Below are 60,948 nucleotides of genomic sequence, written 5' to 3' on the forward strand. Positions count from 1 at the left end.
TGTAGAGGTCATAACCCTTATCCAGCAGTGGGTGCAGCAATTCCCACACAATTTTCCCACTCACCCCCAGGATGGGGGGCATTCAGGAGGGGTTAATTTGGGTGTCCTTCCCCTCGTAGACCCTAAATCTGTGGGTGTACCCTGAGGTACTCGCACAGTTTGTACAGCTTTATTCCGTACCTGGACCTCTTACTGGGCAGGTATTGTCAGCATTTTAGCCTCCTTTTGAAATGAACAAGAGATTCATCAATGGCGATGTCCCTCTGGGGTATGTACGCTTAAGCAAATTTTCTGCTGAAGTGTTCAACCACTGGTCGAATTTTATATAGACGATCAAAGTTAGGATCGTCTCGGGGAGGACACTGCACATTATCACTATAATGCAAAAATCTTTGGATCCCTTCAAATCGTGTCCTTTTCATGGCCATGCGGAATAATACTCCAGTACTGACGAATCTCTAGTTTTTTTATTATGCCCATATGCAGCACAATTCCCCAAAATGTCATCATCTCTGCTGCATTTAAGGGGGTCCATCTGGCGTATGATGACGTGGGATTTTGGGTGAAAAATTGCTGGGCATACAGGTTCGTCTGGGCCACCATAAGATTTTTTATTTCCTCACTGAAAAAGAATTTGAAGAAGTCAATTTCAGTGAGGCCAGTGGTGTCAAACTGGATTACTGAGCTGCTGCTGAAATCCGGAATGACGGGCTGAAAATTTTCAGGAGGAGGAGGAATAGAGGAATGTGGGATCTTCCTCACTGGCTGTATCTGTATCAAACGCAAGGATGGCGTAACCCTCCTCTGGTGAATAGTGCCTTGTTGACGAATGGGCCATTTTAATTTTTTTCCCAAACCCCGGGAATGTGTATGTAAGTGGTGCTTTTACACGTGTAATGTGTGGGGCTTGTGTATAGGGTAATCTTTATTATAACAAAACAGAGAAAAAAGAAGTAGAGAGGTAAAATGTAGAATAAAAAATGTGAAGAAAAATCAGATTATAAAAAAAGTTTGGATTAAAAAAAGCAGACGTTCACTACACTACACTGTGTTCCAAATTATTATGTAAATTGGATTTAAGTGTACAAAAAGATTTAATTGTTTTGTTTTTCAAATAAACTCCTGGATGGTATTGTGTCTCAGGGCTCAATGGATCACTGAAATCAATCTTAAACACATGTGATAATTAGTTTTCCAAGTGATTCTAATTAAAGGAAAACTACTTTGAAAATGATTTTCCACATTCCACAGCAGGCCACAGGTTTCAAGCAATATGGGAAATAAAAAGGATCGCTCTGCTGTTGAAAAGCGTTAAATAGTGCAATGCCTTGGACAAGGGATGAAAACATTAGATATTTCAGAAATCTTAAAAGTGATCATCATACTGTGCAGAGATTTGTGACTGAAACAGAGCACAGACAGAGTTCATGCAGATAAAGGCATAATGAGGAAGGTTTCTGCCAGACAAATTCACTGGATTAAGAGAGCGGCTGCCAAAATACCATTACAAAGCAGCAGTTATTTGAAGCTGCTGGTGCCTCTGGAGTCCCTCGAACCTAAAGGTGTAGGATTCTTCAAAGGCTTGCTGTGGTGCATAAACCTACTATTCGGCCACCCCTAAACAGTGTTCATAAGCAGAAACGGTTGCAGTGGGCCCAGACATACATGAGGACTAATTTTCAAACAGTCTTGTTTGCTGATGAGTGTTGAGCAACCCTAGATGGTCCAGATGGATGGAGTAGTGGATGGTTGGTGGATGGCCACCATGTCCCAATAAGGCTGCGACGTCAGCAAGGTGGTGGAGGAGTCATGTTTTGGGCCGGAATAATGGGGAAACAGCTGGTAGGGCCCTTTAAAGTTCCTGAAGGTGTGAAAATGACCTCTACAAAGTATATAGAGTTTCTGACTGATAACTTTCTTCCATGGTATAAAAAGCAGAAACGTGCCTTCAGGAGCAAAATCAACTTCATGCATGACAATGCACCATCTCATGCTGCAAAGAATACCTCTGAGTCATTGGCTGCTATGGGCATAAAACGAGACAAACTCATGGTGTGGCCACCATCTTCCCCTGAGCTCAACCCTATAGAGAACCTTTGGAGTATCATTAAGCAAAAGATCTATGAGGGTGGGAGGCAGTTCACATCAAAACAGCAGCTCTAGGAGGCTATTCTGACTTCATGCAAAGAAATACAAGCAGAAACTCTCCAAAAACTCACAAGTTTAATGGATGCAAGAATTGTGAAGGTGATATCAAAGAAGGGTCCTATGTTACATGTAACTTGGCCTGTTAGGATGTTTTGGAGTTAAATAGCTTTTTTGTTCAGTGAATGTGACCCCCTAATGCTGCAAATTCCACAAATGAGCACTTTCAGTTCTTTAAAACATCACATTTTTTGAAATTCTACTGTGCCTAATAATTTGGAACAGTGCATTTTGAGTTTTTATTCATTTTGGAGATTATACTGTTATCATTGGGAGGTTTCTTCAATAAAATTCGATGTATACTCTAACGGATGATGACTTTTATTAGACTAACTGTCATTTACACTGACCATTTAGGAAAATCCGAGAAAAATGTCATTTGCATAATAATTTGGAACATGGTGTAATGCCCTCCCTATAAATTTATCTAACGAAAATTCTTTTTTACAAAAGAAAAACGGACGTCACCAACAATGCGATGTACGCTCTCCTAATGCACTTTTTATGCAAGAAAAAAAAAAGCTACCTCCCTACCTATGAAACTACTCTGTACTTTTATTTCTAAAACAAGATCGGTCATCACTAACGCTGTGACACCGGCTACGCTACCTTGCTATATCTAAAACTACACTATACTAACTACCGTATTTTTCTGACCATAAGACACACTTTTTTTCCTCCAAATTTGGAAGGAAAGTGTGGGTGCGTATTATGGTATGGATGTAGCATATGGGGAGGGGGGCAGCAGCGAGTGGGATCGCACTGTTATCCCACTTCAGGAGGCGGAAAAATGTCCCCACTGTCGGGAATCAGCGCTGGGGAAACCATGTGGTCCCGATGATTAAGTGCAGTGAATATTCATTAGCTACTCCCTGCCCACCTATCAAATGAGCGGTGAGCCGGGAGCAGCAAATGAATACTGCACTTAAGCAGAGACACACATGGTTTCCTCAGCGCTGATTCCTGCAGCAGCTGGGGAGATCCGTTTGTCAAGGAGACTAGGAGGCAGCAGCAGGGTCCGGGGGAGAGGAGATCGCTGCATACCTGCCTGGGCTGGAGCTGAGTGCTGTGCAGTGTGCACAAGGAGGACCTGTGATGATGTCAGAAGTGGGCGGGCTGGAGCATCACATGGCAGCACAGAGCCCTCCCTCTTCTTGACATCATCACAGGTCCTTCAGACTCCAACACTAGAATCTGCAGCTTCCTCATAACCTGTGCTGTGGAGAGGCAACAAGAGGGAGGGCTCTGTGTGTGCAGTCATGGGATGCTTTTACCTCACCACAGGCTGGCTGCCACAATTAAGAGGTTAGTCTTCACAAAACACAATAAAGCACTCTGCCACTGCTTTAGTGAACTGTAACTCCCAGCATGTCACAGGATCTGCAGGACATGCTGGGAGTTATAGTTCTCCCATGGGATTATAAAGCAGCACTCCAGTGTTATTTTGCAGTGCTGGAGTGGTGCTTTCAATATAAGCCCCGTGCCCCCATTCTTATACTCACCCTCCAGCATCTTCATATAGTACTTCACAGACTCCACACTGGTCCCGCAGCTTCCAACATAATAACATACTATTATATATAATAACACCACATATAATAGTATGTTATTAAATATTTTACCACATTTTTTTGCTTCAAATATTTTTTTCCCTATTTTCCACCTCTAAAACCTGGGTGCGCCTTATAGTCCGGTGCGTCTTATAGTCCGAAAAATACGGTAATATTTTTTTCTAAAAAAAACTTGGACATCGCTTAGACTGCGAAGTCCGCTATACTAACTAGCTAAAAAAGAAAAATTTCCATGGCGCAGTCTCTGATCAGCAGCGATACTGATCAAAGCGCTGCGGACACAGATACCTCTGATGTGTGTACTTGCAAAGCAAATGGAGCCGAAGGATCTACTGTGGACAAAGCAGGTGCGCTTTATAAGTTCATTTTCAATTGTTCAAATGAAGTTTGTTGTTCATCACCCCTAGAACCAAAGTAATCACTATTTTCATCTTTTAAAAGATCATACAAAGGCCTGGCCTTGTCTGCAAAATTTTCAATGAAGTCCCTTCAAAAGTTTGTAAGACCCAAGAAATGTCGCAATGCCTTCTGTGATGTTGGAATTGGTAGAGAAGCAATCGCCTCTAGTCTTTCCTGCACTTAGTAACCCGATATTTACCCTGGTTACCATTGCAAAAGTAGAATAAAAAAAAAAAAACTGTACATACTCACCTTCTGATGTCGGTGACGTCACCGCTGTGATCTGCTTTACTGTCGGCACTGACACATTCAGTGCAGGAAGCTCTGAGCAGCAGTGCGTAACCCTGTGGACGCCGGGGGACGTGACAGACATCAGAAGGTGAGTATGTACTGTTTTTTTTTTTTTTTACTTTTACAATGGTAACCAGGGTAAATATCGGGTTACTAAGCGCAGCCCTGCACTTAGTAACCCGATGTTTACCCTGGTTACCCGGGTGCTGCAGGGGGACTTCGGCATCGTTGAAGACAGTTTCAACGATGCCGAAGTCGTTCCCCTGATCGTTGGTCGCTGGAGAGAGCTGTCTGTGTGACAGCTCCCCAGCGACCTAAACAGCGACGCTGCAGTGATCAGCTCGTTGTCTATATCGCTGCAGCGTCGCTGAGTGTGACGGTTCCTTAACACTTAATTGAACTCCTGAATCAATAACAATTACCTTCATATAGAAGTCTCCTCAGCTCAGGATGTCTTCTGGCTTTGAAGTAGTTTCTCTGCAGCACGGTGAAGCTGTTTGCGCAATCACATTATAAAAGGTTTTTTTTTTCTTAATTATTTCTCTCGTCCGTTTAATTCAGGATCCTATAAACTCTTTTTTAATTGTTTTTTATTTTCTGGAGCAGATCCTCATTTGGTGTATGCTCCAGCGTTTTAACTTCCCATTTCTTAATTATTAGGTTGTTTCAATTATATTCTTTCCCCTTTTCATTTAAGAAAATTTCTTTTTGTGGTATAACATACTCCCAAATAATTTGACAAACACATTTCCACTTTTAACTTTTAACAGTTGTGTCCATAAGTATTGGAAAGTTCCTAGATATGGAGTGAATGTTTTGTTGTCCTCTGATTGGACCCCAATCAGAGGACAACATCGGACATCTGTTATGATGACCCCACATGGACACAACTGTTTATCACTTATCACTCTCCCATAACGACAGTTCTGTGCTGTGTTGTGTATAAATATGTGATTCTTCAGAATTTGCTTTAGTCTGTGCCTGATGAAGAGACCTGAGTAGTCTCGAAAGCTTGCAATTTGTTACCATCTTTTCAGTTAGCCATTAAAAGGTATCAACCACTGAGGACTGTCAACTTTAAATATTTTTCTATCTACTGGCTAACACGGTACCAAGATATATATCTTTCCCACATTATAAAAGGCATCCATCTTGTCATTGAAGTTTGGAAGGTCTTCTACAATTTTCAATAAATGATCGTGTATTTTTAATTCGTGCTGCTTTGTCAAGTAATGTTTTTCCGTTGTAGTTCATTTGCCTATAAATCTTCTACTGAAACATCTGGATCTTGTGTGTCTGGTACAAATGATGTGGCGGCATTGTCTTCATGTTTGTTTGATCTTGTAAGAACAGAAACCTTTTTTATATCTTGGTGCAATTTAGATAATAACTCTGTTCGAGTATCAATTTGATCTTAAAATTGTTTAATATGTTCTGACAATATCAAACAATTTGGACAATCCAAGTAATCCCCGTCAGACTCTTGTGTGTCACCTTGTGTGTCAGTATGATCAATGTCTTGTGTGATGGTACATGCTTTATGTGTTTGTGTTTCAGTTTTCTCAAAGACTAAATTATTGTACTCTCGGACCATGTGCGTGACATTTTGAAGCTTTCTCTGTAATTTTTTTACTGACAAAAACCTCTTATCAATTTTAAGATTCTCTGCTTCACATTGGCTATATAAACTAGACCATAATTGTGAATCTGTATGGCTATGAACAAACTTAAACTCTATATTACTTTTCTTAGAATAATCATGAATAAAATCCATTTTCTCACCTGTAGAATATCTTTTCCTCTCCTGATTGATCCAACCATCAATGGATGGTCCTCTGTGTCTTTTTACTGATTCCTCAGATCTCCGTCATGGGACACATGCAGCTCTTTATGGTTGGAGACACGAATCCTCACTGTCTGTAGGCTCTGTCTGATCCTTGTGACATGAAATAGTGAAATTCCTGCGCCTTGAACAACAGGTGTTTAGCAGAGCTCTCCTCCTCCGTGTGCAAGGAAAAGGAATCCACACAAAATAGCACAAAAATCAGATTTGGCTGTACTCGCCATAATGCTAGAAAAAAATAACACTTTCTTACTTTTTTTAAGTAAGAGCACGGTGAAGATAGAAAGGAAAGCAATATTGAAATGTGTGGATAAAACAAATCTTGTTTAATGTTTATTCAAAAAGTGATTACAAAAACGAAGAAAAGTAAGTTTATAGCACTCAAAAATAAGTATTAGATTACAAAAGAGAAAACAAGTATTCAGTGGTTCTTACATATGGTCTTGACGTTGATGTGGTCCGGGTTGGAGATTCTCAAAGTATGAGAGATCTCCGGAACAAGAGTTAGGTCGGCTTATATACTATTTTGACCCATAAACTTACGTTGGTTTCTATTTTTCCTGTTTCATAACCACATATCGTGATCTGCCGCTATGTTCATACCATCTACCATATTAGAAGAACACTAGTAACTTGCGAAATATGCATGTTAGTTATTTGTACATTACCTCATTTTGAAATGCTTAAGCATATAGCCTGTGACCTTTAAGAATCATTTACTATCTCCAAATAGCCACATATTGACAATTCTGGCAAAGGCCCTATAGTTCTGACAAACAGAGACCAGATGTATAGACCAAAATCCTCAGAATAACTCAGTCCCTCACTATCCAGAGTATCTATTTGCTAGTTAGAACCTGCATATGTTAATCAATCTATATTTTTTCATTATTGAAATAATAATATTTTACAGTGGCTTACCCTCCTTCTGGAGTGTGTCAATGACTGCCTTCTAGACATCTGTCCAGTCAGCAGTCTTCCTCATGATTGTGGAGCCTACTGAAACAGACTAAGGGACCATTTTTAAACATTTAGGAAGCCATTGCAGGTGTTTTTATTCTAATTTACTGACATAATGACTTTTGGGTTTTCATTGGCTGTAGGATATACAGTACAGACCAAAAGTTTGGACGCACCTTCTCATTTAAATTTTTTCTGTATTTTCATGACTATGAAAATCGTACATTCACACTGAAGGCATCAAAACTATGAATTAACACATGTGGAATTATATACTTAACAAAAAAGTGTGAAACAACAATATTGTAGGTTCTTCAAAGTAGCCACCTTTTGCTTTGATGACTGCTTTACACAATCTTGGCATTCTCTTGATGAGCTTCAAGAGGTAGTCACCGGGAATGGTCTTCCAACAATCTTGAAGGAGTTCCCAGAGATGCTTAGCACTTGTTGGCCCTTTTGCCTTCACTCTGCGGTCCAGCTCACCCCAAACCATCTCGATTGGGTTCAGGTCTGGTGACTGGAGGCCAGGTCATCTGGCAGAGCACACCATCACAATCCTTGGTCAAATAGCCCTTATACAGCCTGGAGGTGTGTTTGGGGTCATTGTCCTGTTGAAAAATAAATGATTGTCCAACTAAATGCAAACCGAATGGAATAGCATGCCGCTGCAAGATGCTGTGGTAGCCATGCTGGTTCAGTGTGCCTTCAATTTTGAATAAATCCCCAACAGTGTCACCAGCAAAGCACCCCCACACCATCACACCTCCTCCTCCATGCTTCACGGTGGGAACCAGGCATGTAGAGTCCATCCGTTCATCTTTTCTGCATCGCACAAAGACACGGTGGTTGGAACCATAGATCTCAAATTTGGACTCATCCGACCAAGGCACAGATTTCCAGTGATCTAATGTCCATTCTTTGTGTTCTTTAGCCCAAACAAGTTTCTTCTGCTTGTTGCCTGTCCTTAGCAGTGGTTTCCTAGCAGCTATTTTACCATGAAGGCCCGCTGCACAAAGTCTCCTCTTAACAGTTGCTAGAACTCTGTGTGGCATTGACCTGGTCTCTAATCTGAGCTGCTGTCAACCTGCGGTTTCTGAGGCTGGTGACTCGGATAAACTTATCCTCAGAAGCAGAGGTGACTCTTGGTCTTCCTTTCCTGGGGCAGTCCTCATGTGAGCCAGTTTCTTTGTAGTGCTTGATGGTTTTTGCCACTGCACTTGGGGACACTTTGAAAGTTTTCCCAATTTTTCAGACTGACAGACCTTCATTTCTTAAAGTAATGATGGCCACTCGTTTTTCTTTACTTAGCTGCTTTTTTCTTGCCATAATACAAATTCTAACAGTCTATTCAGTAGGACTATCAGCTGTGTATCCACCAGACTTCTGCACAACACAACTGATGGTCCCAATCCCATTTATAAGGCAAGAAATCCCACCTATTATACCTGACAGGGCACACCTGTGAAGTGAAAACCATTCCCGGAGACTACCTCTTGAAGCTCATCAAGAGAATGCCAAGAGTGTGCAAAGCAGTCATCAAAGCAAAAGGTGGCTACTTTGAAGAACCTAGAATATAAGACAATTTCAGGTGTTTCACACTTTTTTTGTTAAATATACAATTCCACATGTGTTAATTCATAGTTTTGATACCTTCAGTGTGAATGTACAACTTTCATAGTCATGAAAATACAGAAAAATCTTTAAATGAGGTGTGTCCAAACTTTTGGTCTGTACTGTAGTCATCAACAGAAAGAAACACTTGAGATATATCACTCTGTAATGACTCTATATAAAAGAGTTTCAAATTTGCATTGAAAAACTGAAATAAATTAACTTTTGATAATATTCTAATTTAGTGAGAAGCACTTGTATGTGAGTATGTAAAAACAATTAAGAACATAAAAAAGCTTCTCCCCGTGTGAATTCTTTGGTGGCTAAAAAGAGATGGTTTCTTCACAAAACATTTTCCACATTATGAACATGAAAATGGCTTCTCCCCGTGTGTGTTCTTAGATGGGTAACAAGATGCACTTTCTGGTTAAAACATTTCCCACATTCTGAGCATGAAAAAGGCTTTTCCCCTGTGTGGGTTTTCTGGTGGCTAGCAAGATACGCTGTGTTGTTAAAACATTTCCCACATTCTGAACATGAAAAAGGCTTCTCCCCTGTGTGGGTTTTCTGGTGGCTAACAAGATTCGATTTCTGGTTAAAACATTTCCCACATTCTGAACATGAAAAAAGCTTCTCCCCTGTGTGGGTTTTCTGGTGGCTAACAAGATTTGCTTTGCGGTTGAAACATTTCCCACATTCTGAACAGGAAAAAGGCTTCTCCCCTGTGTGATATCTATGATGTCTGACAAGATTTGATTTATCTGGAAAACATTTCCCACATTCTAAACAGAAAAAAGGCTTCTCCCCTGTGTGATATCTATGATGTCTGACAAGATTTGATTTATCTGGAAAACATTTCCCACATTCTAAACAGGAAAAAGGCTTCTCCCCTGTGTGACATCTATGATGTCTGACAAGATTTGATTTATCTGTAAAACATTTCCCACATTCTGAACATGAAAAAGGCTTCTCCCCTGTGTGGTTTTTCTGGTGGCTAACAAGAGTCGATTTCTGGTTAAAACATTTCCCACATTCTGAACATGAAAAAGGCTTCTCCCTTGTGTGGGTTTTCTGGTGGCTAACAAGAGTCGATTTCCGGTTAAAACATTTCCCACATTCTGAACATGAAAAAGGCTTCTCCCCTGTGTGAGATCTATGATGTCTGATAACATTTTTATCTGTAAAACATTTCCCACATTCTGAACATGAAAAAGGCTTCTCCCCTGTGTGGGTTTTCTGGTGGCTAACAAGATTCGATTTCTGGTTAAAACATTTCCCACATTCTGAACATGAAAAAGGCTTCTCCCCTGTGTGGGTTTTCTGGTGGCTAACAAGATGCGCTTTCTGGTTAAAACATTTCCCACATTCTGAACAGGAAAAAGGCTTCTCCCCTGTGTGAGATCTATGATGTCTGACAAGATTTGATTTATCTAGATAACATTTCCCACATTCTGAACATGAAAAAGGCTTCTCCCCTGTGTGGGTTTTGTGGTGGCTAACAAGATTTGATTTCCGCTTAAAACATTTCCCACATTCTGAACAGGAAAAAGGCTTCTCTCCAGTGTGAGTTCTTTGGTGGGTAACAAGATGCGCTTTCCGAATAAAACATTTTCCACATTCTGAACATGAAAATGGCTTCTCCTCTGTGTGAATTCTCTGGTGACTGACAAAATCTGATTTCTGGTTAAAACATCTCCCACACTCGGAACAAGAAATTCTATTGTCTGCTTTGTGAAGGTTTTGTTGTTTGAGAAAGGACTTTTCTAGGGGAAAACTATTTCCATATTCTGAAAATGAATATGTCTTCATTGCTTTAGGAGCAGTTCGTTTTTTAAGGCTTATTTTGTGACTTTGATTTTCCTTAGTAGTCCGTAATGAATCAGAAGATAGGACCTGTTCCACAGGATCAGATGACAGATCTTTGCTGTGAAGGGGTGATGGTATATTTGGAGTAATGGCATTCCCTTCAATTGTATCCTGTGGAATCTCATAATCATCTGATTTAAACATTGAAGATGTCAGCTGTCCTGCTGATCTCCTGGTACAGTTATCTGCCAATAATAAAACCAAGTATTATTTTAGAATAAAATATCCTTCAGTTCTAGATTTTTGACCATTTCTACTTAAACGGTCTGTAAAAATGGCAAGTTATGCAAAGTTATTGAATTATTCACCAAGACAATGACAGTTTACAGTTTACTAGACTATGCTCAAACCACATTAAGCATCCATGCTTTTGGCATTACTATAGTGAGAGGAAACCACTTATTTTACTGCACGTGTACACAATCTAGGCACTATGTGTTGGGTCATAACTTGGGATATTTGCAGTTTTCACTTTGCAATATCCACTGATCGTGCTAATATCTGAAAATTGCCAGTGGAGTCAAAATAGTCACTATTCCAATAGATTAATTTATTGAGCATTATAATTGTACAAAATGGAGTCACTTTAACCCCTTTATGACTCTAGCTTATTTGGTTTTGCGTTTTCATTTTTAGCTCTCCTTCCCAGAGCCATACCTTTTTTAATTTTCATTCAATATGGCCATGTGGTGCTTATTTTTTGCACTACAAGTTGTACTGTTGAACGACATCATTGGTTTTAGCATGACGTGCACTAGATAACAGGAAAAAAATTACAAGTGCGGTGAAATTGCAAATAAGTGCAATCCCACACTGTTTTTTGTTTGGCTTTTTTTGCTAGGCTCACTAAATGCTAAAACTGACCTGCTATTATGATTTTGCAGGTCATTACGAGTTCATAGACACCAAACATGTCTAGGTTATTTATCTAAGTGGTAAAACAAATTTCCAAACTTTGCAAAAAAAAAAAAAAAAGTACAATTTTTCGTTCGCTGTAGCATCTCCATTTTTCGTGATCTGGGGTTGGGTTGGTTTATTTTTTGTGTGCTAACATTTTTAATGATACCATTTTTGTGCAGATACATTCTTTTGATCGCCCGTTATTGCATTTTAATGCAATGTCTCGGTGACCAAAAAAAACTCATTCTGGCGTTTCAATTTTTTTTTCTCGCTACGCCTTTTAGTGATCAGGTTAATCGTTATTTTTATTGATAGATCGGGCGATTCTGAATGCGGCGATACCAAATATGTGTATTTTTTTTTTTTATTATTGTTTTATTTTGAATGGGGCAAAAGGGGGGTGATTTAAACTTTTATATTTTTTTTCATATATTTAAAACATTTTTTTTTTAACTTTTGCCATGCTTCAATAGCCTCCATGGGAGGCTAGAAGCTGGCAAAACCTGATCGGCTCTGCTACATAGGAGCTATGCTCAGTTTGCTCCTATGTAGTAGATTTACTGCATTGCTATGAGCGCCGACCACAGGGTGGCGCTCACAGCAATCAAGCATCAACAACCATAGAGGTCTTCAATAGACCTCTGGCTGTCATGCCGACACATTGCTGACCACCGATCACATAACACGGGTCAGCGATGCACGCATTTCCGGCCCTATGGCCGGAAGCAATAGTTAAATACCGCTGTCAGCGTTTGACAGTGGCATTTAACTAGTTAATAGTGGAGGGTGGATTGCGATTGCTATTGCGAGCACATGTCAGCTGTTCAAAACAGCTGACATGTCGTGGCTTTAATGTGGGCTCACCGCCGGAGGCCACATCAAAGCGGAGGTTCTGACCTCGGACGTACTATCCCGTCCGAGGTCAGAAAGGGGTTAAAGGGATTTAATCTGATCTGGTTTTCTGCAATTTTGTCATATTAGGGATTCTGCAAATGGTGTGTCCCATCTCCTCTGGTATCTGCTCCTGCAATGTCTACTTCAGACACGAGACACGGCCTTACTCATTCTGCAGGCGATGCTGGTAACAGAGGTGGGGTTGGAACCAGAAGCTCTTGGCGGTGCAGGCTCTGCCCAGCCACTAAGATTAGGGTGCCTGGCATCTGTAGTACCATCCAGTCTGGCAGCATGGGTGTGCGGGCTGTCAGCTGCAGTAATCTGCTCCCTGTTTTAGCCAATTGGAAAGCACCACATCTTTTTTAATCAGATAAATTTGTATTAACCATAACAAGATTTACAACAGATCACATGTTCATACGTATTTTATGTTTTACAGTAAATTAACCCCCGATGGAGACCATATCAGGAGCAAACAATAATTCGTCCATGGTTGACAATATCAAAGAGAGTTCCAGTTTACCATAAGTTGTACTCTATAATACTATATTCTGGTATAACATTAATCCTATCCAACCACAGCTGCCATAGTTTATGGAAGAAATCCAGCTCGTCTCTCCTGGTGTAAATACTTTTCTCAAGCTCAATTATGTGGTTCGTTTCAGCAATGAATTCGCGTCTGGACGGAGGCTCCTCTCTAACCCAATATTTTGCAGCTTCCTTGCAGCAAACAATAATCTTGCAATTACAATTTTAGTCGTATTGTCAGTTAATATTTCCTCCACATACCCTAATATACATATCAATGGATCCCTAGGGATAACGTACCCATACACCACTCCAATGCGGCTCAATACTACAATCCAATAGGATGACAATCTGGGACAATGCCAAAGCTCATGCAATATGTCCGCCTGAGATTGAGAACACCTTGGGCAATCAGAGTTGGACTTCGAAAGCACCACACCTTACTACAGCTTGAAGCATATTGCCAGAAGCTGCCAGATACAGCCTTGATCTCCTGTTGTTCAGTCCTCTGTGCTCAGTTCCCGACTTCTGTATTTGTTTCCTGTTGTGACCCCAGCCTGTTTACTGACTACTCTTATGTCTCCCGAGTAAGTATTTTCTCTGGCCTCTTGGTTCTGACATGGTTATCTGTCTATTCTTCTTCCCATCTTACTCCACAGAACAATAGGTAACACTGTGCTCCAAGGCTAGGGGTCTCTGTGCAAGTTCAAATCCATGAAGAGGGGTTAAAGAAGTTGAAGGGTAATGGGCAAAACTGTGACTATAGACAATAACACATCCTCAGGAAAAAAAACAACTGAGTAGTGGTGAATCTTCTCTGGAGTAATTGGAGTATGGGACTCGATGGCCCTAAGCAATATAAACTATCGGTATGGGACTCTGTGGCTCTAAGGCTAGTTTCACATTTGCGGTAGAATCCACAGCGTTTAATCCGCAACCTGAAACGCACGATAAACCGCATGCAAACGCGTTTTTCTAGACGCATAAGGTAACGCATGCAGTAAAAAAACCGCAAAGTTTACACGCTTTTTCATGCGTTTGCATTTTCTGTGCGCATGGTGAAAAATTTAACAGGAGAAAAATCTAGATAACCAGACACCGCCAATGGGACTACAGTGGGCGTGTATTATGGGTTATCTATATATAGACCTTTGGACAGCTGAAATCTTCAGATTTTTCTACTGTATCCTGTGTCATGATGGATCTTCACATAGAGAGCTTTTATTTCAACCTGGATTTAAGTATCAAGCTGTTTCTTTCCTATGCATTTGCTTGGGAGCAACAAAGAAATCGAGAAAGGCAGAGAAGGACACTGCGTCGGCGTTTTTGGAGACACCACATTATTGAACTCCGGGAGAGCCATGGAGCCTACCACACGCTATATGGCGAGCTTAATGCCAACCCGGACAAATTCCCAGAATATACCAGGATGTCTCCAGAGACATTTCAGTATTTCCTTGGTCGTGTCCAAGGAGATATCCAGAGACAGGACACCCAGCTCCATAGAGCGATTCCTGCAGAGGAACGTCTCCTGGTCACAATAAGGTCTGTAATAATTCTAAACATATGCCTGTCATAATTATTATTGTTCTACCATGTATTATTTGATTTTTCCTTTATGTGTTTAGCAAACCCCCATCATAAATGTAATTGTTTGTAATTTATTTCTTTTTTTTGGCAGATTCCTGGCTACAGAGAGAGCTTATCATCGCTCCACTTTCAGTACCGGCTTGGAATTTCCACCTTGTCTGGAATAGCTGTGGACACCTGCCGGGCTTTGTGGCACAGTCTCCGGGATGAAATTATCCCCCTACCCACCACGGACATGTGGATAGAAATTGCCGACAAATTCTGGAGAATGTGTAATTTCCATAACTGTTTGGGAGCAGTGGATGGAAAGCACATATGCATTATCAAACCTGCCAGATCTGGATTCAAGTACTTTAACTACAAGAAATAATTTTCTGTAGTGCTCGTGGCAATAGCAGATGCGGACTGTCACTTTATCTCCATGGATATTGGAGCTTTTGGCCGTGGCAATGATTCACAGACTTTCAAGAACTCGGATATGGGCCAACATTTGTATGGCAAAACTTTTAATTTTCCCCTGCCACGACCTCTCCCCAACACTCAAGGCCCACCAATGCCATTTGTTATGGTTGGGGGATGAGGCCTTTCAGATGTGTGAAAACCTACTGAAGCCATATTCCAGTCGGGACTTGAGCCACACTAAAAGGATTTATAACTACAGACTGACCAGGGCCCGAAGAACAGTTGAGTGTACCTTTGGGATTCTTGTCTCAAAATGGCGCATTCTTGGGACAGCCATTAATCTAAAAATGGAGACAGTCGATGAGGTTGTCAAAGCCTGTGTGGTTCTCCACAATTACATAATGGCTAAGGAGCGACCCAACATTGAACTGGATGAACCAGTTGCAAACCCATTGCCAGATTACCAGCATCAAGTGTTGAAGTTGCCCACATGTGGGACCAATTTGCTGCCTATTTTGTTTCTGACATCGGACGTGTGGCATGGCAAGATAATATTGTGTAAAATGTGCTGTTGGGTTTGAGTCTGTACCAGTTATGTTTTAAATGTTACTAATATTTTTTGTTAATAAACAACGTGTTTTGATACCTGTACCGAATCTCCTATGTCTATCCTCTAAAAACCACTTATGTTGTTAGTGGTAAGGTAGTTTACTTCATTTACATCCTGAATCTGTTCTGCGGTATCTATTGGACGCAGACTGAAGAGACAATGGAGGTATAATACAAAGCAGATCTATACTCACCAGTTCATGTGTGAGAAATAATGACTTCATGATGCACAAAACCCAGCCTCATGAATTCACTATTTCTGACACCTGTCCAGGTGAGTATAGATATGCCTTGTATGACCTCCATTATCTCTTCAGTTTGTGTAAAATAGATTATGTAGACTGAAGAGAAAAGGGAGGTTATACAAGGCAGTTCTCTACTCACCAAGTCAGGTGTCATAAATAATTAGTTCAAGATGCAGAGTTTTGTGCATCATGAACTCGCTATTTATGACACATGACCTGTTGAGTATAGATCTGCTTTGTATTACCGCCATTGTCTCTTCAGTCTGCGTCACATAGATTAAGCAGAGTGAAGAGATTATGGAGAAAATACAAGTAATATTATTTTTTGACAACTCATAGCTCCATACCAAACACACAAAGCTGCAGTGTTCTACTTAATAACTCCTGGAGCTATGAGGTGGCCAAAAGACAAAGTATTCAGCGCATGGTGTGTGTTGCCGGCGGTGAAAAACACAAATAACCAAACAGTATTGGGGCAAAAAACATTAACATTTATTTAAAAAATAAATAAAATTAACTGCGCCGCCTTGGGGTAGAGTGACGGAACTGGGGTGTGTGTAGCTGTCAGGCCTGGCTGACTAAAGACGATGCAGGGGTTGCAGGAGAAGGGGCAATTAAACTAGTGGCGTCAGGGAGTTCAGGGATGGTACTGGAGGCATGGGAAGGCAGAGACACTAGAAGGGCGAGACAAACCTGACATCACAGACACATTGGGAGGTGAGGGGGGAGGGACCTCAATAGTCCGCTTTTTCTATTTCTCTTTCCATTTTTGGGATCGGCGATGCAGTCTGGGGAGCCTCGGTGGACTCATTTCTTGCGGCCTGGTCATGGTAGCCGACCTGTGATGGTCCGTGTGCTGCTGCTGCATGGTGGTGGTGCTGAAAAGCATGCCAGGGTCCAGCTGCTGCATGGTGGTGGTGGGGAAGGCCATGCCAGGGTCCGGGTGCTGCTGCTGCATCCTGGTGGTGGTGAAAGCCATTCTAGGGTCCGGGTGCTGCTGCTGCTGCATGCTGGTGATGGTGAAAAGCATGCCAGGGTCCGGGTGCTGCTGCTGCAGCTGGGACCTGGTGATGGTGGCCAACCTGTCCTGATCCGGATGCTGTTGCTGCTGCATGGTGGTGGCAGGGGAGGATGTCCAAGCAGGAGCAGCAGTTGGCATGGTGGTGGCGGTGGGATGTCCAACAGCACTCAGCATGATGGTGGCGCTGTAGTGGTGTCCGGCAGTGCTTGGAATGGTTGTGGCCATGCAGTGGTATGCAGCAGAGCTCGGCATTGAGGTCAAGCGTGACAGTGTTGGCATAGGTGGAAATGCCACCACTGGCTGCTGAAAATATCGAGTCTGCTGCATAGCCTGCACGTAAGCAGCATTGGACTCATGCATGACACTAAGAAGGAGATCAGGAGTAAGGTTTTCCGACATGCCCTTTTCTATTTGATAAAAAAAAATGATGTGCTGGACTCTGGAGGTCGGCTTTCACTTGGTGAAGGTCTCTGGTGACATCCTGAATAAGTGTATTCATATGGTTTAAGCCACGATCCAGTCTATCACCCATCACCTTGGAGTCCATCGTGAAAGATCGAGCTCAGGTGCAAAAACTGTCCGAGGCCCTCTGCCGCTGCTGGAAAGAGCCCCCAAAAAAGAGGCAGAGGACTGGGAAACACCTGATGGACCAGCTTCCTGGTCTCCAGTCTGTGTTTCATGCCCACTTGCTGCTGCGCTGCTGGATGGCTGTGACGGGTCCGTGGCTGTTTGATGAAGGACTGCTCTAGAACTAGGGTCAAGAGTGCTGTTCCAGGTGCTGTGAACAAAAAAACCCCAAAAAACATTAGTACAAAACATTTATAATAGTAAAAGCGCCAACTCCTGTGGAATTGAAAAATACAGATTAGGCAATACAACACAATCCAATGCAACTCAAAAATACTTACGTTCTCTGGGCAAGGACTGGTCTCAAAAATGCCAGCAGATGCTTATCTTTTCTGATCCTTGCACCCGGCTCTCTTGACGAAGGTCCTTGTTGAAACGATCCTTCATCGAACGCCATTGTGTTCTGACAGTGAGCACTGTTGAAAAAATAATAATGGTTAGACAATGCACTTTTGGCCGGGAACACACAACTGTGTGTGATGAGAGAAACTCTCAGGAGTTCCTCTCATCACACACAGTTGTGTGATCCCAGCCAAGGTCACTGCTGCATCACACCGCATTGCAATACTTACGAAATGCCTTGTGGACCCAAGCCGGGGCGTTGTCCCAGCCATGCCACATCGCTTGGGCCACCTCATTCCATAGCCGCTGGATCGTCATGTTGTCCGAGTGCTGCGGAACCCGGGTGTCCCACAACGGGACTCGCTCATGGACCAGTGAGATGAGGATATCGTTATCAATGAGGTCCTCATCCCGTTCTGGAACCTAGAAAATAAATAAATACATTAATGTTGGAGACATTAACATAAGCAAAAGATAGAAAACAACAGATACAGAAAACAGGCAAGTATATTCAAAGTAAAGAAAAAAAAAGGAGTTAAGAAGAAAAAGGTAAAGAAAGAGCAAAGTAAATAAGTGAACAGTCAAGAATAGTAAAGTCAGGATACCGTAAACAGGGTACAATCAGTCAGGTATACTTACACGCCTCCTTGCCACACGCTGCTCCTGCTCGGCCTCTGCCGCAGTTGAAGAACTTCGAAAAAAGAAAAAAAAAAAATTGTCACATGTGTAGATGTGACAGAAAACTTACCAATCTGAGGAGGTGAGTAGTCACTTCACTGTCATTTCCACCTTGTTCAGGCCCAAGACGTTGCTCCTCAGAAGAAGAAGATGACATTCTGATGCATGCAGCAAGAAAAAAAGAGACAGAAATTATTAGGACATATAGAGAGAGAAAAAAGAAAATACAGACATTGGCTTTGACACTCACATTGTCCAAAGTGGTGATTCCTCCCAGGTTCTTTCCAGCGTCTGATCTTCTTCCCAGTCTGCATAGTTGTGACCTGTAAATGCCCACTCCCTCTTTTTATCACCTTGTATGTGGGGGAGGCTAATCAGTGTCTAGACAGGTTTTCCTGTGGTAAAACGCATGCGTTCACAAACGCAAACAAATACATGTGCTTGCGAAGGCATGCGTTCACATAGACTGAAATGTGTTTTTCGTCACATTACTTCCGCTAACAACCGCATACGTTTCGAGGCGGCAAATTCACACCTCTGAAATTACAACATGTAGTGTTAACCGCGCCAAGTCGCAGACAATGAAACAACGCATGTGTCGTCAAACGTGGCAAAACGCAACCGATCGCAGACACTTGCATCCCTAATGTTAAAGATAGGACTACACCACGCATGCAGAAAATTGCGGCACAAATGCTGCGGACACAACCGCAAATGTGAAACCAGCCTTAGCAATGTAAACTATCGTAAGGACCAGTATTTTCTGTCAGATGAATGTCAAGAAGAAATATTAGACATTTAAATAGAACTTTTTATAACAGTGCAGAGCTGAGGGATCTTCAATTTAGATCTCAGGCATTTGGTAATTGAAACCTTTTTTAAACACTCCCAGGGAGTTACAGCCTCAGATAAGTGAGACAGGCCGATCCCACCACAATCAAACTATCATACAGAATGAACAGGTAAAAAAACGTTACATCCTCAACAACAACATATGTATGAGGGGAGAACTCCAACACTAAACCAGAGCTGCACTCATTTATGGTGGACCATTGGAGATACTGAATCCTGACCAGAAGAGTAGAGAAACTAATAGTGCCCCCATTTCAGGAGAGATTGTGCAGTAATCTGAATTCCTTAGGATCGAAAACATAATGGAATTTATGACGTGGAGTGAATCCATGAAACCAGGGCACGAGCCATGAGACAACACATCTCCTGCAGGCGTGAATAAATGTACAGAGGGTACAGAAAGTATTCAGACCCCTTTACATTTTTCACTTTTTTGTTTCATTGCAGCCATTTGGTAAATTCAAAAAAGTTATTTTTTTCTCATTAATGTACACTCTGCACCCCATCTTGACTGAAAAAAAAATCAGAAATGTAGAAATTTTTGCAAATTTAATAAAAAAAGAAAAACTGAAATATCACATGGTCATAAGTATGCAGACCCTTTGCTCAGACACTTAGATTTAAGTCCCATGCTGTCCATTTCCTTGTGATCCTCCTTGAGATGGTTCTACGCCTTCATTGGAGGCCAGCCAGGGGCAGACACAAGCAGCAATGGGCCCCTGTGCAGGAAATACGTCGGGGGCCCCCTCATGCATGTACACTGCGTATAAAATGCCTATAATAACATATGTGTATACACAGCAGAAAATACACACACACACACACACACACACACACTAGCCCTATATACATAGCAGCACACACACACACACACACTAGCCACATATACATAGCAGCACACACACACACACACTAGCCCTATATACATAGCAGCACACACACACACTAGCCCTATATACATAGCAGCACACACACACACACACACTAGCCCTATATACATAGCAGCACACACACACACACTAGCCCTATATATATATGTATAGAATGTAAGTCCGCAAGGACAGGGTCCTCTCCCCTCTGTACCAGTGTGTCACTGTAAACCTGTTTACTGTAAATGATATCTATAACTCTGTATGTAACCCCTTTCTCATGTACAGCACCATGGAATTAATGGTGCTATATAAATAAATAATAATAATAATAATAATAATATACATAACAGCACACACACACACACACACACTAGCCCTATATACATAGCCGCATATATACACACACACTAGCCCTATATACATAGCAGCATACACACACACACACACTAGCCCTATATACATAGCAGCACACACACACACTAGCCCTATATACAGACACCGCAGCATACACACACACTAGCCCTATATACACACCGCAGTACACACACACTAGCCCTATATACACACAGCAGTACACACACACACACAGCAGTACACACACACACTAGCCCTATATAGAAGCACAGCAGTATACACACATACAGCAATATACACACACACTAGCCCTATATACACGCACACAGCAGTATACACACCAGCCCTATATACACACACAGCAGTATACACACACACACTAGCCCGGACAGCAGCGTAATGTATGCTCTTGTATATTGTGAGCCCTCGCGGGCAGGGTCCTCTCTCCTCCTGTACCAGTTGTGACTTGTATTGTTCAAGATTATTGTACTTGTTTTTATTATGTACACCCCTCCTCACATGTAAAGCGCCATGGAAAAAATGGCGCTATAATAATAAATAATAATAACAGGTGAGGTCAGTAAGAGGTCCATTTTTGACCGTCATATCACATGTGCGCAGTAGAGCGGGCCCCCTGCTTCTCCTGTTAGCAATAATACTGCCGCCGGCTGTCATTCACCTCATTGCTTTGTATCTCCGTTGGGGCCCCCTCCCACTCTGTGCCCCAGTGCAGTTGCACCGGTTGAACCGGCGGTATGTTCGCCCCTGAGGCCAGCTGTGTTTAATTAACCCCCGGAGCCTTTTTCAGTTTTGCGTTTTCATTTTTAACTCCCCTTTTTCTCAGAGCCATAACATTTTTACTTTTCTGTCAATATGGCCATGTGAGGGCATGTTTTTTGAAAGAGAGAAAGGGAAGAACCAAAAAGGTAACGAGCCAAAGGCTAACAGGGTGGGTGCTGTGTCCCCCAAAGAGTGGCCTGTTGTGAATTTACCTTTTGGCTCCCTCTAGTGGCTACTAGTGATTTGACTCTGGGTATGTCTGTCATCCCTTGTATGCTCACCTGGGTCGTTAGGTCAGGGGTGTTGCTATATAAGCTCCCTGGACCTTCAGTTCAATGCCTGGCAACATTGTTATCAGAGCTAATCTGTAGTGCTCTTGTCTACTGATCCTGGTTCCTGCTTGATTAAGCTAAGTCTGCTTTCTTGCTTTTTGCTATTTGTTTTTTGTTTGCATTTTTGTCCAGCTTGTATATAATCTGTATCCTGACCTTGCTGGAAGCTCTAGGGTGGCTGGTGTTCTCCCATATAAGATAACTTATATGGTCAACAAAAACCCTATCAAAAATCCACGCTGGAGATTCAAGAACCCCCGAACCGTCTAACGGCCCGGGGGTTCTTGAATCTCCAGCGTGGATTTTTGATAGGGTTTTTGTTGACCATATAAGTTATCTTACTACATTCTGCTATTAGTAAGTGGGCCTCTCTTTGCTAAACCTAGTTCATCTCTGTGTTTGTCATTTCTTCTTACCTCACCGTTATTATTTGTGGGGGGCTTGTATCCTACTTTTGGGGTCTTTTCCCTGGAGGCAAGAGAGGTCTTTGTTTTCCTCTTCTAGGGGTAGTTAGCTCTCCGGCTGGCGCGAGACATCTAGCGACCAACGTAGGCATGTTCCCCGGCTACTTCTAGTGTTGGCGTTAGGAGTAGATATATGGTCAACCCAGTTACCACTGCCCTATGAGCCGGATTTTTGTACTTCGCAGACTTGCTTATTTCTCTGAGACCCTCGCCATTGGGGTCATAACAGTTTGCCAGGCCAGTATTAAATGTTAAATGCATTGCAGAAGCGGGATTATAAGAAAGAAAGTTCTGAGTTTTTTTTTCTCTCTCTCATTTTTTTTTCTTTTCCCCTTTACCTCTGAGTGGCTTGTGATTGCTGCAGACATGAATGTCCAGACCTTGATTACAAGTGTGGACCAGCTTGCTGCTCGTGTGCAGGGCATACAAGATTATGTTACCAGAAATCCTATGTCAGAACCTAAGATACCGATTCCTGAACTGTTTTCCGGAGACCGATTTAAGTTTAGAAATTTCAGGAATAATTGTAAATTGTTTTTGTCCCTGAGACCCTGTTCCTCTGGAGACTCCGCTCAGCAAGTGAAAATTGTTATTTCTTTTTTACGGGGCGACCCTCAGGATTGGGCTTTCTGTCTGGCGCCAGGAGATCCGGCATTGGCTGATATTGATGCGTTTTTTCTGGCGCTCGGTTTGCTTTATGAGGAACCCAATCTTGAGATTCAGGCAGAAAAAGCCTTGCTGGCTATGTCTCAGGGCCAGGACGAGGCTGAAGTGTATTGCCAAAAATTTCGGAAATGGTCCGTGCTGACCCAGTGGAACGAGTGTGCATTGGCTGCAAATTTTAGAAATGGCCTTTCTGAAGCCATTAAGAATGTGATGGTGGGTTTTCCCATTCCCACAGGTCTGAATGATTCCATGTCCCTGGCAATTCAAATTGACCGGCGGTTGCGGGAGCGCAAAACCGCAAATTCCCTCATGGTGTTATCTGAACAGGCACCTGATTTAATGCAATGTGATAGAATCCTGACTAGAAATGAGCGGAAAATTCATAGACGCCAGAATGGCTTGTGTTACTACTGTGGTGATTCTACACATGTTATCTCAGCATGCTCTAAGCGTCTTACTAAGGTTGTTAGTCCTGTTGCCATTGGTAATTTGCAACCTAAGTTTATTCTATCTGTGACTTTGATTTGCTCACTGTCATCGTATCCTGTCATGGCGTTTGTAGATTCAGGTGCTGCCCTGAGTCTTATGGATCTGTCATTTGCCAAGCGCTGCGGTTTTGTTCTTGAGCCATTAGAAAATCCTATCCCTCTTAGGGGTATTGATGCTACGCCATTGGCAGAAAATAAACCGCAGTTTTGGACACAGGTTACCATGTGCATGACTCCTGAACATCGGGAGGTGATACGTTTTCTTGTTCTGCATAAAATGCATGATTTGGTTGTTTTGGGTTTGCCATGGTTACAGACCCATAATCCAGTCTTGGACTGGAAGGCAATGTCAGTGTCAAGTTGGGGCTGTCATGGAATTCATGGAGATTCCCTGCCCGTGTCTATTGCTACTTCTACGCCTTCGGAAGTTCCGGCGTATTTGTCTGATTATCAGGATGTCTTCAGCGAGTCTAGGTCAAGTGCATTGCCTCCTCATAGGGAATGTGACTGTGCAATAGATTTGATTCCAGGCAGTAAGTTTCCTAAGGGAAGACTGTTTAATCTGTCGGTACCTGAACATACCGCGATGCGTTCATATATCAAGGAGTCTCTGGAGAAGGGGCATATCCGTCCTTCTTCCCCTCTTGGTGCGGGATTCTTTTTTGTGGCCAAAAAGGACGGATCTTTGAGGCCTTGTATTGACTATCGGCTTTTAAATAAGATCACTGTCAAATTTCAGTATCCTTTGCCGCTGTTGTCAGACTTGTTTGCCCGGATTAAAGGTGCCAAGTGGTTCACCAAGATAGACCTACGTGGTGCGTACAACCTTGTGCGCATTAAGCAAGGAGATGAATGGAAAACTGCATTTAATACGCCCGAAGGTCATTTTGAGTACTTGGTGATGCCATTTGGGCTCTCTAATGCACCTTCAGTTTTTCAGTCCTTTATGCATGACATTTTCCGGAAGTATCTGGATAAATTTTTGATAGTTTATCTGGATGATATTCTGGTTTTTTCTGATGATTGGGACTCGCATGTGGAGCAGGTCAGGATGGTTTTTAAGATTTTGCGTGAAAATTCTTTGTTTGTTAAAGGCTCAAAGTGTCTCTTTGGTGTTCAGAAGGTTCCCTTTTTAGGGTTCATTTTTTCCCCTTCTGCTGTGGAGATGGACCCAGTCAAGGTCCGAGCTATTCATGATTGGACTCAACCCTCGTCAGTTAAGAGTCTTCAGAAGTTCTTGGGTTTTGCTAACTTCTACCGTCGTTTTATCGCTAATTTTTCTAGCGTTGTTAAACCGTTGACGGATATGACCAAGAAAGGCTCTGATGTGGCTAACTGGGCTCCTGCTGCCGTGGAGGCTTTCCAGGAGTTGAAACGCCGGTTTACTTCGGCGCCTGTTTTGTGCCAGCCTGACATCTCACTTCCCTTTCAGGTTGAGGTGGATGCTTCGGAGATTGGGGCAGGGGCCGTTTTGTTGCAGAGAGGCCCTGGTTGCTCTACTATGAGACCTTGTGCCTTTTTCTCTAGGAAGTTTTCGCCGGCAGAGCGAAATTATGATGTGGGCAATCGGGAGTTGTTGGCCATGAAGTGGGCATTTGAGGAGTGGCGTCATTGGCTCGAGGGTGCTAAGCATCGTGTGGTGGTCTTGACTGATCACAAAAATCTGATGTATCTCGAGTCTGCTAAACGCATGAATCCTAGACAGGCCCGCTGGTCATTGTTTTTCTCCCGTTTTGACTTTGTGGTCTCGTATTTACCAGGTTCTAAGAATGTGAAGGCCGATGCTCTGTCTAGGAGCTTTGTGCCTGATGCTCCTGGAGTCGCTGAACCTGTGGGTATTCTTAAGGAAGGAGTTATCTTGTCAGCCCAGATCTGCGACGTGTGTTGCAGAGATTTCAGGCTGGTAGGCCTGACTCTTGTCCACCTGACAGATTGTTTGTGCCTGCTAAATGGACCAGCAGAGTCATTTCCGAGGTTCATTCCTCAGTGTTGGCAGGGCACCCAGGAATTTTTGGCACCAGAGATCTGGTGGCCAGGTCCTTTTGGTGGCCTTCCTTGTCAAGGGATGTGCGGTCATTTGTGCAGTCCTGTGGTACTTGTGCTCGAGCTAAGCCTTGCTGTTCTCGTGCCAGCGGGTTGCTCTTGCCCTTGCCTGTCCCGAAGAGACCTTGGACACAAATCTCTATGGATTTCATTTTGGATCTTCCGGTGTCTCAGGGCATGTCTGTCATCTGGGTGATATGTGATTGTTTCTCCAAGATGGTCCATCTGGTTCCTTTGCCTAAGCTGCCTTCCTCTTCTGATCTGGTTCCTGTGTTCTTCCAGAACGTGGTTCGTTTGCACGGCATTCCTGAGAATATTGTGTCGGACAGAGGATCCCAGTTTGTTTCCAGGTTCTGGCGATCCTTTTGTGGTAGGATGGGCATTGATTTGTCGTTTTCGTCCGCTTTTCATCCACAGACTAACGGACAAACGGAACGAACTAATCAGACTCTGGAGGCATATTTGAGGTGTTTTGTCTCTTCTGATCAGGATGATTGGGTAACCTTCTTGCCGTTGGCTGAATTTGCCCTTAATAATCGGGCTAGTTCTGCCACCTTGGTTTCGCCATTTTTCTGCAACTCTGGTTTCCATCCTCGTTTTTCCTCGGGACATGTGGAGCCTTCTGACTGTCCTGGGGTGGATTCTGTGGTGGATAGGTTGCAGCGGATCTGGAATCATGTGGTGGACAACTTGAAGTTGTCACAGGAGAAGGCTCAGCGTTTTGCCAACCGCCGCCGCGGTGTGGGTCCCCGACTTCGCGTTGGGGATTTGGTATGGCTGTCTTCTCGATTTGTTCCTATGAAGGTCTCCTCTCCCAAATTTAAGCCTCGATTCATTGGTCCTTACAAGATATTGGAAATCCTTAATCCTGTATCCTTTCGCCTGGATCTTCCGGTGTCGTTTGCCATTCACAACGTATTTCATAGGTCCTTGTTGCGGCGGTACGTTGTGCCTGTGGTTCCTTCTGCTGAGCCTCCTGCTCCGGTGTTGGTTGAGGGCGAGTTGGAGTACGTGGTGGAGAAGATCTTAGATTCTCGTCTCTCCAGGCGGATGCTTCAGTACCTGGTCAAGTGGAAGGGCTATGGTCAGGAGGATAATTCCTGGGTGGTCGCCTCTGATGTGCATGCAGCCGATTTAGTTCGTGCCTTTCACGCCGCTCATCCTGATCGCCCTGGTGGTCTTGGTGAGGGTTCGGTGACCCCTCACTAAGGGGGGGGGGTACTGTTGTGAATTTACCTTTTGGCTCCCTCTAGTGGCTACTAGTGATTTGACTCTGGGTATGTCTGTCATCCCTTGTATGCTCACCTGGGTCGTTAGGTCAGGGGTGTTGCTATATAAGCTCCCTGGACCTTCAGTTCAATGCCTGGCAACGTTGTTATCAGAGCTAATCTGTAGTGCTCTTGTCTACTGATCCTGGTTCCTGCTTGATTAAGCTAAGTCTGCTTTCTTGCTTTTTGCTATTTGTTTTTTGTTTGCATTTTTGTCCAGCTTGTATATAATCTGTATCCTGACCTTGCTGGAAGCTCTAGGGTGGCTGGTGTTCTCCCCCCGGGCCGTTAGACGGTTCGGGGGTTCTTGAATCTCCAGCGTGGATTTTTGATAGGGTTTTTGTTGACCATATAAGTTATCTTACTACATTCTGCTATTAGTAAGTGGGCCTCTCTTTGCTAAACCTAGTTCATCTCTGTGTTTGTCATTTCCTCTTACCTCACCGTTATTATTTGTGGGGGGCTTGTATCCTACTTTTGGGGTCCTTTCTCTGGAGGCAAGAGAGGTCTTTGTTTTCCTCTTCTAGGGGTAGTTAGCTCTCCGGCTGGCGCGAGACATCTAGTGACCAACGTAGGCATGTTCCCCGGCTACTTCTAGTGTTGGCGTTAGGAGTAGATATATGGTCAACCCAGTTACCACTGCCCTATGAGCCGGATTTTTGTACTTCGCAGACTTGCTTATTTCTCTGAGACCCTCGCCATTGGGGTCATAACAGTGGCCCAGAGAAAAGGATTTTACGGTGAGTACACAAAAATCCCTATTTCTCCTTCGCCACATTGGGGGGCACAGGACCATGGGACGTCCCAAAGCAGTCCCTGGGTGGGGAACAATACAAACAAATAACTCTGTGTACCATCTGACTAAGTGCACAACGGCTGCCTGCAGAATACGTCTGCCAAGGGCCGCATCCGCGGAAGATTGAGGGTGGACATTGTAGTGCTTTGTGAAAGTATGCAGGCTAGACCATGTTGCGGCCTTGCAAACCTGCTCCGCCGTTGCCTGGTGCCGATTGGCCCAGGAAGCACCCACTGACCGAGTAAAGTGTGCTCTAACCCCTGCCGGGATAGGCCTGCCCCTGACCCGATAAGATTCTTGGATAGCCAATCGGAACCATCTGGCTATTGTGGCCTTAGACGCGGCTGAACCCTTTCTGTGACCCTCCGGGAGGACAAAGAGGGAGTCTGATTTGCGGAAAGGAGCAGTCCTAGAAACGTACCTCCTGAGGGCCTGTACCACGTCCAAGGTGTGAAGGGCCTTTTCGACCCTATGTCTCGGCTGTGGGCAGAAGGAGGGAAGAATGATATCTTCATTAAGGTGGAAGGATGAAACCACCTTAGGGAGAAAAGCCAGAGATGGGCGTAAGACTACTTTGTCCTGGTGAAAGGAAAGGAAAGGCGCCCGGCAGGATAGTGCAGCCAACTCCAAGACGCGCCTGATAGATGTTACTGCCACAAGGAAGGCAACCTTCCAGGAGAGGATGGTCAGCGGGACGTCTTGCAGAGGTTCAAATGGAGATTCCTGAAGGATGCTCAGGACCAAATTGAGATCCCAGGTCTCTAACGGCATTCTGTAGGGGGGTACCACGTGGGAGACCCCTTGAATAAAAGGTCCTGACTTGCAAGTTAGCATCAATCTTACCCTGGAACAACACAGATAACGCTGAGATCTGACCCTTGAGGGAACTGAGCGCCAGACCGGAATCCAAGCCGGACTGGAGAAATTCCAGAATGGAAGGAATGGAGAAAACGAGAGGGGGGCGACCGCGGAGCCTGCACCATGAGAAGAAGGCTTTCCAGGTGCGGTGATAGATGCAAGCGGAAGACGTCTTGCGAGCGCTGATCATGGTGGTGATGACCTGCTGGGAGAAACCTGCTTGAGTTAGGATCCAGGTTTCAACAGCCAAGCCGTTAAACGTAGGGCCCCTGAGCTCTGGTGGTAGATTGGTCCTTGGCGCAGCAGATCTGGGCGGTTTGGGAACCGCCAGGGGACGTCGGATACGAGATGAACGAGTTCTGCATACCATGCGCGACGTGGCCAATCCAGGGCGATAAGAATCACTGAAACCCCCTCCATCTTGATTTTTCGGATCACTTTCGGGAACAGAGGAAGTGGAGGGAACACGTACGGGAATTGGAACTGGTGCCATGGGGATATCAGTGCATCCACCCCGACGGCCCGGGGGTCCCGAGAACGTGCTATGAAGTTGGGGACCTTGGCGTTCAGTCTGGACGCCATCAGGTCCACGTCCGGAGTTCCCAAGCGAAGGCAGATTTGATGAAAAACCTCTGGATGGAGTTCCCACTCACCCGAGGCGAGACCCTGACGGCTGAGAAAGTCCGCCGCCCAGTTCTCGACTCCCAGAATGTGCACTGGTGGAGTGGTTGGCCTCGGCCCAATGGAGAATGTGTGAGACCTCCTGCATCGCCGCCCTGCTGCGGGTACCCCCCTGATGGTTTATGTACGGCACCGCTGTGACGTTGTCTGACTGAATTCGAATTGGGTGACCCGCGAGCAGGAAGTGAAAGCGTCTCAGGGTAAACCTGATAGCTCGGATCTCCAGAATGTTTATGGGAAGTTTCGACTCCCGAATCGTCCAACGCCCCTGGGCAGTGTGGTGGTGAAACACCACTCCCCAACCGAGGAGACTGGCATCGGTGGTCACCACCAGCCAATGGATCGGGAGAAAAGACCTCCCCTGGTTGAGAGATGATTCCAAAGTCCACCATTTGAGCGCTTGCCTGGTCCGCGGGGGCAGAGGACATGGCCGGTCGAGGGTTAAGGGACTCCTGTCCCAATTGTCCAGTAGAGCTTGTTGTAAGGGACGGAGATGCAGTTGGGCGAAGGGAATTGCTTCCAGTGCGGCCACCATCTTCCCCAGGATCTTCATGGCAAACCGAATGGACTGCGGACAAGGGCGACAGAGCGTCCGGGCTCCCTGCTGAAGCACTTGGGCCTTGGACCGAGGAAGTAAGACCAGCCCCTTGGACGTGTCCAGGATCATGCCTAGGAAAGAGATCCTTCGAGCTGGAACAGGGGAGGACTTGTCCAAGTTGATTAACCAGCCCAGTCGCGAAAGGGAATCCAAAGTAATGCGGACGCTTGCTTCGCAGGCATGAAAAGATGGACCTTTGATGATAAGGTCGTCTAAGTATGGCAACACGGCCACTCCCCGGGAGTGTAGAATGGCCATGACTTTCGTGAATACCCTGGGCGCTGTGGCAAGACCAAAGGATAAGGCCATGAATTGAAAATGGTCCTCTAGGATGGCGAAGCGGAGGAACCTTTGATGTGGCGGAAAGATTGGGATATGAAGATAAGCATCTTTGAGGTCTATTGATGCTAGGAACTATCCTCTCTCCATCGAGGAGATGACCGACCGGAGGGATTCCATCGGGAAGTGCCGTACCTTTACATACTTGTTTAGGAGCTTCAAGTCCAAAATGGGGCGCACCGTCCCGTCCTTTTTTGGCACGACGAAGAGGTTTGAGTAAAAACCTCGGAATCTCTCGCGTTCCAGAACCGAAACGATGACCCCGTTTTGGCGAAGGGAATCGATGGCGCAGTGAAGAGCGCGAGACTGAGCTCCCGAACTTGGGAGAGGGAAAAAACCGAGCTGGAGGGAAGGCGATTAATTCTATTTTGTAACCAGAAGACACCAGGTCTCTGACCCACTTGTCGTGGATGACGGAAAGCCAGGCATGTCGAAAAAGAAGCAAGCGTCCGCCTACCTCGGTGGTGTCGACTGGAATTCTCCCCGAGTCATTGTGAAGGAAATCTGGAAGGCCTAGAACCTCAGGTTCTGGGTTGTCTAGGTTTTCGTTGCAGGACTGATTCGGTCTGTAAGAAGGCAGAGAGTCTCTGTCTGTGCGTGTAGATCGTTCTGATCTGGACGATGCTGTGGAGTTGGACCAGAAAGGGCCACCGCGAAAGGGGCGAAAACGAAAATGCTGTTGGCGCTGAAAAGCAGCTTTTGGCCTGTGTTGAGGGAGGAACTTGCTTTTTCCCCCCCGTAGCATCGGAAATTAGTTGGTCCAATTTTTCTCCAAACAGGCGTCCGCCCTGAAAGGGAAGAGAAATCAGAGACTTTTTTGAGGAGGAATCCGCACGCCACTCTCTAAGCCAAATAGCTCTTCTGATGGTGACGGCGTTTGAAGCCGCAGTTGCCGCACAGTCTGCTGCGTCTAATGATGCGTACATCACATAATCTGCAGCCATAGCAATTTGTTTGGCGAGGTCCGCCGCCTCAGACGGAAGAGCCTGGTCCTGAATGGATTTTGCAAGAGCATCTGCCCAGAAAACGGTTGCTTTGGCGACCCATGCCGCAGCAAAGGAAGGAGATAGGGAGGAACCTGAGGCTTCATACACTGAGCGCGCCAGAGAATCTAACTGGCGTTCTGTGGGATTTTTGATTGAAGCCCAGTCAGGTACTGATAACAGCGTTTTGGTAGCCAAACGCGATACCGGAGGATCTACTAGCGGTGGTTCCATCCAATCCTTGACCAGATCTGCGGAAAAGGGATACTTTGATTCCATGACCTTTTTCCCCGTAAAGCGTTTATCTGGTCGCTCCCTGTGCTGCCGAACTATCTCTAGGAAATCCGGATGGGAGGCGAACACCTTATGGGATCGCTTGGTTCTCGTGAAGTAAACTGCATGATTCGGAGCTGAATTAGGGTCATCATTAACCTTTAGCGCATGATTGACAGCCTCAATGAGGGAGTCAACAGTTAATCGGAACTCCGGAGAATCCGGGTCCATGGACGCCTCAGACTCATACTCAGAGTCATGATCGCTTCGAGCCCCTGGAGAGGGTGAGCGAGAAGTGGAGCTACTCGAGACTGAATGGTGTGGTGAATGCTCAGGAGAGGTAGTGCGGATCCGTTTTTTGGATGACCGAACCTCCTTCGGGTGAGAGCGGCCCCTGCTGGATGATGATTTCCCTGTTATAGAGGGGTCTCTTAACCCAGGGAAATGAATGCCCCACTCCCCAGAGGGGTCATGAAGGGATTCAATCGCTTTGGCTAGCGAAGCCATGGATTGTGACAGTGACGTGGCCCACCCAGGGGGGCTAGGAACACTGGGGTCGGTAGCGGCAGAGGGCTCCTGGGCACATTGGGCATCACAGGCAGGGCAGAGGGGGGAGCTTTGAGGCCAAGGGAGAGGAGCCTGGCAGGTGGTACATGCAGAGAAATAGGTTGTATGTACCTTAGTGGACTTTTTACCCCTTGACTGGGACATGTTGTACCCCAATGTAATGAAAAGCTGCTAGATGGAAGCTGAAGGGTAACGCTGCAGGGAAGCAGTTAGTGCCGTCTCTTTACCCGGTCCTGTGCCCCGCAATTGGATAGGTGGTGCTGAGTGGGAGAAGGAAACCTCCGTGGAGAAAGGGAAGCCGGCCGGCGCTGCGTGCTGCCGAAGGAAGATGGCTGCCGAGAGTCTGTGGGTAGTCTCGCAGGGAGCGAGAAGTGCTAGAAGCGTGGGCGGAGCCGCAGAAATGATGCGTGAGGTGGGCGGAGCCTACCGGAATGCGGCCTACACAAGGCCGAAGCCAGGGACTAAATTTCTGGCCTCGGCCGGCGCGCACCCGCGGACAGCAGGGAAAAGAATCGCGGCGCTAAGGGGAAAATCCTGCCGCTATGGAGCCCCCCAAAAAACATGTGACCGGCAGAAAAAAACGACCCCTAGTGCACTTACCCCAAAATGAAGGTGCCCGGGGAAAATAGGACGGTGCAGGGTGGGGGGAGCCTCCATCCACCATCCCCATGAAAGGGGGGTGGAGAGGAACCGTCCGCCTCCTTCCATCATCCGCTTTTTCAGTGGTGATGCAGTGGGGGCTGCACGGACGCCACAGTGGAAGAGTGTCTCTGAACAGCCGAGGGTGAGACCTGGTGGGCAGGGCAGATGTCCGGCAAAAAATGCCTGGCTGCAGAAGAGGATACTGGAGGTAACACGTCTGTAAAGTAGGGGGTAGATCGGTGCCCTTGAAGGGGCCTGTCGCCCAAAAGGTCAGCTCAGGCAGTGGCATCCCACGTCACAGGAGAGGATACGGAGAGGTAAACCTCCCGTGTTCGCCTGTTGTTGGTTCGGGGAGATCGGAACATGAAAGAATCCGTCGCCCCTTCGTCCAGAAAAGAAGGTTTAAATCCAGTGTGCCTCCTACGGACACTAAGCTTGAACTGGGTCTCTGGAAGCCAGCATGAGGGTGTATACTACAGGGGAGGAGCTAACTTTTTTTGTCTCCTAGTGACAGCAGCATACACCCAAGGTCCTGTGTCCCCCAATGTGGCAAAGGAGAAAAACTTTGTTAAAAAAAAAAAAAAGAAAATTTGCGCCATTTTCAGATACCCATAGCGTCTCATTATTCGTGATCTCGGGTTGGGTGAGGGCTTATTTTTGTGAGCCGAGCTGATGTTTTTAATGATACCATGTTGGTGCAGATACGATCTTTTGATCGCCCGTTATTGCATTTTAATGCAATGTCACGGCGATCAAAAAAACTACTTTTTTCTCGCTGTGCCGTTTAGTGATCAGGTTAATCCTTCTTTTATTGATAGATCGGGCGATTCTCAATGCGGCGATACCAAATAAGTGTATGTTTGATTTTATTTTTATTGTTTTATTTTGAATGGGGCGGGAATTTTTATATTTGTTTATTTTTATATTTTTAAAAACTTTTTTTGTTTTACTTTTGGCATGCATCAATAGTCTCCATAGGAGACTAGAAGCTGCCACAACCCGATCGGCTCTGCTACATAGAGGCGATGATCAGATCGCCTCTATATAGCAGATTTACTCACTTGCTATGAGCGCCGACCACTATGTGGTGCTCACAGGAAGCCAGCACTAACAACCATAGAGGTCTCCAAGAGACCTCAGGTTGACATGCCAACACACCGGTGACCCTCGATCATGTGACAGGACTCAAGGACAGGACTTGATTTGGAAAGGCACACACCTTTTTATATAAGACATCACAGCTCACAGTGCATGTCAGACCAAATGAGAATCATGAGGTCAAAGGAACTGGCCAAGGAGCTCAGAGACAGAATTGTGGCAAGGCACAGATCTGGCAAAGGTTGCAAAATAATTTCTGCAGTACTCAAGGTTCCTAAGAGCACATTGGCCTCCATAATCCTTAAATGGAAGAAGTTTGGGACCACCAGAAGTCTTCCTAGACCTGGACGTCCAGCCAAACTAAGCAATCGTGGGAGAAGAGCTTTGGTGAGAGAGGTAAAGAAGAGCCCTAAGATCACTGTGGCTGAGCTCCACAGATGCAGTAGGCAGATGGGAGAAAGTCAACTATCACTGCAACCTTCCACCAGTCGGGCATTTATGGCAGAGTGGCCTGACGGAAGCCTCTCCTCAGTGCAAGACATATGAAAGCCCACATAGAGTTTGCTAAAAAACACATGAAGGACTCCCAGACTATGAGAAATAAGATTCTCTGGTCTGATGAGACGAAGGTAGACCTTTTTGGTGATAATTCTAAGCGGTATGTGTGGAGAAAACCAGGCAATGCTCATCACCTGCCCAATACAATCCCAACAGTGAAACATGGTGGTGGCAGTATCATGCTATGGGGGTGTTTTTCAGCTGCAGGGACAGAACAAATAGTTGCCATTGAAGGAAACATGAATGTGGCCAAGTACACAGATATCCTGGATGAAAACCACTTCCAGAGTGCTCTGGACCTCAGACTTGGCCGAAGGTTCACCTTCCAACAAGATAATGACCCTAAGCACACAAAGGAGTGGCTTCAGAACAACTCTGTGACAACTCTGTGACCATTCTTGACTGGCCCAGCCAGAGCCCTGACCTAAACTAAATTGAGCATCTCTGGAGAGACCTGAAAATGGCTGTCCACCAATGTTCACTATCCAACCTGATGGAACTGGAGAGGATCTGCAAGGAAGAATGGCAGCGGATCCCCAAATCCAGGTGTGAAAAACTTATTGCCTCATTACCAAGAAGACTCATGGCTGTACATGCTCAAAAGGTGCTTCTACTCAATACTGAGAAAAGTGTCTGAATACTTATGACCATGTGACATTTCAGTTTTTCTTTTTAATAAATTTGCAAAAACGTCTACATTTCTGTTTTTTTCAGTCAAGATGGGGTGCAGAGTGTACATTAATGAGAAAAAAAATGAACTTTTTTGAATTTACCCAATGGCTGCAATGAAACAAAGAGTGAAAAATTTAAAGGGACCTGAATACTTTCCGTACCCAGTGTATATTACAGCCATCAGACATGCACAACTTAGAGATATATCATGGCACAGGTGTACTGTTTACTATGCAGTTTATCACAATCCTGTATGAACTTAGTCAGTTTTAGAAGAAATTGAAAAGTCAGGATAAAGGGAAACTCTGCTGTTATTGTACAGAAATTCGCACTTGGCCTCACTGCACATTCAATGTTGTCGATCATAAAAGTGAAGTTTGGTCAGAAAGACTGGACCTGGTCTTGTAGGGACCATATGATCACATTCACCAGCACAGAAGGGAGAGAAGGTAGATCCATCCAATATCAGGGATCTAAAAACGACCCAAGTGATCCATAATAGGATGACCAGCCATAGACATAATATTAGGAAAGGTGTAATCTGTCTGTTTCGGCATTTTGTTGTAGAATATAAACGAGATCCCACCAGTTTAAGACTCATTATATTAGAACAAATATCAGAACATGTGTCTAATAGGTCCCAAAGACTTGTGAATAGAGAATCCTATTGGATTTTTAAACTTTCCACACTTAAACCGGAGGATTTTCCATGTACATATATTTTTCTTTATATGTATTTTATTGTGCATCCAATATGTATTTTACATCTATTTGTATAGTTTTGTATACGGAGAAAGGTTTCTATACAAAATACTGCACCATAGGCGCGGTTTAATTAATGAATTAAGCAATTGGATCAGTGACGCCCTTCTTGAGGATATAAAACATCCACAATGTATCATTAGTATATGCCTGAGGAAGGAGCTGGTTCACATCGGAAATGGGTAGAATATTAAAATGAAAAGTTTGGGGTTTTTTTATGTTCATTCGTTTTGATGCCCAACTTTATGGCTCGGCACTTGGCAGCGCTTTTCAAAGCCCTGATTTTTTCCTTCTTCCCATATCAGGGATTTTGGAAGCCAACAGCATCATTACTCTCCGTTTTCTCATCATAATATTTTTCTACCTTCTCAGCACATTCTACGTATGCTGTCACTTGGCTTTGTAGTTTACAGATCTGGGCAGGTAACGGTCAGAGTCTTCTAATCTCAGGAGGTAGGTGGATCCTCCGGGTTGTAAGTTCTATAGAAAAGGGCTTTCAATGCCCAAAGTCACTTGGACAGTTTTGGGTGGAGGAGGATGTTGTGGTCTAGAGGTAAAATGGTGATCACACGATTGTGATACGACCGGACTACACCACTGATAAAGCAGCCACAGCCGGTGACTGAGAACAATCTGTGACTTCTCTGCATTTAGTGGTTACTACTCACCTGGGTAGTCATATGTAGGAATCTCCTCTTTACACCGCTCATCACCCCTCACATATGTCTCTGTAGTATTAATATGGGTCAGATCTTCACCCTGAAACAAATATTGTAAAAGTCACAGACAGATGGAGAAGTCCCATCTATGATCAGCTCTAATCCTGCCATCTCCACCGTTCTCATTACATAAGTATAAAATATATAATACTGGGGGATAAAACAACACTGAACACAAGACCTTCACAGCCGTCTACACATTGTGACAGTCACTGGTAAGGTGACAGAGGGGAGATATGTGTCACTGCGCTTAACGACGTCAGTGATGTGAAACCAGAGCATTTTTCTCCAGCACACTACGTGTTGTGAGGGTTAAGTTGCATAAATAGGGCTGGTTTTATGTGGACCTTCACAGAGCGGGTGGGAGAAGGACCACTTTATCTCCCCTGGCAGACCTGCCAGGACCTACATGAGGACATGATCATGTGATCAGTCACATGATGGGGAAGTTACAGGCTTGGGGTGAAATAACCGAGCTCTACAGGCAGTCTGGGCTCAGCTAGCCTGGAGAGAGGACTCCAGAGGCTTTGTGGCTCGTCGAGCACAGACTGAACCTGTCCTGCTCCAGACTCCAGACTGTGCTGCAGCATTTTGTTTTTTGTTGTTTTGTTCCCGTTTTAGCCAAGAAGGCTGAGTTTGTTTTCCCCACAAGTTGGTTTATGCTGCCTTACAATACATCAACGATGATGTAGACGGTGTTCCCATTTTTCCTACCTCTGTGTGCTGCCACGTGAGTGAACTACCACCACATCATAAAGCCTCTTTCACACGTCCGTGTCTCCGGTATGTGTGGTGACAGTTTTCACACGTACCGGAGACACGTACACACGTAGAACCATTCAAATGAATGGGTCTGTGCCCATGTCAGTGTGTTTCCATGGGCCGTGTGCCCCACACGTAGACATGTCCGTTTTTTTTACTGTCAGCATGGACGGCAATACGTACTGCACACGTGCACATGGAGAACACATGTTGCTGAAGACGGCTCTCATCATTCTCTCCTGCTCTGCCAGTGAGCAGAGGAGAATGATGAGTTATATTAACCCCTTAACGACCGCCGATACGCCTTTTAACGGCGGCAGCTAAGGGTACTTAAACCACAGTGCCGTTAATTAACGGCACTGTGGAAAAAGTGAATAGCGCCCCCCAGAGTCGGAGTTAGGGGTATGGTTAGGCTTCTTTCACACTTGCGTCAGTATGGGGCCGTTGCAATGCGTCGGCCCGACGTACCGACGCACGTTGTGAAAATTGTGCACAACGTGGGCAGCGGATGCAGTTTTTCAACGCATCCACTGCCCAGTCTATGTCCTGGGGAGGAGGGGGCAGAGTTATGGCCACGCATGAGCAGAAATGGCGGACGCGACGTATAAAAAAAGGTTACATTGAACTTTTTTTTTTTTTTGAGACAACGGTCCGCCAAAACACAATGGATCCAGTGCACGACGGACACGACGTGTGGCCATCCGTCGGCAATACAAGTCTATGGGCAAAAAAGGCATCCTGCGGGCACATTTGCAGGATCCGTTTTTTGTCCAAAACGACGGATTGCGACGGATGCCACATGACGCAAGTGTGAAAGTAGCCTTAGGGCTAGGGTTAGGGTTGGGGCTAAAGTTAGGGCTAAGGTTAGGGTTAAATTTAGGGTTAGGGTTGGGGCTAAATTTAGGGTTAGGGTTGGGGCTAAAGTTAGGGTTAGGGCTAGGGTTGGGGCTAAAGTTAGGGTTAGAGTTGGGATTAGGGTTGGTATTAGGGTTAGGGTTGGCATTAGGGTTACGTTTGGGATTAGGGTTAAGTTTGGGATTAGGGTTAGGGTTGGGATTAGGGTTAGGGATGTATTGGGATTAGGGTTAGGTTAGAGGTTAGGGTTGAGATTAGGATTAGGGGCGTGTTGGATTTGGGGGTTTTGATTAGGGTTATGGTTAGGGTTGAGATTAGGGTTGTTTTGGGGTTAGGGTTGTGATTAGGATTATGGATCGGGTTGGGATTAGAGATAGGGGTGTGTTGGGGTTAGGGTTGGAGTTAGAATTGGGGGGTTTCCACTGTTTAGGTACATCAGGGGGTCTCCAAACACGACAGCCAATTTTGCACTCAAAAAGTCAAATGGTGCTCCCTCCCTTCTGAGCTCTGCCGTGCACCCAAACAGTGGTTTACCCCCACATATGGGGCATCAGCGTACTCGGGATAAATTGGACAACAACTTTTGGGGCCCAATTTCTCCTGTTACCCTTGTAAAAAGAAAAACTTGGGGGCTAAAAAAATCTTTTTGTGTGGAAAAAAAAATATTTTTTATTTTCACGACTCTGCATTATAAACTTCTGTCAAGCACTTGGGCATTCACAGTTCTCACCACATATCTAGATAAGTTCCTTGGGGGGTCTAGTTTGCAAAATGGGGTCACTTGTAGGGGGTTTCTACTGTTTAGGTACATCAGGGGCTCTGAAAACGCAACATAACGCCCGCAGACCAATATATCAAAGTCTGCATTCCAAAACGGCGCTCCTTCCCTTCCGAGCTCTGCCGTGCGCCCAAACAGTGGTTTACCCCCACATATGGGGTAGCAGCATACTCAGGACAAATTGGACAACTTTTGTGGTCCAATTTCTCTTGTTACCCTTGTGAAAATAAAAACTTGGGGGCTAAAAAATCTTTTAATATTTTTTATTTTCACGGCTCTACATTATAAACTTCTGTGAAGCACTTGGGGTTCAAAGTGCTCACCACACATCTAGATAAGTTCCTTAAGGGGTCTAGTTTCCAAAATGGTGTCACTTGTGGGGGGTTTCCACTGTTTAGGCACATCAGGGGCTCTCCAAACGCGACATGGCGTCCGATCTCAATTCCAGCCAATTCTACATTGAAAAAGTCAAACGGCGCTCCTTCACTTCCACGCACTGCGGTGAGCCCAAACAGTGGTTTACCCCCACATATGGGATATCGGTGTATTCAGGAGAAATTGCACAACAACATTTATGGTTAAATTTCTGTTTTTACACTTGTGAAAATAAAAAAAAATGGTTGTGAATACAATGTTTGCAAAAAAAAGTTAAATGTTCATTTTTTCCTTCCACATTGTTTCAGTTCCTGTGAAGCACATAAAGGGTTAATAAACTTCTTGAATGTGGTTTTGAGCACCTTGAGGGGTGCAGTTTTTAGAATGGTGTCACACTTGGTTATTTTCTATCATATAGACCCCTCAAACTGACTTCAAATATGATGTGGTCCCTAAAAAAAAAAATGGTGTTGTAAAAATGATAAAATTGCTGGTCAACTTTTAACCCTTATAACTCCCTAACAAAAAAAAAAAATTGTTTCCAAAATTGTGCTGATGTAAAGTAGACATGTGGGAAATGTTATTTATTAACTATTTTTTTGTGACATATCTCTGTGATTTAAGGGCATAAAAATAAAAATTTTGCAAATTGCAAAATTTAAAATTTTTTCGCCATATTTCCGTTTTTTTCCATAAATAATCGCAAGTAATATCGAAGAAATGTTACCACTAACATGAAGTACAATATGTCACGAAAAAACAGTCTCAGAATCAGTGGGATCCGTTAAAGCGTTCCAGAGTTATAACCTCATAAAGTGACAGTGGTCAGAATTGTAAAACACCAAGGTTACTTACCGGTAGCCGGTTTTTCCGGAGCCCATGACAGCACACATGAGAGAGGGGATCCGCCCAGTCAGGACAGGAAACCTACTGAAATAAAAGGGCGGTACCTCTCCCTCGCTTCAGTAGGTTTTCAGAGCATGAGAGGCCCCCTTGGTTAGTACATATGGCAATCTACCACCACATTATAATAACAACAAAAAACACCCAGCTAAAAGTGCGCACCAAAGGGTGAAAAAAGAAGGGAGGGAATATACAGGTGCTGTCATGGGCTCCGGAAAAACCGGCTACCGGTAAGTAACCTTGGTGTTTTCCCGTCTCCCATGACAGCACACATGAGAGATTTTTGGAGAAAGGAACACCTTAGGGAGGGACCACCGCTTGCAGCACCCTTCTACCAAAGGTAAGGTCAGTAGAGGAAGATAAATTCAGTCGGTAGTGTTTAAAGAAGGTAGACAGAGAGGACCAGGTAGCGGCCTTACAAACTTGATCTATCGATACCTCTGCTTTTTCAGCCCAGGAAGTAGCCACGGCCCTGGTGGAGTGAGCCTTGATGCCTTCAGGGATCGGAACGCCACATGCAGCATAGGATAAGCTAATGGCCTCCCTAATCCACCTAGCAATAGAACTTTTGAACACCCCATGACCTTTCCTGCTACCCTGGAAAGCTACAAATAGAGACTGATCTTTCCTCCACTGACTGGTTAAGGATATGTACTGTAACATAGACCTTCTTACATCAAGAGTGTGAAACCTCTCCTCACCTGGATTTTTTGGATTAACACAAAAAGAGGGTAATACAATCTCCTGACTCCTATGAAATTTAAGAAACTACCTTAGGTAGATAAGCCAGATCTGGTCTTAGAATCACCCTGTCGTCATATATCTGAGTGTATGGAGGACAAATGGACAGGGCTTGCAAGTCACTCACCCTACGTGCGGATGTTAAAGCTACTAATAGTACCGTTTTTAGAGTGAGAAATTTTATCGATAATTCTTGCAAAGGCTCAAAAGGACTCTTAGTCAGAGCATCTAAAACCAGATTTAAATCCCAGGGAGGAATTTTCTGAATTACTACAGGTCTAGACCTACTACATGATTTAATGAAACGGGCAACCCACTTATTGGAGGCTAAATTACAATGATATAAAGCTCCTAATGCTGACACTTGAACCTTAAGTGTATTGGTAGCCAATCCTAGCTGTAAGCCTGCTTGCAGAAACTCTAAAATAGCACCCACAGGAGCCTCATCCGACAAAGGTTGTCCTAAAAACTCTAGAAACCTCTACCATGTCCTACCATAAATTCTCGATGTAACCAGCTTTCTACTTTTCAGCAGGGTGGAGGCTAGCCCTGGCGAGAATCCCTGTCGGCTCAGTAATGCCCTCTCAAATTCCAGGCTGCTAGATGGAAGCCCTTCACTTGAGAGTGGCATACTGGACCCTGGGTAAGCAGGTCCGGGACCTCTGGTAGGATCCATGGATCGGTTACCGACATTTGTCTTAGGAGAGAAAACCAGGGTCTTTTCGGCCAGTATGGAGCAATCAGTATCACTCTTGCCTGCTCCATCCTGATCTTCCTCACTACAACCGAAATTAATGATATCGGTGGAAACACGTAAGCGAGGCTGAACCTCCACGGTATTCGGAGGGCATCCACTGAAACCGGGTTCCCCCTCGGGTCTAACGAGCAGAACCTCTCCACCTTCCTGTTGTGAAGCGTGGCAAACAAGTCTATTACCGGTTCGCCCCAGGCCTGCACTATTTGTTGGAACACCCTGGAATTCAGCGACCATTCTCCCTGTCTTAGCTTTTTGCGACTTAAGTAGTCCGCCTTTGTGTTTTCGACCCCCCTTATGTGCAGAGCTGTGAGGGACAGTAGGTGAGATTCTGCCAACTGAAGAAGCGCCGATGTTGCCCTCATGAGGGAAAGGGACCTCGTCCCCCCCTGGTGATTGATATAGGCAACCACTGCATAATTGTCGGACATCACTCTGGTATGACGACCCTGAAGGATTGGAAGGAAATGTTTTACTGCTCTTTCTACAGCCCATAATTCTCTTATATTGGATGTTTGATATTTTTCTGTATGGGACCAGGACCCCTGTATGGAAAGGGTCCCTAGATGTGCACCCCATCCTGTACCACTCACGTCCGTTGTGATCACGTCTTCTACCGGAGTTAGCCACTGAACCCCTGAGCTTAAGTGATCCCTCACTGACAACCAGACTAGGGAATCTCTGACACATAACAAGAGATGAACTTTTCCCTCCAAATGCCCTTTTAACAACCTTTGTGTTGACAGGACCTCCCACTGCAATTGCCTCAGGTGGAACTGTGCCCATTTTACAGCGGGAATACAGGATGTTAGTGACCCTAGCAGAGACATCGCCTTTCTTAGCGTCATCACAGGCTGATGTATCGCCAGTTCCACAAGACTTTGTATTTTGGATATTTTGCTCTCCGGCAGGAGACAGAGTTGACGCGTGGAGTCCAGAACCAACCCCAGGAAGGACTGAACTTTCTCTGGTGTTAATCTCGACTTGGCGACATTTATCTCCCAACCTAATACTGCTAGGGTCGTAGTCACTTCTTCTATTTGTGCAAGACAGTGATCTATTGACCTGCCTATTACCAGGAAGTCGTCTAGGTACGGAACAATGACTCCTGTCCCGGGAACGGAGGAAGGACATGACTTCCGACATTAATTTTGTAAATATTCTCGGTGCTATTGATAGACCAAATGGAAGGGCCGCATACTGGTAGTGTTTGAGTTGTCCTTGGACAATCACTGCTACTCTCATAAACTTTTGATAGTCCCGATGAATTGGGACATGGTAATAAGCGTCTTTTAAGTCTATAGCTGCCATGAAGCAGTCCGGGAACAGTATCTTTATTGCTAAGCCTACCGACTCCATCTTGAAGGAGTAATTTTTTATTGACCGGTTGAGTTTTTTTAAGTTGACAATAGTCCTTAGTGAGCCATCTGGCTTTCGTATTAAGAAGAGAGGGGAATAAAACCCTTCTCCTTCCTCTTCCTTTGGAACTTCTACTAGGACATTTTTTAGAACTAGCCCCAATACCTCTGTTTCCAGAGCTAGTTGTTCCTCTGGAAGTTTTCTGCATGGTGTCAACACAAAAGTCTGTCGAGGTGGATGAATAAATTTTATTTTTAGTCCGTCGCTGACAACATCCAACGCCCAACGACTGGGGGAAATATTTAACCAGGCGTGAAGATAGAAAGAAAGCCTTCCCCCTACTTCCAGCTTGGCGTCATTGGGAGGGCTTTTTTGTGGATGTGGAGGGGCCCTTAAACATGTACCCTGATCCTTTTCTATCTCTATAGTCCCAGTTTCTTCTATCTCCCGGGGGTCGACCTCTATTGAATTTTCCTCTCCGAAAATAAGGCCATCTGATATCCACTGGAAAACGAGGAAACCCTTTTTTCTTGTCGCCAGCTTTTTCTAAAATATCCTCCAGTTTCTGACCAAAGAGGAATTTGCCGTCGCACGGAATGGAACAGAGTCTATTTTTGGAGGGTAAGTCCCCTGGGCACCCCTTCAACCACAAGGCACATCTTGCCACGTTAGACAATCCTGCTGCCCTAGCTGCAAGTCTTACAGAGTCTGCTGAGGAATCAGCTATAAAGGCTGCCGCCCCTTGTGCCATTGCCATATTGGCTAGGACCTCGTCTCTCGGCACTCTAGATTTCAACTGATCCTCTATTTGTTGCAGCCAGACAATAAGGGAGCGGGCAACACCTGTTCCAGTTATTGCCGGTTTTAGACCTCCGGGGGCTGCCTCCCAGGTATGTTTTAAAAAAGCATCCGCTTTTTTATCTAAAGGGTCTCTTAGGACGCCTGAATCTTCCAAGTGTAGGGATGACCTTTTAGATGACCTAGCCACCGCACCATCAATTTTAGGGGTCTTATCCCATACTTCTGAATCCTTTTCCTCAAAAGGATAACGTCTCTTAGAAGCTGAGGGAAGACTACCAGACTTTTCAGGCTTCTTCCACTCTTTCTCTATAAGGGTTTTAACTCTAGTATTTACTGGGAAGGTACGCTTCCTCTTCTCCTCCAAACCACCAAACATAACGTCCTCTACTGATCTGGACTCCTTCTCATCTTTAAGGCCCATTGTAGCCCTAACTGATTTAACCAGTTTATCTGTATTCTCAGTTAGGAAGCATGGTCGGCCCCCGACATCACTATCCGAAGAGGAGCCAGAGAACACGGAAGAGGACGAACATGGAGACAGAGGTCCTTCTTGATATTCTTCAGATTGAGGGGTACCAGAATCTGAAACAGTCTCTAAGATCTTGCTACTTTTCTTTTTTAGGACTGATTTTAAAGACCCTTTAACCTCTGCTCTAATCATGGCCCTGAGGCTAGCGGCAAAGTCAGGGGATTCATCCTGAATAGTTTTTTGGATGCAGTCCGCACAGAGGCTTTTCTCAGAATTGTAAAAATTGGCTCGGTCATTAAGTACCAAATTGGCTCTGTCACGAAGGGGTTAAAGTCCAAACGATGACAGCAGGTGGGGGCTTTGGGGACTATTCCTCCCATCATCTGACACATGCTTTCGCTAATAACAGCAGGAGTGGATGATTGGGGTATTCCTCACCCGCCGCCTGCAATATATTGAAATAAATTAATGAAAAACCCGGTGTGAGTTCCTCCCTATTTTCTTGAACCAACCAAGAAAACCTCACAGCTGGGGGCTCCAACCCCCAACTGTCAGCTTCAGCAAGGTTGGCTCTCAAGAATAGAGGGGTACCCACACTATTTTTTAAACTTATTTAAATAAATAATTTAAAAAAATGGTGTGGGGTCCCCCCCATTTTTGACAACCTGCCTTGCTAAAGCTCACAGCTGGGGGCTGGTTTTCTCAGGCTGGTAAGGGGTCATGGATATTGACCCCCCAGCCTAAAAACAGCAGCCTGTAGCTGCCTAGAAAAGGTGCATCTATTAGAAGCGCCAATTTTGGCGCTTTGCCAGACTCTTCCCACTTGCCCTGTAGCGGTGGCAAGAGGGGTTAATATTTGTGGGGTTGATTTCATCTTTGTATTGTCGGGTGACATCAAGCCCACAGTTTAGTAATGGAGAGGTGTCTTTAAGACAACTAACCTATAACTCCTATAGTTATATGGTAAATAAAGACAAAGCCAGAATAAAGTCATTTAATTAAAAAAATTACTCCTTTAATATTCTCAATTAAACCATACTTACGACCTAGCCTAATTCCACCGAAGCCCTCGATCTCCTGTAATAAAAATAAAATAACAAAACAACAATATACCATAACTGTCTGCCATTCTGTTCCACGCCGTAATCCATGTCTGGGGGATAATTAGTTTTCAACCTGGATGGTGCCAAGATGGGACCATCTAATAGATGCGCCTTTTCTGGGCAGCTGCGGGCTGCTGTTTTAAGGCTGGAGGGGGCCTAAAGCAATGACCCCTTACCAGCATGAGAATACCAGCCCCCAGCTGTGAGCTTTAGCGAGGTAGGTTGCCAAAAATGCGGGGGACCCTATGCCGTTTTTTAAATTATTTATTAAAGTATTTAAAAACAAACATAGCGTGGGGACCCCAGTGTGAGGATATGGCCGCTTACTGAAGACTATAGGACAAATGGACATAAAGCGGAGACTACCACTCTAAGACATTAAGACTTTTTCCAGCATGGAGCACCGGTTACATAAATATTATTGTACTTCAATAGTTAATTTGCTTGGTGTGTTTTATTTGTGCTCGTCAGTTCATGCTCAGGAATCAATGTTTCTATTCAGTGGCAGTCAGCAGAGGAAGACGAGCAGCCTAGAGCTTATGTAAACCTAAGGATAGACTATCAATCTCATTTGTATCAAGGTCTCATTCCCATTGTACTCCCAAACCTAGGCCCACTGTGTGGGTGGGAATAGTAGACTCAGGGGAGCCATCACCACGGGAGGTCTCACATACAGTCCCACCTGATGGAATATGCCTTGTTCTGTGAGCTAAAGGAAAATGTTTAAGGGGGCGGTAGAAAAAGACATAGGGTTGAATCAGGCAGTTGTTGAAGGGATTTCGATGGAAGAGGATCCAAGCTGGAATGGATAGATGATCTATGGAGCTTTGGAGATTGTTGGCTGGAGGGGTATCCATGAGCTATGGTCAGGATAGCCATCGTCTGGAGGAACATATGCTGTGACTGCACACTATAGCAGCTGGAGATACAAAATCTGTGGGCCAACCAAAAGTTGGGAGACAGTGGGTATCACCTGGTATGGGGCCAGTGGAACTACTGATCTCAGATTGGGAACTTGTGGACTGAGGGCATTGTATGTTGGCCATCTACTTGGATATGTTGTACAACCATGGATGTATGGAATAAAAAAATTAGTTGCATTGATAACCTGCCTAGGTGATTTTTATAACCACAACCTCAGATCTTCACACCCTCTATTCTTGATGACCAACCTTGCTAAAGCTGACAGCTGAGCGTTGCAGCCCCCGGCTGTGAGTTTTGCCTGGTTGGTTCAAGAAAATAGGGGGGAACCCACACCAGGTATTTCATTCATTTATTTCATTATATCGCAAGTGGCGGCTGAGGAATACCCTGATCATCTGCTCCTGCTGTCACTGTTATTAGAGGCAGCAAGGGTCAGATGATGGGAGTAAGAGCCCCAAAAGCCCCCAACTGCTGGTCATCGTTCTGACTTTAATATAACTCATCATTCTCTTCCGCTCTTGGCGATCGCCGGCAGAGCAGGGAAGAGCGATGAGAGCCGTCTTCAGCACCCGCCACCGAGGAAATAGCGCTTACAGTAGTGCTTCTTCCCCGGCGGCCGTCTGTGTGGTACTGAGGCAGCACACGGTTGCCACACATGTGCCGCAAGTATTACACACACGGACACGGATATCTCCGGTATTGGTTTTTCCGGGACCGAAAATAAACAGACGTGTGAAATTGGCCTAAGGGAGATCTCATGACACCTTCTCTCCATCTACCTGATGATCCTGAGGAACATTGGGATCTTCTTGGTTACAGTCCTGTGGAAGAAGAGGATGGGGACATCTCTCGGGTGTTGTCCTCTTACTGGATAGATCTGGAGGAAACACATACAGGGACTGAATTCATTCTTTACATACAGATAATTATAGGCCGTATGTATTTAGTCCTGTCCATTACCTGGTGATGTGAGGGGCTGGGGAACCTCCATCATGACGTCATTGTACAGATCTTTGTGTCCTTCTAAATACTCCCACTCCTCCATGGAGAAATAGACGGCGACATCCTGACACCTTATAGGAACCTGACACATACAATGATACTGTCATCCCCCGATCCCTTCATAGAGTTACTGTATAATATCCCAGCATTCCCAGCAGTGTCACCTCTCCAGTCAGCAGCTCAATCATCTTGTAGGTGAGTTCTAGGATCCTCTGGTCATTGATGTCCTCATGTATCAGGGGGTGAGGTGGAGGCCCCGTGATTGGGCACAGGGGTCTTCCCCATCCCTCAGACACAGGGTCCTGACAGCGCTCACTAGAGGTCTTCTTCACCACTGTGTAATCCTGGTTATGGAGAGACACATTAATAAATCTCACTACAGACATTTCCAGAGTCCTCACCTCTCCAGTTCTGTCCATCTGTTATTCCCATAGATAAGAATGATGTAATGTGACGTCATCAGAATCTCTCACCTCTCCAGTAAGCCGGAAGAGGATCTCTAGGGTGAGGTGTAATATCCTCTCCGCCATCTTGTCTCTGTCCATATCCATCTTTGATGGGTAAATCAGGAAAATTCTCTTATATAGAAGATCTTCACTGAGAGGATCCGATATTGTAGAGACCTGAATGAGAAGAAGATGAGCCGATGTAACATGTAGGGTTAGGGGTGTATTGGGATTAGGGTTAGGTTAGAGGTTAGGGTTGAGATTAGGATTAGGGGCGTGTTAGATTTGGGGGTTTTGATTAGGGTTATGGTTAGGGTTGAGATTAGGGTTGTTTTGGGGTTAGGGTTGTGATTAGGATTATGGATCGGGTTGGGATTAGAGATAGGGGTGTGTTGGGGTTAGGGTTGGAGTTAGAATTGGGGGGTTTCTACTGTTTAGGTACATCAGGGGGTCTCTGTTATGACCCCAGTGGAAGAGGGTCTCAGAGGTTATAGCCAAGTCTGCAAACATAAAAACCAGCTCATAGGGCAGTGGTAACTGGGCTGACCGTATACCTAATCCTAGCACACAAATAGCAGCAGCCGGGGAACGTACCTACCTTGATTCTAGACGTCTCGCGCCAGCCGGAGAACTAACTAACCCTATCAGGGAAAAGATAGACCTTTCTTGCCTCCAGAGAAAAGACCCCAAAAAGTTGGATACAAGCCCCCAACAAATAATAACGGTGAGGTAAGAAGAAAAGACAAACGTAAGAATGAACTAGGCTTTAGCAAAGAGAGGCCCACTAACTAATAGCAGAATATAGGAAGATGACTTATACGGTCAGCAAAAACCCTGTCAAAGTTTCCACGCTGATTATTCAAGAACCCCCATACCGTCTAACGGCACGGGGGGAGAATATCAGCCCCCCAGAGCTTCCAGCGATATCAGGAATCACATTTAGTACAAGCTGGACAAAAATAAGAGCAATACAAATAACCAAAAAATAAGGAAGCAGGACTTAGCTTATTTTGCATAGAACCAGGACCAGCAGACAGGAGCAAACAGAAAGGAACTGATTACAACGATGCCAGGCACCAGACTGAGAATCCAGGAAGTTTAAATAGGAACACCCCTGGACTAACGAACAGGTGGGTGCCAAGCTGGGGCAAGACAATCCCAGAGTCATATCACTAGTGACCACCAGAGGGAGCCAAAAAGTCTAATTCACAACAGGTCTCCAAACACGACAGCCAATTTTGCACTCAAAAAGTCAAATGGTGCTCCCTCCCTTCTGAGCTCTGCCGTGCACCCAAACAGTGGTTTACCCCCACATATGGGGCATCAGCGTACTCGGGATAAATTGGACAACAACTTTTGGGGCCCAATTTCTCCTGTTACCCTTGTGAAAAGAAAAACTTGGGGGCTAAAAAAATCTTTTTTTGTGGAAAAAATAATATTTTTTATTTTCACGACTCTGCATTATAAACTTCTGTCAAGCACTTGGGCATTCACAGTTCTCACCACATATCTAGATAAGTTCCTTGGGGAGTCTAGTTTGCAAAATGGGGTCACTTGTAGGGGGTTTCCACTGTTTAGGTACATCAGGGGCTCTGAAAACGCAACATAACGCCCGCAGACCAATCTATCAAAGTCTGCATTCCAAAACGGCGCTCCTTCCCTTCCGAGCTCTGCCGTGCGCCCGAACAGTGGTTTACCCCCACATATGGGGTGGCAGCATACTCAAGAGAAATTGGACCACAAAAGTTGTCCAATTTGTCCTGTTACCCTTGTGAAAATAAAAACTTGGGGGCTAAAAAATCTTTTAATATTTTTTATTTTCACGGCTCTACATTATAAACTTCTGTGAAGCACTTGGGGTTCAAAGTGCTCACCACACATCTAGATAAGTTCCTTAAGGGGTCTAGTTTCCAAAATGGTGTCACTTGTGGGGGGTTTCCACTGTTTAGGCACATCAGGGGCTCTCCAAACGCGACATGGCGTCCGATCTCAATTCCAGCCAATTCTACATTGAAAAAGTCAAACGGCGCTCCTTCACTTCCAAGCACTGCGGTGCGCCCAAACAGTGGTTTACCCCCACATATGGGATATCGGTGTATTCAGGAGAAATTGCACAACAACATTTATGGTTAAATTTCTGTTTTTACACTTGTGAAAATAAAAAAAAATGGTTCTGAACAAAATGTTTCCAAAAAAAAGTTAAATGTTCATTTTTTCCTTCCACATTGTTTCAGTTCCTGTGAAGCACGTAAAGGGTTAATAAACTTCTTGAATGTGGTTTTGAGCACCTTGAGGGGTGCAGTTTTTAGAATGGTGTCTTACTTGGTTATTTTCTATCATATAGACCCCTCAAACTGACTTCAAATATGATGTGGTCCCTAAAAAAAAAATGGTGTTGTAAAAATGAGAAATTGCTGGTCAACTTTTAACCCTTATAACTCCCTAACAAAAAAAAATTTGTTTCCAAAATTGTGCTGATGTAAAGTAGACATGTGGGAAATGTTATTTATTAACTATTTTTTGTGACATATCTCTGTGATTTAAGGGCATAGAAATACAAAATTTAGCAAATTGCAAAATTTAAAAATTTTTCGCCATATTTCCGTTTTTTTCCATAAATAATCGCAAGTAATATCGAAGAAATGTTACCACTAACATGAAGTACAGGCTGAGAACCACTGGTAAATGAGCTGATGAGAGCGCAGCATCACTTACCAGCGGTGACATCATCGAGGCCGGGCTGAACTGCGGTGACCTCAGGATGTGGGAAAATGCCAGTGATGATGTCACCACTAGTCACTGAGGCTGCGCTCGCAGCAGCTCATTCACCAGTGGTTTTCAGCAGGGATGGTCGCATCTTGGCACCGTCCAGCTTGAAAACTATTTAGCCCCCAGACATGGATTACAGCGTGGCACAGAACGAGGGACAGCTATGGTAGATTGTTGTTTTTTATTTTACTTTTATTACAAATCGAGGGATTTGGTGGAATTAGACAATGCAGTGAGGCTGGTTTCACACTTGCGTTTTGATCTGCAGCGTTTTTACCAAAAAAAACGCATGTGTTTTTTTTTCCTATGTTTAACATTAAAAACGCATGTGTTTTTTTGTGCATGAGTTTTGACGCGTGACGCATGCGTTTTTTCTCTGCTTGCGTTTGATTGCAGAAATGCAACATGTAGTAATTTCTAGAGGCGTTTTTTTGCGGCAAAAAAACCTATTGCTGTCTATGTAAACGCATGCGTTTTTAAGCACATGCGTTTGTTTGCGTTAAAAACGCATGCGTTTTTATAGAAAAAAAACAAAAAACACACTGAAAAGCCACCCCCCACCATCAAGGTGATAAAGGGATCCTAACCCTAACTCTTACCCTACCCCTAACCCTAGGGATCCTAACCCTAACCCTAGGGATCCTAACCCTACCCCTAACCCCACCCCTAACCCTAAGGATCCTAACCCTAACCCTACCCCTAACCCCACCCCTAACCCTAGGGATCCTAACCCTAACCATACCCCTAACCCTAGGGATCCTAACCCTACCCCTAACCCACTATAAATAGAAATAGCTAGGGTTAGGGGTAGGGTTAGGATCCCTAGGGTTAGGGGTAGGGTTAGGATCCCTAGGGTTAGGGTTAGGATCCGGGTTATGGTTAGGGTTAGGGGTAAAGTTAGGGTTAGGATCCCTAGGGTTAGGGGTAGGGTTAGGATCCCTAGGGTTAGGGTTAGGATCCCTAGGGGTAGGGTTAGGGTTAGGATCCGGGTTAGGGTTAGGATCCCTAGGGTTAGAGGTAGGGTTAGGGTTAGGAGCTAACCCTAACCCTACCCCAAACCCTAGGGATCCTAACCCTAACCCTAGCTATTTCTATTTATAGTGGGTTTTCTTGTTGATTTTGATGATTGGCAGCTGTCACACACTTCTTAGCATGCCTTTCAAAAACGCAAACGCATGAAAAAACGCATGTAAACGCGGCAAAACGCTGCGTTTTTTTTACAGCATGCAAAAACGCATGCGTCTAAAAAATGCAGCATTTGCATGCGCTTACATGCGTTTTTTCACCACCTGCGTTTTTTTAAAAAAAGCTGCAGATCAAAACGCAAGTGTGAAACCAGCCTGAGTATGGTTTAATTGAGATTAATAAAGAAATCTGTCATTTTTTCAATTAAAGGATTTTATTCTGGTCGTTTCTTTATTACATACTGTATAACTATAGGATTAATAATGGATAGGTGTCTTATAGACACTTCTCCATTACTAAGCCATGGGCTTGATGTCACTTCACAATATAAAGGTGACATTAACCCCACAAATATTAACCCCAATTGCCACCGCCACAGGGCAAGTGGGAAGACCCAGGCAAAGCACCAGAATTGGCGCATCTAATAGATGCGCCTTTTCTGGGCAGCTGCGGGCTGCTGTTTTAAGGCTGGAGGGGGCCTAAAGCAATGGCCCCTTACCAGCATGAGAATACCAGCCCCCAGCTGTGAGCTTTAGCGAGGTAGGTTGCCAAAAATGCGGGGGACCCCATGCCGTTTTTTAAATTATTTATTAAAGTATTTAAAAACAAACATAGCATAGGGACCCCAGTGTGAGGATATGGCCGCTTACTGAAGACTATAGGACAAATGGACATAAAGCGGAGACTACCACTCTAAGACATTAAGGGTATGTGCACACGTCAGGATTTTGTCAGGATTTTGTCAGGCTTTTGCCTCAGGTTTTGGAGCCAAAACCAGGAGTGGGTGATAAATGCAGAAGTGTTGCATATGTTTCTATTATACTTTTCCTCTAATTGTTCCACTCCTGGTTTTGGCTACAAAACCTGAGGAAAAAGCCTGACAAAATCCTGACGTGTGCACATAGCCTTAGGGTACCGTCACACATTGAAATTTCCATCGCTACGACGGTACGATTCGTGACGTTGCAGCGATATCATTACGATATCGCTGTGTCTGACACGCTACTGCGATCAGACATCACGCTGTAAATCGTACGTCGTAGCACATCGTTTGGTACTTTCTTTCGTCGCTTGATCACCCGCTGACATCGCTGGATCGTTGTGTGTGACAGCGATCCAGCGATGTGTTCGCTTGTAACCAGTGTAAACATCGGGTAACTAAGCGCAGGGCCACGCTTAGTAACCCGATGTTTACACTGGTTACCAGCGTAAACTTTAAAAAAACAAACAGTACATACTTACATACATTCCGGTGTCTGTCCCCGGCGTCTCAGCTTCTCTGCACTGTGCGCGCCTGCCGGCCGGAAAGCACGGCGGTGGCAGCGGTGACGTCACCGCTGTGCTTTCCGGCCGCTGTGATTACACAGTGCAGAAAAGCTGAGACGCCGGGGACAGACACCGGAATGTATGTAAGTATGTACTGTTTGTTTTTTTAACGTTTACGCTGGTAACCAGTGTAAACATCGGGTTACTAAGCGTGGCCCTGCGCTTAGTTACCCGATGTTTACCCGGGGACTTCGGCATTGCTCCAGCGCCGTGATTGCAAAGTGTGACCGCAGTCTACGACGCTGGAGCGATATTCATACGACGCTGCGACGTCACGAATCGTGCCGTCGCAGCGACGAAAATTTCACTGTGTGACGGTACCCTTAGACTTTTTCCAGCATGGAGCACCGGTTACATAAATATTATTGTACTTCAATAGTTAATTTGCTTGGTGTGTTTTATTTCTGCTCGTCAGTTTATGCTCAGGAATCAATGTTTCTATTCAGTGGCAGTCAGCAGAGGAAGACAAGCAGGCTAGAGCTTATGTAAACCTAAGGACAGACTATCAATCTCATTTGTATCAAGGTCTCACTCCCATTGTACTCCCAAACCTAGGCCCATTGTGTGGGTGGGAATAGTAGACTCAGGGGAGCCATCACCACGGGAGGTCTCACATACAGTCCCACCTGATGGAATATGCCTTGTTCTGTGAGCTAAAGGAAAATGTTTAAGGGGGCGGTAGAAAAAGACATAGGGTTGAATCAGGCAGTTGTTGAAGGGATTTCGATGGAAGAGGATCCAAGCTGGAATGGATGGATGATCTATGGAGCTTTGGAGATTGTTGGCTGGAGGGGTATCCATGAGCTATGGTCAGGATAGCCATCGTCTGGAGGAACATAGGCTGTGACTGCACACTATAGCAGCTGGAGATACAAAATCTGTGGGCCAACCAAAAGTGGGGAGACAGTGGGTATCACCTGGTATGGGGCCAGTGGAACTACCGATCTCAGATTGGGAACTTGTGGACTGAGGACATTGCATGTTGGCCATCTACCTGGATTTGTTGTACAACCATGGATGTATGGAATAAAAAAATTAGTTGCATCGATAACCTGCCTAGGTGATTTTCATAACCACAACCTCAGATCTTCACACCCTCTATTCTTGATGACCAACCTTGCTGAAGCTGACAGCTGAGAATTGCAGCCCCCGGCTGTGAGTTTTGCCTGGTTGGTTCAAGAAAATAGGGGGGAACCCACACCGGGTATTTCATTCATTTATTTCATTATATCGCAAGTGGCGGCTGAGGAATACCCTGATCATCTGCTCCTGCTGTCACTGTTATTAGCGGCAGCAAGGGTCAGATGATGGGAGTAAGAGCCCCAAAAGCCCCCACCTGCTGTCATCGTTCTGACTTTAATATAACTCATCATTCTCTTCCGCTCTTGGCGATCGCCGGCAGAGCAGGGAAGAGCGATGAGAGCAGTCTTCAGCACCCGCCACCGAGGAAATAGCGCTTACAGTGGTGCTTCTTCCCCGGCGGCCGTCTGTGTGGTACTGAGGCAGCACACGGTTGCCACACATGTGCCGCAAGTATTACACACACGGACACGGATATCTCCGGTATTGGTTTTTCCGGGACCGAAAATAAACAGACGTGTGAAATTGGCCTAAGGGAGATCTCATGACACCTTCTCTCCATCTACCTGATGATCCTGAGGAACATTGGGATCTTCATGGTTACAGTCCTGTGGAAGAAGAGGACGGGGACATCTCTCGGGTGTTGTCCTCTTACTGGATAGATCTGGAGGAAACACATACAGGGACTGAATTCATTCTTTACATACAGATAATTATAGGCCGTGTGTATTTAGTCCTGTCTATTACCTGGTGATGTGAGGGGCTGGGGAACCTCCATCATGACGTCCTTGTACAGATCTTTGTGTCCTTCTAAATACTCCCACTCCTCCATGGAGAAATAGACGGCGACATCCTGACACCTTATAGGAACCTGACACATACAATGATACCGTCATCCCCCGATCCCTTCATAGAGTTACTGTATAATATCCCAGCATTCCCAGCAGTGTCACCTCTCCAGTCAGCAGCTCAATCATCTTGTAGGTGAGTTCTAGGATCCTCTGGTCATTGATGTCCTCATGTATCAGGGGGTGAGGTGGAGGCCCCGTGATTGGGCTCAGGGGTCTTCCCCATCCCTCAGACACAGGGCCCTGACAGCGCTCACTAGAGATCTTCTTCACCACTGTGTAATCCTGGTTATGGAGAGACACATTAATAAATCTCACTACAGACATTTCCAGAGTCCTCACCTCTCCAGTTCTGTCCATCTGTTATTCCCATAGATAAGAATGATGTAATGTGACGTCATCAGAACCTCTCACCTCTCCAGTAAGCCGGAAGAGGATCTCTAGGGTGAGGTGTAATATCCTCTCCGCCATCTTGTCTCTGTCCATATCCATCTTTGATGGGTAAATCAGGAAAATTCTCTTATATGGAAGATCTTCACTGAGAGGATCCGATATTGTAGAGACCTGAATGAGAAGATGAGAAGATGTAACATCATAAGAATCCTGTGTAATAATACAATTACTGGAGATAATAAGGGAAACATATGAGGAGATTTATTATTTTACAGTATTTAGTTTCCTTCTTTCCATCTACTAATAAAACCTATATATTTAGGCCACAGACAACAAGCAGTTTCTCCCTCGGAGTCGGCAGCTGAATACGTTCCTCATAGACTCATCTTCCATAACGCTAATTCTCATCTCATTTACCGACCCTGGAATCGGCATTAGGAATACTGCAGGAGATATTCATTAGGCTTCTTTCACATTTCCGTCTTTTAGCTCCCGTAAAAATCCGTCGATTTTTGAAAAAACAGGATCCAGCTAATTTTTCTGCTGGATCCTGTTTTTTCTCATAGACTTGTATTAGTGACTGATTGTGATGGATAGCCATCCGTTTCATCCGTCGGAAAATTGCTGTCCGTCGGGCGGGGACAACGCACAGAGGAACGTTTTTTTTGTACATTTTTTGTACATCGGAAAATCGCTCAGCGCCGATTGTCAAAAGCAGGAACCCAGCGACAGATGGCGTCTTTTGAAATTGAGCATGGGAGGAAGAATTTCCAGTCAGGGAAATTCTCTCTCACTCGCACTCTCTGTCTTTTTATTATTGATGCAGCATCAATAGGAACAAGATATAATGTTAAAAATAATAATAAAAAAAAAAATCTCAATATTCTCACCTTCCGGCGTCCCCTGCAGCGTTACCAATGCGAGACCGCGATGTCATCAGAGGTCATTGCACGCAAGGCATTACTGGGAACACCAGCTACCGGGAGCATCGCGAGCATCGGTAACACTGTGCAGGACGCCGGAAGGTACGAATATTGTGATTTTTTACTTTTAACCTGGGTTGTGTTGTGTGTGCGTTTTTGCAGCGGAAAACCGCTGCAAAGACGCATACACAACAGGTGCACATAGCCTCAACGGGTCCGTCAGAAAAACGGGCCCAGTGCACCCATTTTTTACAATCTGCACAGGATCCGTCATTTCAACATTTTGACGGATCCTGTGCAGATTGAAAAAACGGAAGTGTGAAAAAAGCCTAACACGTGACAGGAGAAATAACTACTTCATGGTGAGGACGACATCTTCATCTTCTACTACGGCTCTAGAAACATATTTGGCCAGAGTCCGTCACTGACTCCATCACCACCGGCCTCTATATGAAGGTTTCCCGTCTTCCCCGCACTGTAATCTTCTATCACGTTAGATCTCAGCTCTGACTCACACACAGAAGTTTAAGACTTTTATAAGAGACTAGATGGTGGCCCGATTCTAACGCATCGGGTATTCTAGAATATGCATGTCCACGTAGTATATTGCCCAGTTACATTGTATATTGCCCAGTGACGTAGTATACAGCACAGAGCCACATAGTATATTGCCCAGTGACGTAGTATACAGCACAGAGCCACATAGTATATTGCCCAGTGACGTAGTATACAGCACAGAGCCACATAGTATATTGCCCAGTGACGTAGTATACAGCACAGAGCCACATAGTATATTGCCCAGCTACGTAGTATACAGCACAGAGCCACATAGTATATTGCACAGCCCATGTAGTATATTGCCCAGCCACATATGACACAGGTTAAAAAATAAGAAATAAACATATACTCACCTTCCGCAGGCGCGTTGTAGCTCTGTCGCCTGCGTGGGGTGCAGGCGGCAGCTTCCGGTCCCAGGGTGTGATGACGTCGCGGTCACGTGACCGTGTCGCGGTCACATAACCGTGACGTCATGGCAGGTCCTTCTGCCAGACCATCCGTGCCACCGGAACGTGCCGGTTGCATCGCAAGGAGCGGGAAAGGCGGCGTAGGTGAGTATATAATCATTTTTAATTTTTTTAATTATTTTTAACATTAGATGTTTTTACTATTGGCGCTGCATAGGCTGCGTCAATAGAAAAAACTTGGTCACACAGGGTTAATAGCGGCAGTAACGGAGTGCGTTACCCGCGGCATAACGCGGTTCGTTACCACTGGCATTAACCCTGTGTGAGCGGTGAGCGGAGGGGTGTATGCGGGAGCCGGGCAGTGAGTGCGGGGAGTAAGGAGCGGCCATTTTCTTCCGGACTGTGCGCGTCGCTGATTGGTCGCGGCAGCCATGACAGGCAGCTGGCGAGACCAATCAGCGAATGAATAACCGTGACAGACAGACAGAAGGACAGACAGACGGAAGTGCCCCTTAGACAATTATATAGTAGATTGTCATACCTCCCAACTATTGAAGACGGGAAAGAGGGATAAAGTTTGCGCCACGCCTCTGACAACACCCATTCATAATTAGTCACACCCATATCCACGTCCCAACCACACCCATTTAGCACTGCCGATCACACTGTTTCATATACAATAATTATAAACAAAAAAATATGGCCACACAGTGCCCCATACTGTATAATGACTGCACATGATGCTCCATACTGTATAATGGCCCCACATGATTCTCCTTACTGTATAATGACCACACATGATGCTCCATACTGTCTAATGACCGCACATGATGCTCCATACTGTATAATGACCACACATGATGCTACATACTGTATAATGACAACACATGATGCTCCATACTGTCTAATGGCCACACATGATGCTCCATACTGTCTAATGGCCACACATGATGCTCCATACTGTCTAATGACCACACATGATGCTCCATACTGTCTAATGACCACACATGATTCTCCTTACTGTATAATGACCGCACATGATGCTCCATACTGTCTAATGACCGCACATGATGCTCCATACTGTATAATGACCACACATGATGCTACATACTGTATAATGACAACACATGATGCTCCATACTGTCTAATGGCCACACATGATGCTCCATACTGTCTAATGGCCACACATGATGCTCCATACTGTCTAATGACCACACATGATGCTCCATACTGTCTAATGACCACACATGATGCTCCTTACTGTATAATGACCGCACATGATGCTCCATACTGTCTAATGACCGCACATGATGCTCCATACTGTATAATGACCACACATGATGCTCCATACTGTATAATGACCACACATGATGCTCCATACTGTATAATGACCACACATGATGCTCCATACTGTATAATGACCACACATGATGCTCAATACTGTGTAATGACCGCACGTGATGCTCCATACTGTCTAATGACCGCACGTGATGCTCCATACTGTCTAATGACCCCACATGACTCTCCATACTGTATAATGACCACACATGACTCTCCATACTGTATGACCGCACATGATGCTCCATACTGTATAATGACCGCACACGATGCTCCATACTGTCTAATGACCGCACATGATGCTCCATACTGTATAATGACCACACATGATGCTCCATACTGTATACTGGCTGCACATGATGCTCCATACTGTATAATGACTGCACATGATGCTCCATACTGTATAATGGCCACAGTTCTCCATACTGTATAATGACATACAGGCACGCAGCTCACACACAGGCACGCAGCTCACACACGCACACAGCTCACACACACGGCTCACACACAGCTCACACACGCACGCAGCTCACACGCACGCAGCATCACACACACGCAGCATCACACACACGCAGCATCACAAATGCAGCATCACAAACACATGCAGCTTTGACACAAATGCATCACACACGCAGCCATCACACCCAGCCATCACACACACCCAGCCATCACACACACACGCAGCCATCACACACGCAGCCATCACACACACACACGCAGCCATCACACACACACACGCAGCCAACACACACGCAGCCAACACACACACACACCAGATACCTCATACACACATGACACACATGCAGCATCACACACCACACACACACAATCTCCTCTGTGGTGCAGGGGCCGCTGATGCCCATGTGCAGCTCTTCAGTTTATCCTGCTCACAGCTCTGTTATGACCCCAATGGCAGAGGGTCTTAGAGGTTATAGCCAAGTCTGCAAACATAAAAACCAGCTCATAGGGCAGTGGTAACTGAGCTGACCGTATACCTGATCCTAGCACACAAATAGCAGCAGCCGGGGAACGTAGGTGCCTCCAGAGAAAAGACCCCAAAAAGTTGGATACAAGCCCCCAACAAATAATAACGGTGAGGTAAGAAGAAAAGACAAACGTAAGAATGAACTAGGCTTTAGCAAAGAGAGGCCCACTAACTAATAGCAGAATATAGGAAGATGACTTATACGGTCAGCAAAAACCCTGTCAAAGTTTCCACGCTGATTATTCAAGAACCCCCGAACCGTCTAACGGCGCGGGGGGAGAATATCAGCCCCCCAGAGCTTCCAGCAATAGCAGGAATCACATTTAGTACAAGCTGGACAAAAATAAGAGCAATGCAAATAACCAAAAAGTAAGGAAGCAGGACTTAGCTTATTTTGCAAAGAACCAGGACCAGCAGACAGGAGCAAACAGAAAGGAACTGATTACAACGATGCCAGGCACCAGACTGAGAATCCAGGAAGTTTAAATAGGAACACCCCTGGACTAACGAACAGGTGGGTGCCAAGCAGGGGAAAGACAATCCCAGAGTGATATCACTAGTGACCACAAGAGGGAGCCAAAAAGTCTAATTCACAACACAGCTCTGCACTGTCCGGCACCTCCCCCGTCTCTCCTTCTCTGCCGGGATACCAGATAAGAGCAGGAGAAGCCGGAGCTCCGTGCACACACAGGAGGTAGTGAGTCTCTGACCTTTCATCTTGATTGCTGCTGGATCTCTCTCTCCCTCACCGTGGAAGCGCAGCGCCGCACAGGGGGCGGGGTCGGTCGGGAGGTGACCCAGCTTTTATTAAAAAAAAAACTCAGGTGCCGCCCTCTGCATTGTCCCCGCCCTAGGCACGTAGTGCGGGACAACTAATGTCCCGTCCAGTATCCCGGGGCTGACTGTCAAAATCAGGACAGTCCTGCGGGATACGGGACGGTTGGGAGGTATGGGTTGGTAAGAAGAAGACCGGAGATATCTGAGGCCGATGTCTCCATGTACGGGGTTTCTCTTTCTCGGGATATGATGGTTTTCTTTGGTACTTTCCCCCATTAGAAGGGACACCGGTGGATATTGGGGTCTTTACCTGCTACAGTCCTGGTGGGATTTACTCGGTACAGTGGCCGCTGGACAAATATCACCATCAATTACCATCAGACTGAAGGAACATCGCTCCTCTACTCGGCTCTATGGATCCAGGATGAAATCCACTGCGGCCCCTGCAAGAAAAGGAGGAGAAAGAGCAGAAGTTGGGGGAGACCACCGTGGCCTGAGATTTCTACGGCTGCTCTGTGCGCACAGGACCTGTGATGAGGTCACAGGAGGGGAGGAGTCAGGGGTCACATGATCAGGGGCCTCAGCTTATGCAGGACTCTGCTGTGCTGGTTGTCATGGTGCTGGATGAGGGGAAGTTTATGTGTGGGGTCAGGAGGGGTTTACAGTGTGGATGTAGCAGAGCCGCGTGTGTACGAGGTGTACGGAGCGGAGCCGTGTGTGTGTGAGGTGTACGGAGCGGAGCCGTGTGTGTGCGAGGTGTACGGAGCAGAGCCGTGTGTGTGCGAGGTGGATGGAGCAGAGCCGTGTGTGTGCGAGGTAGACGGAGCAGAGCCGTGTGTG

At 45.2% G+C, this 60,948-nt stretch overlaps 3 protein-coding genes across 3 annotated transcripts; all 3 read right to left on the reverse strand.

Moving 5' to 3' along the window:
* Window positions 1–6,616: 6,616 nt before the first annotated feature.
* Window positions 6,617–47,968, reverse strand: LOC143766435 (uncharacterized). Its single transcript, XM_077254122.1, has 6 exons — window positions 47,547–47,968; window positions 47,238–47,417; window positions 47,032–47,155; window positions 46,851–46,948; window positions 36,197–36,287; window positions 6,617–10,931 (listed from the first exon to the last, which is right to left on the reverse strand). Exons 1-6 carry the CDS (start codon window positions 47,622–47,624, stop codon window positions 9,223–9,225), a joined length of 2,280 nt encoding a protein of 759 aa, XP_077110237.1. The 5' UTR covers window positions 47,625–47,968; the 3' UTR covers window positions 6,617–9,222.
* LOC143766463 (uncharacterized) lies at window positions 16,395–18,833 on the reverse strand. The gene is made up of 4 exons (XM_077254177.1): window positions 18,653–18,833; window positions 18,135–18,327; window positions 17,844–17,978; window positions 16,395–17,713 (listed from the first exon to the last, which is right to left on the reverse strand). The coding sequence occupies exons 1-3, from the start codon at window positions 18,737–18,739 to the stop codon at window positions 17,866–17,868; spliced, it is 393 nt and encodes a 130-aa protein (XP_077110292.1). The 5' UTR covers window positions 18,740–18,833; the 3' UTR covers window positions 16,395–17,713; window positions 17,844–17,865.
* Window positions 47,969–48,419: 451 nt separating the features above from the next.
* On the reverse strand, window positions 48,420–60,643 carry LOC143766461 (gastrula zinc finger protein XlCGF66.1-like). The gene is made up of 6 exons (XM_077254176.1): window positions 60,419–60,643; window positions 55,142–55,291; window positions 54,833–55,012; window positions 54,627–54,750; window positions 54,446–54,543; window positions 48,420–48,661 (listed from the first exon to the last, which is right to left on the reverse strand). Exons 2-6 carry the CDS (start codon window positions 55,217–55,219, stop codon window positions 48,578–48,580), a joined length of 564 nt encoding a protein of 187 aa, XP_077110291.1. The 5' UTR covers window positions 55,220–55,291; window positions 60,419–60,643; the 3' UTR covers window positions 48,420–48,577.
* Window positions 60,644–60,948: the final 305 nt, after the last annotated feature.

This window comes from Ranitomeya variabilis, chromosome 4 (genome assembly GCF_051348905.1).
Source record: "Ranitomeya variabilis isolate aRanVar5 chromosome 4, aRanVar5.hap1, whole genome shotgun sequence".
Classification (NCBI taxonomy): domain Eukaryota; kingdom Metazoa; phylum Chordata; class Amphibia; order Anura; family Dendrobatidae; genus Ranitomeya; species Ranitomeya variabilis.

Excerpts from the sequence above, each read along its gene's own strand:
- LOC143766463 (XM_077254177.1), bottom strand. The coding sequence starts at position 18,739 with ATGTCATCTTCTTCTTCTGAGGAGCAACGTCTTGGGCCTGAACAAGGT. Across the intron at positions 18,328-18,652 it reads CTACTCACCTCCTCAGATTG|GTTCCAGAACGGGATGAGGA; the intron begins GTAAGTTTTCTG and ends TTTATTTTCTAG. Across the intron at positions 17,979-18,134 it reads TTGGGTCCACAAGGCATTTC|TGCTCACTGTCAGAACACAA; the intron begins GTAAGTATTGCA and ends TTTTTTCAACAG.
- LOC143766435 (XM_077254122.1), bottom strand. The coding sequence starts at position 47,624 with ATGGATATGGACAGAGACAAGATGGCGGAGAGGATATTACACCTCACC. Across the intron at positions 36,288-46,850 it reads ATGTTCCTCAGGATCATCAG|GGTGAAGATCTGACCCATAT; the intron begins GTAGATGGAGAG and ends TATTTGTTTCAG. Across the intron at positions 10,932-36,196 it reads TCCTACATATGACTACCCAG|ATAACTGTACCAGGAGATCA; the intron begins GTGAGTAGTAAC and ends TATTATTGGCAG.
- LOC143766461 (XM_077254176.1), bottom strand. The coding sequence starts at position 55,219 with ATGGATATGGACAGAGACAAGATGGCGGAGAGGATATTACACCTCACC. Across the intron at positions 54,751-54,832 it reads TTGAGCTGCTGACTGGAGAG|GTTCCTATAAGGTGTCAGGA; the intron begins GTGACACTGCTG and ends TGTATGTGTCAG. Across the intron at positions 48,662-54,445 it reads ATGTTCCTCAGGATCATCAG|CTTGGCACCCACCTGTTCGT; the intron begins GTAGATGGAGAG and ends GTCTTGCCCCAG.